The sequence below is a fragment of the Lytechinus variegatus genome, chromosome 11, assembly GCF_018143015.1.
Source record: "Lytechinus variegatus isolate NC3 chromosome 11, Lvar_3.0, whole genome shotgun sequence".
Taxonomy (NCBI): Eukaryota; Metazoa; Echinodermata; class Echinoidea; order Temnopleuroida; family Toxopneustidae; genus Lytechinus; species Lytechinus variegatus.
In genome coordinates this window covers 12,798,173-12,870,261 of record NC_054750.1, presented here as the reverse complement: position 1 = coordinate 12,870,261, position 72,089 = coordinate 12,798,173, and the positions used below count along the sequence as shown (strand labels likewise).

At 36.5% G+C, this 72,089-nt stretch overlaps 2 protein-coding genes across 2 annotated transcripts; one reads left to right on the top strand and one right to left on the bottom strand.

The window, feature by feature from the left end:
- The first annotated feature begins 12,979 nt into the window (after positions 1 to 12,979).
- LOC121424478 (carbohydrate sulfotransferase 15-like) lies at positions 12,980 to 59,058 on the top strand. Its single transcript, XM_041620176.1, has 8 exons — positions 12,980 to 13,075; positions 40,472 to 40,783; positions 41,354 to 41,594; positions 43,427 to 43,573; positions 43,976 to 44,129; positions 44,681 to 44,819; positions 56,457 to 56,619; positions 58,534 to 59,058. The coding sequence occupies exons 1-8, from the start codon at positions 13,052 to 13,054 to the stop codon at positions 58,710 to 58,712; spliced, it is 1,359 nt and encodes a 452-aa protein (XP_041476110.1). The 5' UTR covers positions 12,980 to 13,051; the 3' UTR covers positions 58,713 to 59,058.
- A 7,578-nt stretch (positions 59,059 to 66,636) lies between these two features.
- On the bottom strand, positions 66,637 to 67,723 carry LOC121424218 (G-protein coupled receptor GRL101-like). The gene has a single exon (XM_041619826.1). The coding sequence runs from the start codon at positions 67,645 to 67,647 to the stop codon at positions 66,637 to 66,639; it is 1,011 nt and encodes a 336-aa protein (XP_041475760.1). The 5' UTR covers positions 67,648 to 67,723.
- Between the last annotated feature and the right edge of the window lie 4,366 nt (positions 67,724 to 72,089).

The window sequence follows — 72,089 nt, the reverse complement described above, 5'->3', positions numbered from 1 at the left end:
CTGTATTGTGATGGGTAGAAGCTTTGAAGAACATCTCCAAAACCTCCAAGAAGTCCTCCAGCGCTTCAAAGACGCCGGATTGAAGTTGAAACCTACCAAATGCCAATTTCTACAGAAGAAAGTCACATATCTAGGCTATGTAATTGGTACACAAGGAGTGCTTCCAGATCCAAACAACACAGCCAAGGTTGCAGCATGGCCAAGACCCAAGAATCCTTCACAGATTAGATCTTTCTTAGGCCTTGCTTCATTCTATCGTCGATTTATTCCAGGCTTTGCCCAAGTTTCCACACCTCTTACCAATCTGACGCACAAAGGAATGCAATTCGTCTGGAATGCCGACTGTGAAAACGCCTTCATCAAACTGAAGATGGCACTTACCAATCCACCCATACTAGCATTTCCTAACTTCAACAAGACTTTCAACATAGCCACAGATGCTTCTTGTGATGCTGTTGGAGCTATTCTCTCCCAAGTCCAAGATGGAAGAGAACACGTCATAGCCTACTACAGCCACAAACTATCAGAAAGTCAGAAGAAATGGTCTACGTACGATCGAGAATTGTGGGCCATTGTCGCAGCTGTACGACACTTCCGCCACTATCTTAGAGGCCAGCCTTTCTCAGTATACACAGATCATCAACCACTTCTAGGATACATGAAAGTACCAATCCAAGATGATGCAACTGGTAGACGTGCACGCTGGATAGTAGAATTGGATGCCTATTCCTTCAAGATCATACATCGCAAGGGACGCTCCAATCAGAATGCTGACGCACTCTCTCGACGTCCACACAACCACTCAAGAGATAACCAAACCAATCTCCTACATCAAGACCAAACCAGTTGTAATGTAGTTCACACAAGGTCTACTACAAAGTCTCACACTACCCAGGGATCGACTGAACACAAGTCCCAAAGTACTAGCCAGACGCAACCAGAAAATTTCATTCTAGCCAATCAGCAATCTGAGTTGCAAGAACGCCAAGAACTAGATCCAAACATCAACCAGGTCAAGGAGTATGTCAAGTTGGGATATCGACCATCTGTCAGAAAAATACGTCGCTTCAATCCCCGTATGAGACGACTACTCTGGGAATACCCTCGTCTGACAATTAAGGGAAACATCCTCTATCGTATGAAATATGATAGACTTGGCACAACGATACTTCAACCAGTCATACCTCAAAAACTCATTCCTAAAGTACTCGAAGAACTACATGGACATCCTTCATCAGGCCATTTTGGAATTCAGCGCACACTTCATCGAGCAGAAGCCACTTGTTACTGGCCATTCATGAGACGAGATATTACCAACCATTGTTCTACTTGTATGGCATGCGAGTCGTTCAGGTCACCAAATCCAAAACACCAAGCCCCATTACGAAGTATAACGACTGATCACCCTTTTCAGATGATCTTCGCCGACATCGCTGAACTCCCTATTTCTCGTCGTGGATATCGCTATATACTAGTCATCATCGACCACTTCACAAAATTTGTCAACATCTACCCTATGAGGAACCAAACTGCCGAGACGGTCGCCAAGCACATCTTTGAAGACTACGTCACAGAGCACGGTGTGCCAGAAACTTTGCACACCGACCAAGGTCGACAGTTTGAGTCGAGGCTACAACAACTTTGCGAAAAACTTGGAATTCGTAAATCCAGATCTTCGCCTTACCATCCTCAAGGTGCTGGAATGGTCGAACGAGCAAATCGTGTAATCAAAGAACAATTAGCACGATATGTCGCTGACAAACGTGGAGATTGGGATTCTCACCTCCCTCAACTACAACTTGCATACAACTCAAGTGTCCACTCCACAACAGGACTTAGTCCCTACTTCCTTCTTCATGGAAGAGAAGCTCGAGTTCCAGTTAACATAACATGTCCAGTTCCAGTTCAGCAACATACTACCTCACCAGAACAGTATGTTATGGCTCTCCAACAACGTCTTAAGAAAGCATTTCATTACGCCAAGCAAAAGTCTGAACTAGCCCAAAAGCAGCAGAAAGTAGGTTACGACATGAAGACTCGTACCATCAAGTACTCTGTTGGAGACTTAGTTTGGCTTCATGACCCAGCAAATGCCAGACACAAGTTACAGCCCAACTGGACTGGACCATTTTCCATTATGTCTTCCTCAGAAGATGGTCTGAACTATCGTATTGAAGATATCCACAATCATAGAATACAGAAGGTAGTGCATCATAACAGACTGAAACTCTTCCGATCAAAGCTACCTCAACAATCCAAGTCTAGGAGAGAAGGTGGAACTCATCCAACCATCCCTCCTTCAACCTCAAAACTTCCTTCAAACTCACAACCTCCTTCAAGTTCTCAATCTGATCCTCAAACTTCCTTCATCGAATGGTCAACTACCAAACCACAACTGACGACAGATACTGACCAACCATCATGGTCAGGGCAGTCTGTCTCTACACGTGATGCCCAACGTCCTCCTTCATCTGACCAACCTTCATGGTCAGGGCAATCTCGCTCCACACCAGATGTACAACGTCCTCCTTCATCTGACCAACCTTCATGGTCAGGGCAGTCTCGTTCCACACCTGATGTCGAACATCCTCCTTCATCTGACCAACCTTCATGGTCAGAATTGTCATCACCAGATGTTCACCCCCAGTCTACATCTGACCAATCATCTAGGTCAGAGCCCATCCAGCCGAGGCGAGATGTTCGTAGAACTGACCGGAGTCAGTCAGATGACCAACTACTACCAAACCCCTCTGATGAGCGCGGACCACATCTTCCAAACCAAACCCCAGGTCCATCTGATGTCAGACACCATGATGCCCCTAAAACTCAACCCCATGGACGTCCACCAGATGAGAACGTCACAACAACGCGTTATGGACGAAGAGTCAAAATACCAACGAGATTTGGCGACTTTGAAAAATGATAATGTGAATTTATTGAATTGATTTCAGCTTTAATTCAAGAGAACTGTGACATTTACAACTTAAACCCTTCAAATAAATAGCAGCAATTAAAGTAAATTTAGCGACATCATCGAAGTTTGCATCTGTGAATTTTATCACTTTGATTTGTCAAACTGAGACATTTGAACTTTATTGAAGAAACAGCGAAATCATCCAAAATTTAATGATTCCCAGGCTTCAATCTTCGAACTTGAACATTTTAAAACTATTTTGAAGAAATATCAAGCATCAAAATATTCAAGAGACTGAACTTATTTCAAAACATAATCATCAACAGTCGACGTCGCGATGATAGAAAGAAGATGAAAAGAAGTGAAATGTTGACAAGAATCAACAAATATACTCTATTTCTAGAACATTTAAAATTGATATAATTTTAATAGAAAATAATCACTAAATGAGCAAATATCTCGACCGAACTGTAAGAACATTTGAAGAAAATGAATATTCGGAACGTTGAATATTTTTAAAACATTTTGATCAAGCAATCGTTTGAATTTTGTGCTATTTTTTTTAATGTTATATTATGTGACATTTGAATTAATTGCATGTGCATCATGTATTTTCATAAATGCATCAATATTTTTGTACTATTACAAAACTATTTTATGCTCTTTTTACACAACGGGCTAATTTTTTTTTCCTTGCACAGTGCGGAAATTAGATATTTTGCTTGTATACATTGTACCAAGTCATCTGTTACACATACAAAAAAAATTGGACGATTTTGATATACAAAGCTTTTAAAAAAAAGATTGTCTTTTTTCACTTTCATACTAGGTTATCACAGATTGTACTAGTCTACTAGATGCAGTTCTATACCTTTAGAAGTTAGTGTTTTTATGGAACCAAGTTATTCAAATTATAATTTTGCGAACAATAACAAAACAGTTCAAAAGTTTAATAAAAACTTATATTTTCTTTCATTTTGAAATTTTCCAAATAAAAGATCATGTGATGTATAGTTTATTTAACAGAAAAGAAAAGTTCATTATTATGTATGTTTTCTTTTCATATTCAAGCACATTCAAACATATTTCAGAAGTTTATTTCAAAGAAAAAAAGAGTCAATTTAGTGATCCGAGCATTTCATTTTGCATCCGCAAAAGAAAATATTGGTATAAAAGAATACTTTGATGTTATTCAGTTCTAGTTATCGTACAGATTATTGTATATTGTGCTTTATACATGTAGATAACGGGCAAGAAAAAAAAGTTATATTTCTTGCTTTGTATTGAAAAGTGACTAAACAACTTTGCCATGTATATAAATTTATGTTTAAAAAAAATGCATTTATTGAAATGAAAGAAATGAAAGAAATACACATGTTCTTGTATATCTATTGCAACTGACAGAAGAACAGCATTCATTGATCTTATATTTTGTTCAAATAAACAAGTGAAACGTTTTCATTTGTAAAAGAAGAAAAAAAATGATAAATGTTCTTTCTGGATAATTTCATTTTGGCAAATTTCAAATTATCAAAATCAGAAAACTTTTTGTTTTACTGACAGTTGCAAAAGTTGCAGATAATGCTTAAAAAAATATATATTTATGGATTTCCTTCATCAAAAAAAAGTACTCATCCTCATTTTGTGAATCAAAAAGTTTTCGGAAAACTACTTTTGACAAATTAAAAAAAAAATCAATTTGAAACTTATAAAAATGAGGACATTTTTAGCGAAGAAGGAAATTTATGTAAGAGTTTAATTTTGCCTTATTTGATATAATTATTTATTTCACACTTTGCTTTCCATACTTCTCTTCACTACCATTTCTATACCATTGTCACACACCTGTTTCTCTCATTCCTTAGTTTCTTCATCACATCATTCCATTGCCATTCAAATTCCATACAGCTTCACATGTTTCTATTGTCATTTTCTCATTTACATTCAGAACATTCTTGTTCATTCATATCATCCTATCTCATCCTCATTGGTTCACCTTTCACCCTTGGTTCTTCCACTTTTCTGGGTTCTTCCATTCTCTGTTTCTCTATTGGTTGAATTTATCATGTGACTTTATTTTTGAATATATTTGAATGTATAATTTGTGAAGGCAATGCCTAGTGAGGTCTGCATTGCAGACCAATAAATCAGAACCCTACTACACTACATTTGGTCAACATCTTTATTTTTGGTTTGGCTTGCTTATGACTGCGAGGAAGACCTGTTAGAACCCCCGGCCACACTACAAGAATAACAAAATAATTTTACATGCGAAAGTCAAACAATAAAGAGATTTTTTAATCGGAACCATCTTCAGTCAAATCTGCGTTGTTTACAATTAAGTTGGGCAGTGAATTTCTCATTTGGGTAATAATTGATTATTGAGGATATAATGATATACTGAAAAGAGGAATTGTATTGTTTATTTTACAATCGTACACAGTTTTTCTGACTATAATGAAAATACAATTATGTGCACAATTGTTTTTTCCAATAAATCCGAATATTCTATTTTCATCTGAAAAGTGTAGAGTCTCACTGGTTTTGGTCCTAATCCAGTCGTCTAACTCTTTCCAAATGTGATTAACATGCCTGCACTCCGAGTATAGCTGCAAAACCGTTTCGATTTCCTTTCGACAGAAGGTGCATTTGTTTACTGAAACTAATTTCAATTTCAAAAGCAAATCATTTGTAAATGATATACGTTGCACAACCTTATATTGAAACCAACGCAATGTTGCATCAATTGTACACTGGTATTGAAGGAAATTTGATGCAAATTCATCTTATGGGAAGCAGAACCGTCTTTGAACGTGTGTCCATTTTAAATCCTGTCCCCCATTCTCACTCCCTACACACTGGCGTAAGTCCGGTCGGACCGGGGGGGGGGGGTGAGCAATATATTGACAGGAAAATTGAGACACCCCCACACCAAAGGCTATGTATACGGAAGTATATAGACATGTACTATCTGTCAGTTAAATTCTGATTTTTTTTGTCAATAGCTATGAAGTATATATGGATCACAATTAAGCAAATTTTCAATCGTTGGGAAACAAAATGGTGTCCAAAAATCTATTTCAAGTTGTGTAAATAAAATAATCACATCATGGGCAATGTACGTAGGCATATTCTATAAATCTGTACATTATTACTATCTCCTTTCGGTTAGAGACCTATCCTTTATTGTAATTGAATTGTCGGGATGTCAAGTAATAATTTTCAGTAAATATCAAAATCTGCAGCTTCACCGTGTGGAGGGATTGTAGATCAAGCTATAATTCAAGCAGCAAGCAACGAATCTGATCGAGATTATACTTCAACCAGGGTTACACGAGAACCGAATTCACCCTCATAATGTTGGACTGATTCTTCCCGAATATGGCCTGATTCGGATGAATTCGGTGGATCCGCAACCTATTCGTCTCTGATTCGGGGTGCTCACTATATTAGAGACGATTAGGTCTGGAATACGTCCCGTATCAGAGTAGAATCCCAAAGAATTGACCCGAATCAATATTGAGTGTCCTGTATAAAGCCGTATGCCAACCCGAACAGTGGCAACAATCGAGCCAATGGTGGCCAGAATCAAGCCGAATTCAGCCCAAATCTTCAAATTATAAAATTATCGCCAAATGACGACCTGAATAACGACCCGAATCGGAACGATTATGCCCGAATTCGCCAAGTACGCCATCGAATTTCCCGAAAATATACGACAGATTATTTCGAAATGGGCTATAATTGACCTGTTCGGATGCAATTTTTCTATTTTCTTGCCAATTCGTCTCACTCGTCTATATTCTTCTCTGTATTCGAGTAATGATTCGTACGATATGGGGAGGCAAGAGTCGGACATTTACTCTTCGACTGAAATGAATAGGTCTTAATTTCTTCCCAGAATACCCCCAAATGCCTCCCAAACTCCAACCGAATTCCATCGGAATACATCTCGAATGTGACCCGAATGACATTTGTCGTAGCCACATTCGGGAATATTTTGGAGGTATTCGGCTGGTTTTGAACATTTTCATAACCAGCCAAATTCCTCCAAGGATGTTCCCTAATCCCTCCTGAATATTCCTGCATTCAGGAGGGGGGAACAGAGTGCTCCGGAATTACTCATTCGGATGGATTTGCAGCTGATTTAGTTCCGGTGTAACCTATGTTTTAAGTAGGCAATCCGTTTTGAGACGACAAACCAGAGTAGAATGCAACTGTGGTAAACACTATGCAAAATATTCAAAGGATAACCAAAGTACAGTCGCAATAATACTTCAAGTCATTCCTGGTGTCGTAGTTTGGAATAGGTCACTCCAAGGAGTACAAGGGGCACAGCGGATTCATGACACTTGTCTTTTATTCGTCCAGCACAAAGACAAAAATAAAAAAAAAACCTGCAAGATATAAAGCAAGGCCATCGTAAGTATACAATAAAATAATGGCATTAATACATAATGATTCATCTTATCCTTAATTACTAAGTATATGACGAAGACACCAGATGATGCCAATTACACTATGACAAAGTTAAGTGTCTATCTTTAGCAAATATCCTACAAAATAAGCATACTGTTGACGTGTATATTATGGATAATGCTATAAGAACAGCATTAAAAAAATAGAAATGCATTTCTGAATTCAAAATTATATCAAGTGCGTCAAATTATAATTCAAGTTATGGATGCTTAATTCCTTGCAGTTAGCCTGCCTAACCATCCTTATCCTCGAATGTTTGTAACACTAACCAAACCTGAAGAATGGCAGACAAAGAGACCATCGTCATAATCCTCTAAATCAAAAATGACATACAAATCCCCTCAAATTGTAAAGCCTCACTAACTACACTCTTATTTATCCATAATTGAAATTAATATAACAATTGTCCTAAAATTATATCAATCCTCATGTCTCAAGAGCCATAACTCATTAATCACAATATGCTCAATAGCTCTTTCATAATTTTTAACTAAATAATTCATACCACAGACCTTTCCAAATCTAACATGTCTGTGTACATGTCCCACATATACAAATCTGCACTCTAAAAAATGGAATGTTAAATCAACATTTAAAAGGTTGGAGGAGTGACAACCTTTTCCAAATGTTACATCCAACTTTGTATAAAGCTAAATCCAACATTTTAAGTGTTGGGTAGGACCATTTAAAGTGGTAAATGCAACATTTAGAAAATGTTGTCACTCCTCCAACCTTTCAAAATGTTGATTTAACATTCCATTTTTTAGAGTGTGTGTTAATTAATAATACTTGTTTGGAAATCAGTGAGTCTTGTCACAAAATAATTCCATCCTAATACTCTAATATGACTAACATTCACTACTAGTACAAATAACATTTCAAATTAAATGTACGTACCACACTTCGGAAGATGTAAAGTGTTGGGAATCACCGGCAACGAACTTTCACCCACAAAATGTGATGCTACGCTGATGCAAGCTCAAGAAGGAATGAATCCCGATACCCTGCCCGATGCTACAGGTGTTCTGCTCACACCACCAACCTAACCGTATCACTAAGAATTAATAGGCCTTGCATCATTAGGACCTTCAATCTTTCACCTTCAACAATCTTTCTAGATACCTATTTACAATGTACCTTTTAGCTAATTTACATATCTTCCGACCATTAATCGGTTAACAAAATAAAAGTGCCTACGCTGTTGCTAAGTGGAACTAATTTATCTTTTACGGGAGTATCGCTCACTGATTAGTCTTCATTCATGAACACGAGACAGAAGCCCAGCTGTGATTAATTAATAAAAAGAGGAATCCAAAGAACCCTACACCGATCCGATTTGTTTTCATTCATAAAAACTAGATGGATGCGATTCTTAGTCATGTTTGACAAAACAAGAAATCCAACAACCTCGCAACCCAGATGACACGTCCTATTGAAAACAAACTTTGCATAGCCAATCCCTAAAATTTCTTTAACTAAGAGCACGCCAAATCGAGCTTCAAATATCTTTATCTATAGAAGAAAATACTTTGGCTAAAACTCAACTTTCCACACTGGCTTAAGCTAGGTTTACACCAAAACCAAATTCTCCCGAATACGGACTGATTCTGCCCGATTATGACCTGATTCAGATGGATTATATTAGGGGAGTTCCCCCAAATAGAGAAGAATGGGTCCGGAATATGTCCCGATTCAGCGCAGAATCGCCAAGAATTGAACAAATCAATTTTGACCACCCCCTAGCAGAATGCCAACACAAATAGTATTTTATAAGGGGGGGGGGGCAAATTCGTCCGCCAAAAAAAGAGTATTCAACCACAAATAAAGGATTTCGTACCAGAACAAAATTTGACAAGCAAATATCAATTTTTTATTTTTTATTCCTTTCCTCATTCCTTCTCCCTTTTGACCCCTTACCCCTTTTCGTACTCCCTCCTCTTTGTATTTTTTCTTTCTTCTTCTGCTTCTCTTCATATTCACCATGTTTTTCTTCTTCATTTTCTTCCTTTTTATTTCCTTCCTCTTATTCCTCATTACTTTTCCCCCCAATTCTTTCTCCTTCCCATCCGAATTATCTATTAACTATCCTAATTTATTCTGAATGATCTGGTTTGACCATTATTAGGAATTGCGGTTCAGGTTGTTTACCCCCATACCCTCTTTCATGTGAGTATTTTGTCAGCTTTGAATTGATATTCTTGTTTTCATTCCCTGCTTATTCTTCATATTCCGTTTTCCTTCTTATACTGATTATTTCCTGTTTGTTTTTGGTATTAATGTACAGTGTATATTGTTACAAATTTCTTACTGGTTTTTAAATATTTATTTGATATGTAATTGTGAATTTAATTGTACTTCTTTGAATTATCAATAATCCAACTGTCATGGTTGCAATGAATGAATAAATAAATAAATAAATAAAAAAAGATAAAAAGGGTCTTCAAGTTCAAAGGAGCGCTGGCCACTTGTGGTTCGTCTGAGATCAGTAGTGACTCGTCGGGGGGGGGGGAGGATACGTCCCTTGCATGGGTTATGACTCGTCAGGGAGGGGGGGGGGCAGTATACCCCCTCTGCCCCCTCCCCCTCCCCGTAGGTACGCTAATGTCCAAGCATGTCCATAATCTAGCCGAATGTGACCCGATATCTCTGATTACAGCCGAACGTTGGCCTAAATGTGGACCCGAATCAGAACGAATGCGCCGAACACGGACGAGTCGGGACAGTTGTCCAGAATGATACAAATAGGTCCGAATCTGTCCAGAAAATTCGGGGAGCTCCCGGAATCACTTCGGAAGGATCCGGGACTATTCTGGACTCCTTCCCCATATACGAGAACATTCGTTGAGGGGTTCTGCTTGTTTTGAAATGTTTAAAACCAGCCGAATATCCTCCGAAATACTCCCGAATGTAGCCACGACAAAGTTTATTCGAGCCACATTCGGGATGTATTCGGATAGAATTCGGTTGAGTTTGGGGAAGCATTTGGACAAGTATTTAGGGAAGTCAATAATGCTATGATTCGGGACGTATTCCAGACCGATTCGACTTTGATTTGGTCTGAAATTGATTGGGAGAATTTGGTTTTGATGTTACCCTAGTTTTAGTGATAGAGATCAATTCATAAGCCAATAAAGAACAATCACTGAAATTATTTAGGTCACCGTCAACCAAGGGACGACAGAATAAGAAAAAGGATCAGGTCTCTTTGCTCAAATCTGATGTGTCCCTGTTCTAAAAAAAATGTACCTAGTTGTCAGGGGGGCAGACATGGACAGTTTTTTCTGACATGAGAACCATCCATATACCCTCCTCTTTCTGACAGGAAAAAAACTCTACTTGGGAATAAAATTTTAACTTTTTAATTATTTTGAAAAAAAGATAAACCCTGGTTTATCTTTTTCATATAATTTATTTTAATTGTGGAAGGGGTATGCACAGGATTTATAATTTGCATAAATTTTCATTTAAAAAATGGTCATATGGAAAGTCACCATAATGAATATTGTGTAACAATGTCTCATATGCATAGTGTGTGCTCGTCCCTCGGTTTAAAACCTCGAAATATGATAGATGATGTGTTTTACACATATTTGCAGAATTGTTTCATAAATTTGCTTTGATTAATATTGAAAATTGATTCTTATTCGGGAACTGTGCAGAAATCAATCTAGATATAATGTCCCATCAAAATAAATCCCAAATACCCCCCCCCCCCCCAAAAAAAAGAAATAGGCTTCTAGAAATGTAGGTCTGTACTATACATATACAGTAATTTGCGGTGAATAGTGATTTTGCATAATTTTGCATAAATTACCACTATGAAATAGGATTCCAGTCATTGATATCGAGGCATCCTATCAAGAATTAATGCTTTTGGTACCATTGACACATGTGGAAAAATAATTGTAATTTTGACAACTCTATATGTTGAGATATGATAAAATATGTGTTTTTACATATAATTTGCATAAAATTTGCGTATTTTAACCTTAAGAATTGATTCATACTCACCAATTTTATAAGAATCTACCTGCAGTTGAATATTTAGCAAAAGGAGACCCAAATACACAAAAAATGGGCATTTGAAAATTATTTTTAATGAGATATTAAAGGTGAATTATGGGGTTTTGGAAAAAAATTTGCATAAATTAGCATTTCAAAATAGGGTGACCTTCACCGATTTCGGGGCACCGTATCTAGAATAAATGCTTTTGATACCAGGGACCCACATGCAAAAAATGGTGCTTTGGTAAATTTTGTCCCAAAATTTTTTCTAGGGCCCCTGACTATAATAATGCGAGCGCGAAAGTGTAATCTTGAACAGAATGGTTATGTTATCAAACAATTTATGCGAGCACAGAATTTGAAAGTGGACATTTCTTTTTGTAATCATAAACATGGTGTGTATATAACTAATCAATTAATGCGAGCGCGAAGCGCGATTTGAAAAAAAATGCGATTCCTCCCTGAATACAGTTTAAACATATGTTTAAGAAAGAAAACAGTTTTAGAGCGAGGAGCTGATTTGTTTTGGGGGTATAGATTTTGAAAAAAAAACTGACATTCGATGCAATGTAACCATGAACAGGATTGGCATATTAGTAAATAATGTAATGCATGCGCGGAGAACTAGCAGTTTTCTTTTTTAATTTTTCGACATAAAAACTGGATGACCCTCCCCCGTCGAACATCAAATCTTCGCTCCTAGATCGAATAGATTCGGCGCCCCCCCCCCCCCCTGGTCGAACATCACTTCGTCGCTCTGCTTTCCTCTCCTTTTTTCCCTTATCTCTTCCCACCTTTTTTGAAATAAATTTTTCTTCTTCCTTCCCTCCTCTTTTCTCCCACTTTCCCCTTTCCCCCTTCCTTCCTCTTTTTGAAGCACCCCCTCCCCCTTTTGCCTACTCGGAGCCCCGCCCCTCCAGAATGCGCACAGGTTGATCGATGCGGTCTATTCACTGTTAAATAGAAAGATGATGATATTGATAATATAATAATAAATATTAATAAACACAGTAATGATAAGAGTAATATCCGATATTTGCAAATAAATACTGCGCATTTTCTGTATAGATATAGTCAAATGCGTATTATGATAAATGACAGAAAGCAACAATAACAATAAACGTCAATCGACGGACAAATAAAGAAGAGCAGTGCACTACTCTCTTCGAGTCGGTACTCCCTTTTGTGTATGAAAAGCCTCATTAGTGTGTACCACCAGGAAGTCCCTTTTATACACGAAAAGTTTATTTCGAAAGGAGCTAAGTCCATTTATGGTGTTTTCTGCAAAACCAAGGTCTTTAAATTCACCACTTGCCCTTATCCACAGCTGTTTCATTTTGAAATACAGTATATGATAGAACCATCATCTCAGATTAATTAAATCATGTTTGTAAAAATGTAGCATTGAATACCATTGGTCTAAACTGGATAGGTCATAGCCCCTTTTGGAATCTAGCTCTTTACATGTAGGAGGTGACGCGTTTCAGCGTTCACTCAGTATTAGGCATTTACTATTTGCACCAGCCACAACCAAGAAAAGAAGTCCTTCAAGAAACTTTCGTTTCGCTTTGTACACTTTACACACTTGGACAGGAAGGAATGACTTAGCTTTCATAACTGTATGGCAATCGTCGTGTAATTAAGACACATAAGATGAAGAATAACTGCAAGTTTAGTGTAAGTTAATTGAATTTGTATTGTGTTTATATCGTGATATGCATGATTGCACTAGGAGAAAACATATTCCAAATCAAAACAGTGGATATACATTTTTTCGTATTTGACAACCGTTGTGAAGTTTGCTTTGTAAGAAAATTTTCACAAAATAATAAGGAAATTATGATTATGTGAAAGGGAATTGAAACTCATTATGTTCTTGGTTACAAAACTTGTACTGTGCAGTGGCGTACCTAGGATTTTCCACAGGGGGGCAAAACCGTCCGTCAATAATTTTGACAAGCCAAAAAAAGTCTTCAATCACAAATAAAGGATATTGTACCAGAAAAAAAGTGACAAGCAAAAAAAAAGAAAAAAAAGGTCTTCAAGCTTGTCGGGGGGGGGGGGGGGGCAATAAAGCTATTCAAGCTCGTCAGGTACCATAGGTACGCTAGTGGTACTGTGATTATGATGTAACTTAGGTGAAAAAAAATTTGGTGAAAAAAAAGTGATTATGATGAACCTGTCTTTACGTCTTGAAATAATTTCTCTTTATATTGCAAGGAATGGCTGGTAAACGGCACTGAATACCAAAAAAGACCACTACTACTTCTTTTCCTTCTGATCTTCTTCTTTTTCTTCTTCTTCTTCTTTTTCTTCTTCTTTTAATGAGTTATTCGTATACATTATAGTATCACGCATTTTTGCGTTCCAAACATGTCATAATGTGTTGTGTCTACGATGCTTTGTATTCTATCTTGAACGCAAGGGCTGGGGGCACTCCCCCCCAAAAAAAAACAGTAGGAAAAAATGTCCTTTTTCAAAATGATATGTGCCTTTTTTCAAAATATAATACCTTTTTTGAAGAAAAACAATACATTTTTGGTTAGACAATCGCGAATTTTTCGGCTCGTGCTTCGCGCTCGCATCAGTTATTGTTTAGTAAGGTACTCATTATGTTCTTGGTTACAAAAAATACTTAGAAAGTCAAGTTTTTATTTGGAATATCACAAACTTTCAGCTCGCGCTTCGTGCTTGCATCATTCGATTGGTGAGATATGTATATTATTCATCAGTCACTAAATGCAGGCCTTACCAGCTTCCTTTTCCTATTAAAAAAATCAGCTCACGCTCCGCGGTGGCGTCAATTCTTTAGTTTTGTTTTGTAATGATCTTTATTATTCATTCAAAATTTATTTCGTACATACATAATCAAGAAAATATAGAACAAGATAATAATTGCAGCAGTGCAATACACAAATTAAATAACAGTGTAATAAACATAACAGGCACAGAGACATAATCCGAACTCATATAAAATATAACATTTCAACAACTTATGTATGCAGTTAAAGCAAGTAATAAAACAAAGACGGAACTACGCGAATTAAAAGAATGAACATATATGTATATATATATATATATATATATGAGGTTCTCCCATCCCATGAGCCCCCCCCCCCCCTCAGACCCCAAGCTGAACAAACTAACACAACAACAACAAACAGGAGAAATAGTAGACAGAAAAAAAACATACACATAAAGGAGAGAGAAAAGTAAAAAAGACAAGAACCATTAACAAAAGGAAAAAAACAAACAAACAAAGCATAAGACAGGAAAATTTGGAAGGAACCCCCCCCCCAAAAAAAAAAAACGAACCAATAGCAGACAGGACAGAGGTCAGTTTACAGTGACAGTGATCGATCGATTCCATGCATGGGAAGACGAGGGGCACCCCTCCCTTCCCCATCCTTTTTATTTTGGTTAATGTTTAAAACCTTTAATTATTCCCATTTTTCATAGTGTCGCGTTAACGTATTACGCTCTAGTGCAATCTTCTTATCCTCTTTGCTAATAAGTAACTTTTCCTTTATCTCTTCAGGAGTTGGTGGTTTACCCTTCCCTCTCCCTTGATATATTAAATATTTGATTAGCAAAATGATATGATTAAGTAATTATATTTTTCCGGTTGTTTCCTCGAGACCAATATGGATTTCCATCCAGCTTAGTTTTTTTGAGAATTGGAGGGCTAAACAACTTACTACTCCTTTCCCACCAATCCCCTACTTTTTCACATTAAAAAATAAATGCTTATATGTTTCTTCGTGTTTGCTACAGAAAGAACATTTGTCACTTGCTATAAAATGAAACCAGTGTAAGTGATGATTCAGAAAGATGATATTGTATAACATTTTAAATAGAAATTCTCTCAATTTGTTATCCGACGTAATAAGTCTAGTAGGACGGTAAAATGTTTTCTCAATTTCTTTATTTGACAGATTATATAATAATGCTAAGTTATGAAAAATAACTGGTTGTTCAGCAATTTGTTTTATACACTCTCTATATAGATTTTTGGAAGTAACCGAGTCGAATTGAATTTTTTTTCTCATGAAAGACAAATTCAATATTTAAGCCGTCCACTGAAGTATTCCTACCTAATCTGTCTTTCCATTCTCTGGGGGTATGTGCAAATATTTCTTGAATAACTGATACTTCCTCCTCTTCCAATCCCATACATCTGAAATAATTATCCGGCTTAAGTGCCCCCTTAACATCTGTAATGTGATGAAATTTAAAAATATTTTTAAGAAATAGATTTTCATGAAAAAACGTTTTTCCTTTATTCAGAATACACTTATTATTAAAGAAAATGTCATTTCTTTTACTATTTGTATCTTTTTTAATAAAAATATTCATATCAGACCAAATACATAACATTTCTCGGTAATATTTTGGTAATTTAACATCGACCATATCAGGGGAAAAATTGCAGTAAAATATTAAAATACCACAAAATGTTCTCAGGAGAAATTTAAAATCTTTTCCATTTCGCTCTCTGGTCACCAGTAACTAACCTTTTAATCGACATCACTCTTTGTACCATTATAAATAGTTTGAAATTGAGCATGTTTAGCCCACCTTGCCTGTAATCCAGATATAAAGTGTTTCTTTTTATTTTGTCTTTCCCCCGCCATACAAAGTCAAAACATGTATCATCAATTTCTTTGAAAACCTAGTCTGGAACTGGAGATAGGGAGCTCACATAAGTCAATTTGGAAAACGCATACGTTTTAAGCAAATGAATTTTTCCTATCAAAGTGAGATCTCGTTGTTTCTACCAAATTAATAACTTTTTAATTTTGCTCAAAATTTCTTTGAAATTCATTTCTTCAGCCACATCAGGATTGAGTGAAAAGTAAATACCCAGTATTTTCACAATATCAACTCTTTTACCGAATGGAAAGCTGTTCCCTGATGGAACAGGAGGCCCTAGAGGCAAAATGAAAGTTTTATTTTTATTAATTTTCAGTCCGGATATTTTCTTGAACTTCTCAAGTATTATGTCTAATCTATCTATAGAGTCTAAATCTTGCACGAATAATGTCATGTCATCAGCATAAAGAACCTGCTTAATTTCTGTATCGCCAAAGCAAATACCCCTTACTGAATTATCATTTCGAATAGAGTGAGTTAATCATTCTATACACAATATAAAAAGATAAAAAAGATTAGTTAGATACGATTAGTTAGATACACATCTTTATAACGATAACCAAAACTACTCGGAAAGTTCAATTTTCAAGGGCATGATTTAGTTAATTAAAGCATTTTTTTATTTTATGCATAAATTAGCCTAATTATTTTTTTAGCATCGATATTTTTCGCAAAATTTGTTTTTATGGTTTTGTATATTTTCATCGCGATCGTGCGTTCGACGGCCGAGATCAAATGGTGGGGGGTGGGGCTGTTTGAGCTCCCTTTGATCTTTCGAACTCGTCTTCTTATATAGGCGTCGAAATGGTCCTGTCTACTTAAGGTATAGGTCGCATGCATAAACGGTCAAGGTTATTACTCATTATGTAGTGTCCAACATGTGTTAAAGGCCTGGTCACACCACCCGAGCGTTGTTGGAGCGGTAGGGAGAGAGGGTCGAATTTCGATCACAAAGTTGGGGAATAGTGATGATTTTTTTTTCTCTCCGCTCCATGGCACGACCGCTCCAACAACGCTCGGGCGGTGTGACCAGGGTCGCATGCAATAGATCAATTTGTTAAGGTCGCATGCAATAGATCACTTTGTTAAGCTTATTACTCATACTGGTTGGATTTTATTTTAGGCATCAGTTGTTTACTCCCTCTTGGGTTACATGTCACATGTCATAGGTGTTTTGTGTCTATACTTGGATTGTCTGACGTTCCACCTCTAATATTCATGATATTAGTCTAGGTGATTAGTGAAAAAAATGTTCAAAAAATGGTACAAGCATGAAAATTGGCACAAAGGTAGAGTAGTTACATACATTTAAGCAGGGGGTGCCAACGTGAGTTTCCCAAATATAGCAACGGTTATTAGGTAAAATATTTACCTTAGTAACCGAGCTTTATTGTGCTTGAGGAACAGTTTTACAAGCAATATGTCACATATTTTTTTTATCTAAAGCATATTTCTTTGTATCACAACAGTTTTGATCCATTTATTCATAGCAACGGTTTCTAAGGGATCATTTTCGAGAGCAACAATAGTTTATCATAGTTCAGATCATTATAATTTACTCAGAAGAGCTCAGAAATTAATTTTGGCCCATAGATTCCTTATGTGATGATTGTTTTCATAGGTAGACCCAATGAGTACCAAAGCAACGGTTGCTAGGTAACAGATTTCCTCAATAATCAATACTTATAATGTGTTTTTATGATTATAATTTTGTGAGCCATGTGCACCACATCTTTTCTATTTAAGCATTAATATCTTAATCACAACAACCCAGGAACATGTATACCATGTTTAATGATAAATACCAGTTGCTAAGTAGCATGTTTTCTGCAACCGATTGTTAAAGGCCGTATAAGATTATTAATGCGTTTAAAGGTCAAGTCCACCCCAGAAAAATGTTAATTTGAATCAATAGAGAAAAATCAGACAAGCACAATGCTGAAAATGTCATCAAAATCGGATGTAAAATAAGAAAGTTATGACATTTCAAAGTTTCGCTTATTTTCAACAAAATAGTTATATGAACGAGCCAGTTGCATCCAAATGAGAGAGTCGATGATGTCACTCACTCACTATTTCTTTTTTTTGTTCGAATTATACAATATTTCAATTTTTACGAATTTGACGATTAGGACCTCCTTGCCTGAAGTACAAAATGTTACAATATTGTAATTCCATGTGTTCAGGGAGGAATGAAACTTCATTTCACATGACAATGACAAGAAAATAAAAATATTTCATATTTCATATAATAAATTACAAAAGAAATAGTGAGTGAGTGATGTCATCAACTCTCTAATTTGGATGTAACTGGCTCGTTCATATAAATATTTTGTTGAAAATAAGCGAAACTTTAAAATGCCATAACTTTCTTATTTTACATCCGATTTGGATGAAATTTTCAGTGTTATGCTTGTTGATTTTTTCTCTTTTTATTCAAATTAAGTTTTTGTTGGGGTGGACTTGTCCTTAAAACGTAAAAGCTTGCACAAATCAAACTACCTCATGATATGGTTTATATTTCCAAAAACGATGTCTACGGGGTTCATATCATTTGCATAATGATACTTGGTGCTTGTTAGAAAACTCACCTTAAAATCAATCTTTCTTCATTTGGAAACCACAATCATTAGGAATCAACCTAAACATAATTATGTAAAAGATCAATCATTGTTTAATTTTTTGGTGTCTTTCATCCCAAAGGGTTATTTGTTAATGTTTGTTATTACTATATAGTTACATACCTACCAATGAATGATAATAGACCACATGATTATTTATCTGAGCGATTGACAATAAAGGTAGGATTGATCGACACTTGTATCATCAAGAATTATAAGTCTAGAAACCGTTGACATTCATGTACAAATTTCATGTACTTTCAACACATCAATTCTAAGCCTATATTTCGTGGCTCCATTAACATTGATAACATTCATCTTGCTGAAAAACGAGAAACAAAATTCTTAGGTGTATTAATTGACTCTAATTTAACTTGGAATAGCCGCATTCGTTATATTAGCACACTTGTTGCCAGAGGTATTGGCATACTATTCAAACTGAAATATTGTCTTTCCCAAAGATCACTATTCATGCTTTACAATTCTTTTATTTTGTCACATATATCATATTGAAACATATTGTGGGGTAATTGCAACAAAACGAAAATAGACTCAATTCTACGCCTCCAAAAGAGAGTACTCCGCATTTGCTCCCACTCGCAATTTTTAGCACATGCTGATCCTATTTTTCAGAACCTGAAAACATTAAAAATTCATGACATTCATACTTTCCAAACTGCCATTTTTATGTACAAGTTCTCAACTAAATCTATACCTACACCCTTTAAAGATATTTTTGTTTACAACAGCAACATTCATCCATCATGTTCATATCCTACACGCCACTCATCCAGCATCCACCTCACAAACCCGATAACAATATTAGCACATTAAACGATCAGACATCACGGCCCAGACGTCTGGAATGATTTGCCCAATGATATTAAACTCACTGCATCTATATTTTCTTTTAAAGCTTCATTGAAAAAAATATCTTTTATCGAAGTATTCTTAATATCACACCTGCACGTTCACTCACATGCACACACACACACACGCACACTTTATTTCTTAATTTTTCTTCTTTCTCTTTTTTTCTGATGATTTGTGACGTAAGATTGTCTTCCAGACCTAGACCTATAAAATGATAAATAATTGGTTTCTATGTAGCCCCTTCCCCCCTTTTGCTGCTATTACTCAAGCATTTATTTTGCTTATATAGTTTGCCACTGCATTTTTTTTCATTCTGTAATTTTTGTGGCTATTTATTTCCAAGGAGGCCAAGTGATAGGCCTATCACTTTAAGACCCTATACCTACAAATGCCCTTGGAAAGATTCCACAAAATAAACATTTAGCGAGAGGTCACTCTTGTAGAAGAACGGTAACATGAGCTGACCATGAGGTCATGGGTTACAACCTAAACATCTCTGATCTTGGAGAGGTGAAAGAATGACCGCCAAGATTACAGGGTGACCAGACGTCCCGTATTTCCCGGGATTGTCCCGTATTTTGCTTCTTTGTCCCGGCGTCCCGACAAACCCTCCCTGGGACGCCTAATTGTCCCGTATTTCAGAATATTGAACAAAATGTATTTAAAAGTGACGAATTTTCAAAATAACCAACAGATGACGAAGCAGAGACAACAATAAAATCGAAATAAACTTTTGCAAGTTCTGCGGTGATTTTCTTGCTAACCCAATACATCGCAAACAAACTGGCTTCCTGCCAATGTGTGGCAAGCTAGTACTAGCTAGGCATGTAGGATCGGAGCAGATTCTCTCCACCAAACATGCCAAAATAATCACAAAATCGGCGGGAAATTTGTATAATTATATTATGGGTTCTAAGATTCCTCTTTCTTTATTTTCTATCATTCTTCATCCTTCTATCCTTCCTGCTTGCCTGTTTTTGTTCCATCTGTAATTCCTATCTGACCCTTTCTCTCTCTCTGTTCATTTTTCTTTCTTTCCTCCTTTTATTACCCGTCTTCTTTATCAAATTTCCCTTTTTATTTCCTTCATTCTTTCTTTAAACTTTTTTCTTCTCCCCCTCCCTTCCTCTCCTTTTTCTTTTATATAATACAACATGATATATTATTCATAAATGTAACATTTCTTTTCTCATTTCAACAATATGGAAACCACAACGTATTATAACTAGGCAAATCTAATTACCGATACGGAACCTGCATGAGGATATTGACGACAATTCAGTGAATGGAATCAAAACAGAATATATACTTATATATTCATAACAAAATCGAAAGAAAATAATCATAAAGGGATCATGTGAAGATACGGTATCGGGTGTAGGATTTTAATAATATAGTGTTATAAATATTATGTCAGTCAAATTGATTTTAAAAAAGTCAATCTATTGGTCATCTAACAGTACCGGCATGTATATTGCAATGCAGATTTGATCTCTGCAGCTTTGATTGTAGGCTATATACACTGTTAAAAAAAAACCTGATTTTACAGAAAAAAGAAAGAAGATTTTGCAAAAAGCGATATCAGTATCTTTCTGTAAATTCATATAATAGGAATTTTTTTGCAATTTTACAGTTACTGTTTAAAAAGGGGAAATGGTGTTTTATTGAAGGAAATTTGTAAGTGAGGTTCCATATACACCAAATACCAATTTGCTATAAGATTACGCTATCTGGTAAGATTACAGGTGTTCTCGAGACTCTGCTGCAGGAACTTCATTTATTTGAGTGTAGGTCATATTTGCTTAGAATAACATTTCATTTGATTAGTCAATTTTTTTTCTCTGTGATTCATGCCAAAAAAATTGTTTATCAAAATGCTATTTGTTGTGTAATGAAAAAAATATATTATGGTAATGCTATGAATGCAGAAGAAAAGAATATATTAAATCAAATATATTGATTATTCTGACCTGATGTTGCCATTAGTCTGCCTCTACACTGCCAAAACTCTGGTGTTGATTTAACACCAGCCGGGAATCTATATATGTCCATACCAGGGAAGTGTTAAACAACACCAGTTTCGTTTTGGTCTAACACCAGATATGTGTTTATAATTACAGTCAACACCAATTAGCATTAAAACAGCATCGCTTTGATTCCAAACTGGTGATGTTTCAATACTTCTCTGGTGTGATTCCGGGCTGGTGTTAAATCAGCACCGGAGTTTTTGCAGTGTAACTCCACGATTGGTCTATTTCATTCTTAGGATGGATTGATATGGTTCGGATCATTAGTGAAGAACAAATGTGTTCTTCATATTCACGTGTAAACATATTATGGTTAGGAGGCGCGATTGCGATATCTCAGTCGGTATATAGAGCGGGGGTTCGGATTCCAGATCATATAGAAATGATTCTGCTGGTGGCATTATCACTTTGTCTCGCAATATAATGTCCTTATGGGGAGAAATGTTTCTTACACTTCGATTGATGAAAAATTCATCTTCCTATCGAATAGGATGATTACTGTAACTTTCTTGATGTATTCCTCCGTTGCCTCTATTATACTTTTTCGAGCACAATGCATGATTCACAGTGGCTTTGCTTTCCCTTACTTATGATTAACCAAAATAGTCTTTTTGACAAAATATATGCCCAAATCTTAGAAGGCATGTGCGACACGGTTACACTTTGTAATTCCGAAGGTTCGTAATCCCGAAACACGTAAATTGCCTATAACTCGAGGTTCGTTAACCCGAAAACGTAAAAGGGTTCGTTTATCCGAACATTTGTGGCGTTATTCCGAAGGTTTGATGTCCTGAAGGTTCGTTAGTCCGAAAACGAAATAAGGTTCGTTGTCCCGAAGGTTCGTTAATTCGAGAACGAAATAAGGTTCGTTAGTCCGAAAACAAAATAAGATTCGTTAATTATTACGTTTTCGGATTAACAAACGTCGGAATTACAATTCTCACTTTGTTTTCGGACTAACGAACCATCGGAATTACGGACCTCATTTCGTTTTCGGAAATACGAACCTTCGGAATAACAAAACTTCGGAATATCCGAACCTTCGGATTAACGAAGCTTCGGAATTACGAATGTATGCGGTGCGACACAACTAATGTACGTTCGATTCATTCGCTATAATCGTACTCGAAGTCCCAAGCTATTGAAAAATGTGCAGTTGTACATTATTTATCTTCATCATCTAGAAAATATTGTAAAATATCTGTAAATTATGCATATGACTCTACTGCCCAGCATTATAATCAAATAAAACAATACGTACAGTGGCAATAATTGCTTCTAAATCTGAAGTATACTAGATGCTAGAATATAATGGGCAATGTAAGAAGTCATCTCAAATAGGTTTGAAGCTAAACCAACACCTTAACACTGAGCTTTCCAATCATACGTTTTGATTACCTGGTAAGTAACACAATATATTGCAGTATACTACTTCATCTACATGATTTGTAGGATGCGGCGTTAGTAATTAGTGTCAATAAGGCCTACAGAGATCTTCATTTCTCTCAAAAGATTTTGTTGTATACTCACCAAATGTACTCCTTCGTTACATATTTACAAGTCAACGATACCTGGGCTGTTTCAGGTCTGCTGACAATGCTTCAATGCTATACAGGGAACATACATTCAATGATGCTTGAGTCTGTTTCAGGTCTACTGTACATGATATTTAAGTCATTCATTTATGCCACATCCACTACAATACCCTTTGTCATTATCATAACAGGAGAGATCTTATATAATTTTTTAATAGTAAGCACATTTAATGAACCAGTAATCATTTTTTCTGTGTGTTAGCTGTGTCAGGTATAAGTAAAAAAAAAGTATGAAAAAAATAATGAAATTATGTACACCGAAAGTAGGTTTGTTACCTATTTATGTACGAGTATTATGCAAATAATTTTTTGGACTGCATCTGAACTCTTTTGTATATATGAGATATCTATTTTAATTTATTAAGTTTTATACTTTGACCAATGTTCTAACCATATTCTCATTAAAACATTATGTCCAATTTTTTTATTCAGGAATATTATATATAGCTTCTATGGAAGATATGTTGCTTAGCAACTGTTGCTGTACATGGTTGGAATGTTGCTTGATATGTGATTGTGACATTGGCGCTTAGGAGTCAAAATATAGTTTTTGAATTAAGATAACACCCCCAAATTGGTGGTTGCTAAGGTAAATAAGTTACCTAGCAACTGTTGCTATACAGAGAGAGATCAGGTTGGCACCCTCTGCTAAAAATGTTCAGCACTGTTAACTCTTCCTGTCAGCCAATTTCATGCTTGTACCACAATCTGAACAATTCTTGCTATTTTTTGCACCAATCATCTAGACTATATTGTTCTTGCGCTGTGTTGTAGGGCATTGTCTACTAATTGGTTCAGACGAAGCGTAGAGGGATACTGTTATAACCATCGATGGCCGTATTTAAAGAAGTTAACTGTGAACATGGGCGGAAATCTGTCCCCAAAGGTAGGGGGCGGGGGTACCAGGGCCTGGAAAATTTGAAAAGCAAAAAAAAAAACCCTAGATGGCCGCCGAAATTGCCAATTTGGATCCCATGGGACACGATTTGGAAAAGGGAAAATCAAAATTCATTAACTAGACACTTTAGGCAATACACAAAAGTTGGTTAGAAATATATATCATGGGGGTGCGTAGAAACCTATCTCTTTCCCCTCCTAAATTATGTAAATAGGCAGGGTTTTGTCAACGCTTTCTCTCTTGCAGTTATCAGACTATTTTATCCGATTTTGAAGAAATTTTCAGCATTGTGCTAGTTTGATTTTTCTCTAATTATTCAAATAAAAAATTTCCTCGGGTGGACTTGATCTAAAAAAAAAACCTGATGCAATTAAATGGACAACGAAAGAAAGTCCAGGGGTCCATAAGTGTTCCACTTCATCTTGAAAGGGAAATAGACCGTACAATAAAGAAGACGAAATCAGAACAAGAAACATCAGTAGTCGGTACACTAAATTTGCATACTAATTTACAAGAAATCAATTTGTAATAGTCGTTTTTCTCGATTACACAGGGTGTTTGTTAGTCTAGGTTTATGTGGAAGAGAGGATTGCTTGTTATTTTTTCTTGCTCATCACGAGAGTCTTGAAAACTATGCCGAGTATATTGGAAAAAGTTGTTATTCATTGGTGTATATTATTTTTGCGTAAGAAAAAAACTTGAAATTTGCACCGTTAATGAAATTGCAGGCGCGTAGCCAGGGGGCGGTCATTCCCCTCCTTCCCAAACTTGAGAAAGAAAAAAAAAGAAGGGGAGGAGAGAAGGAGAAAGTGAAGGGATAAAAGGAAATGTTATTGTTTTTCCTTCTTATTTTTTTATCAAACTAAAAAGAACCTAAACGAGACCCTCTCTCTCTTCATACACTGGTAGAAAGTTTATCCCTAAAATAAAAGAATTTCTTGCAGCAAGAGTCTCGAGAACACTTGTGATCTTACCACATTGCGCAATCTTACATTTATGTCATGTAAAATTACGGGAAATATGTATTTGGTGTATGGAACCTTACAAATTTCCTTAAATAAAACACCCTTTTCCCATTTTAATACAGACCTGTCCTGTTAAATTGCAGAAAAATTCCTGTTTTATGAATTTACAGAATGATTCTGTTATTGCTTTCTGCAAAATCTTTTTCTTTTAAATCAGGGCTTTTTTAACAGTGTACAAAATCTTGCTTACGCGCTTCGCGCGGGTTTAGTTTCAAAATACCACTTTATCTTTGTTTCCCATCTTTTTTTCTACGCCGTTTCTCCCCTCCCCGGCTATGGAACTCGTGTATTTCTCGCCAGAAATGTCAAAGTATACGTCGGTGTAAAGTACGACATGTATGAAATGTATTCTTAAAAAGCCATTGACACAAAATTTCCGCTCTTCTGGTTGGAGTGGGTAAAAGTCACCATATCATTTAGGCAAGTATCTGCTCAAAGGGGTAGGCGTTAAATTTGTGCCGTGCTATATGCAAAGGTATACACATAAAACTTTATTCTATATCGCTGCACATCCATCTCATGTCTTGTTTTGCGCCACTAATTTGAAATTTCAAATATCACTGAAGTGAAAAATAATATATTATGATTGCCAGGTGGGAAGTGACTTTTTATTACATTATTTACCTACTGCTGCTTGGCACCAAATAAGGAATGCGTAAAACTGAGGATTACAGTTATTAAAAGATTTAATCAAATCGTTTTAATCATTCTGTGGCCTCTTTTGATTTCTTTTACAATGATTGTACATTAAAATATACACGGATATGGATAACAAAACATAACTTAACTTAACGATAATCGTTGACTCTAGCCCCCATTATCTCATCTGGTCTAACATGTAGTCCGGGGGCTGGGAGAGTTTATTCAGCTGATCGGGTACAAAAGGTTTGATGGTCCCATCATGTTGGCATGAAGGCAGTGATTAAGGAAAAGTGTTGCTGCCGGGCCATTTCCTGTACGGAAGTCCCTGAAGGCCCCAAATAGGGGCCCAACAATTGGCTTATTCAGCTGAAAAGGTACATGGTTAATTCTTTAAATTTTAAGAAATACCAATGCCAGCAACTTTATCCAGTACGGGGGCCCAGACAGTAGGCGCAAAGGGCCCCCCGAAAATGGGTTTATTCAGCTGAAAAGTACATTGCTAATTATTTTTGCAATGGGCCGAGTATACATCGGGATTTCCCAAAATACCCATGCCAGCAACTATATCCCGTACGGGGGCCCAGACAGTAGCCCCAAAGTGCCCATATATCCTGTATATGTCCCACAACTAATTTTTATTAAGCTAAAAATGTATATGGATAATTCTTTTTGCAATGGACCGAGTATACATTGAGATTTTAAAAAATACCAATGCCTGCAACTTTATGCAGTACAGGGGCCCAGACAGTTGGCCCAAAGGGCCCCCCGAAAATGGGTTTATTCAGCTGAAAAGTACATGGTTAATTATTTTTGCAATGGGCCGAGTATACATCGGGATTTCCCAAAATACCTATGCCAGCAACTATATCCTGTACGGGGGCCCAGACAGTAGCCCCAAAGTGCCCATATATCCTGTATATGTCCCACAACTAATTTGTATTAAGCTAAAAATGTATATGGATAATTCCTTTTGAAATGGAGGCAGTATACATTGGGATTTTCAAAAAATACCCATGCCAGCAATTTTATCCTGTACGGGGGCCCAGACAGTAGGCCCAAAGGGCCCCCGAAAATGGGTTTATTCAGCTGAAAAGGTACATGGCTAATTCTTTTTGCAATGGACCGAGTATGTATTGGGATTTCCCAAAATACCCATGCCAGCAACTTTATCCTGTACGGGGGCCCAGACAGTAGCCCCAAAGTGCACATATATCCATTATATGTCCCACAACTAATTCATTCAGCTGAAAATCAACACGGATAATTCCTTTTGAAATGGAAGCAATATACAATGCGATTTGAAAAGAAAAACTCATGCCAGCAACTTCATCCTTTACAGGGCCCCCGAAAATAGGGTTGTTCAGCTGAAAAGGTACATGGCTAATTCTTTTTTAAAATGGAATCTGCATACTCTGAGGCTCAGAAAACTACCCATGCCAGCAACTTTACCCTGTACGGGGTCCAGACAGTAGCCCCAAAGTGCACATATATCCATTATATGTCCCACAACTAATTTATTCAGCTGAAAATGTACATGGATAATTCCTTTTGAAATGGAAGCAGTATACATTGGGATTTTCAAAAATACCCATGCCAGCAACTTCATCCTGTATAGGGGCCCAGACGGTAGGTCCAAAGGGCCTCCGAAAATAGGGTTCAGCTGAAAAGGTACATGGCTAATTCTTTTTAAAATGGAATCTGCATACTTTAAGGCTCACAAAAATACACATACCAGCAACTTTACCCTGCCATGGGCAGCATTCTACCTGTGTGGGGTCCAAAACAGAATTCATGCAGGGCCCATTAGAATGGTGCCTTATCAATGTATATATATATATATATATATTAATACATATATATATATTTTTTTTTTTGGGGGGGGGGTACAAAAACATGAAGGCCTCCATTGATAACAATGTAAGGGATGGGAGTGTTCAGGAATTTCCATCCGAATTAGACAAATTAGTTTGAGAGGCCGATTACTGTACAAAAACAATATGGCCCCTGAAATTGTGGCTAATCTAGCTCCACGCCCTGAACCTCTTTTTATGGGATTGCCTGACATTGTATAATGGCAACAGCCGCCTATTCTGATTTGTCTTCAACCATTTGTCAGTGCTTCCAGACTACTCTACATCATGGCTTCCACAACTCAGGTGAGAAATGTTAATTGTACTCATAATTTTATTCAAACCGAGTTGACTAATTAAACTATCTGTTGAACATAATAATGATCAAGCATCATACATTAGTTATCAACAATAAAAGTTTTATTATAAAAAAATATTTCATGATCACAACTGCCCTCACTTGCCAGATACAATGTCCCGCCATGCGTAGATCAAGTGGGCCTGAAATACCCCCCTCCTCCCCTCAAAAGAGGGGGGATAGAAAAGAGAAAAGGGAATGGGAAGGGGACTGAGGGAGAAGTGAAAAGCAGATCGGAAAGAATGAGAGGTGGAAAAGACAGAAAATGGTGAAGGGTTGAGAATGAAAAGGAGGAAATAGAAAATGAGAAGGGAACGGGGGAGGGGAGAGAAAAGAAAGGGGAGGAAGAGAGAAAATGAGAAGGGGCATATAGATGGGAGAGAGTGTGAAGGGGGCAAAGAGAAAGAATGAGAAGGGAAGAGGGGAGAGAAAAGGAATGGGGAAGAGACAAAAAAAAGAGACAGAAGGAAACTGGGAGAGACTAAAGAAAAGGGACAGTGAACAAAATAGAGGAGAGAGGGAAGGGGAAGGGAAGAGAAAGAGGAAATATAAAAACTAAGAGATACAGGAAGAACAGAATAAAAGATAGAGAAAATGAGAAAAAGGATAATTGGATTAAGGAAATTGATTGAAGAAACATGCAGGATATAGAGACGATCATAATGATATGGAAAAGAGAAATGAATAACAGCAAATGGAAGAAATGATTTTTTTACAAAAGCCCTTGCCGTCTCGTAAAAAATAAAAAAAAAATGAAAAGGGAAATATATGGGAAGATGTAGTTGGGTCTTGGAAGCTAAAGCAGCCTCGTACCTTTGATGGCGACACAAAGGGTTATGAGGGACAAAAGAGGAAAATAACATGAAAGGAGGAAGAAGTTTTAAAAATACATAGAAGTGGAAATGGAAAGAAAAGTAACCAAACAAATATCACACCTTTCAGGTTAATAAATCAAAATACTATTCTACTATATTCGGGCCTTGAACTGTAATCAACAAAAGTGATGGTAGTATTGGGCACACGGCAAACTACTCCCATATCCATAGCCCTTGTTGTGATATTACAAACCACTTGAAAGTGGTATTTGGGGATACGCCATTCTGCGCGCTCGCTATACTGCTACTGTCATTATTTCAGTTCAAGAAAGACTCTGCATGTTTCAATCTATTTTGTAAACCCTCACTTATAGTGTAGTTATGTAAATAATTATCCCTCCATGTATTTAGCCCAGTAAATCAAATGTGGGATTTCCGCCCGTTCCAAGCATATATATTCGATATCCCCAAATGAAACTACATGCATAAGCCTATTTATTGCACACTGGGCCCCTTTCAGGCATATATTACTGGAAATAAGAACCAAGGTATACTGATTACACTTCAAAATTAAATACCATGTACTAGTATATCCTGTTATCCTAGGGGCTTTTGGGGTTGACTGCATGTCTGGGCTTTATACAGAATAAACATGATGGCATTGGCATGATTGGTATCTTTTAAAAACCTTAGCTGAGTGCATACAAATTCCATCCAAAAAGGTTATACCCCTGTATCACTTCTGCCGAAAAAAAATGGTTGTTAGACATCCGTTTCCTTTTTGGCTGCTATCTTGGCCCCCATAAAGGGTAAATTTGCTGGAATTGACAATTATCCATGTATGTCTTCAGCCTAAAATACACTTTTTGGGGAGGGGCACTATGGGGCTACTGTCTGGGCCCCGTACAGGATAAAGTTGCTGGCATGTGTATTTTTGTGAGCCTTAAAGTATGCAGATTCCATTTTAAGAAGAATTAGCCATGTACCTTTTCAGCTGAACAACCCTATTTTCGGGGGCCCTTCGGGCCTATTCTCTGGGCCCTGTGAAGGATGAAGTTGCTGGCATGAGTTTTTCTTTTCAAATCGCATTGTATACTGCTCCATTTCAAAAGGAATTATCCGTGTTGATTTTCAGCGGAATAAATTAGTTGCTGGAGATATATGGGCACTTTGGGGCTACTGTCTGGCCCCCCGTACAGGATAAAGTTGCTGCATGGGTATTTTGGGAAATCCCAATACATACTCGGTTCATTGCAAAAAGAATTAGCCATGTACTTTTTCAGCTGAATAAACCCATTTTCGGGGGCCCTTTGGGCCTACTGTCTGGGCACCCGTACAGGATAAAATTGCTGGCATGGGCATTTTTGAAAATCCCAATGTATACTGCCTCCATTTCAAAAGGAATTATCCATAATCATTTTTAGCTTTATAGATTAGTTGTGGGACATATACAGGATATATGTGCACTTTGGGGCTACTGTCTGGGCCCCCGTACAGGATATAGTTGCTGGCATGGGTATTTTAAGAAATCCCGATCTATACTCGGTTCATTGCAAAAATAATTAGCCATGTACCTTTTCAGCTGAATAAACCCATTTTCGGGGGGGGGGGGGGCTTTGGGCCTACTGTCTGGGCCCCCGTACAGGATAAAGTTGCTGGCATTGGTATTTTTTAAAATCTCAATGTATACTCGGTCCATTGCAAAAAGAATTAACCATGTACCTTTTCAGCTGAATAAGCCAATTTTTGGGGCCCCTATTTGGGGCCTTCAGAGACTTCCGTACAGGATATGGCCCGGCAGCAACACTTTTCCTTAATCACTGCCTTCATGCCAACATGATGGGACCATCAAACCTTTTGTACCCGATCAGGTGAATAAACTCTCCCAGCCCCCGGACTAATGCCCCACTTGGCCCTGGTGATCGGTCCAGTTCCTGGCCTCCGCAACTTGCGATGTCTCTTCCACTCGGCCTCCGCAGCTTGCGATGTCTCTTCCACTCGGCCTCCGCAGACTGTGTTGCCCCCTTGATGAGTAGCCCTTAGATCAGAGATGTGGCTTCAAACGAATTGGTGGACGAGATCGAGCCCCCAATGATGACATGACATGAGCGGCAGCTGGGGTCGTTATCTCATCATCAACGTGTCCCTCAGTTCTAACTTCGACTGCCTATTCTAACGTCTGTGGTCTATTCTAGCTTAGGTGGTTCTCCTGAATTACCGAAATTAACCTCCTAATATACCCTCCCGTTCCTAGGACTAACTGTAATATTTCTATAAAGTAATTCAAAGAATTTCAATAACAGATGAGTGCATAAATTAATTAACACATTCTATAAATAAAAGACACTTCCTGTGCATCTGTCATGTCTGTATGCCTACATTCATCAATGCTAGATCAATTTCGGTTTCTTACGACACCTGTATGAAAATGCTTCGCCTAATAAGAAATATTTTCTAACACCTGTACAAAATATGACATAAACCTGGTACGCTTGTACTCTAAGGAGGAGAGGGGGGGGGGGGGGTATCAAACGTTTCTAACGCTTGCTTTTAAAATAGCCAAATTATTTGTACAAGCTTGTCTACAGGCCTACCCTAACCTGGACCAAGTAAATATTCTAAACACATGTTTGAACTCTAAATGAAACAGATCTATAATTAAATTTCTTTCCTGACAATGTTGCAATATATCATGATAAATCGGGACACTACTTTTTGCTTTTCTCTCATAAAAACAGTCAGATGGAAAATATCCCGATAATATTTCTCCCTTTCATAATGAGGGACGATAAAATAGTTATTCATATTGTGTATGACTTTTTTGTTAAGTAAGAAAAAAACACAATATAATAAAGTTTTGAAGTCATCGTTGTCAGATTTTTTTCTACCTTTGTCTATCAATTTAATTATTTCATTGCATTCCTTCTTCCTTTCTATCTCAATTACCCCTCGATCGTGTATGTTGACTTGAAATAGTATCAAAGAAGCAGTCTTCCCGGCTTTTTCACAGCGCCCATAGTACAGACGTAAATTTTCAATTTAATCGCTCCATCTCTGCTGGTTTATTTTCAAATGGTCTAATGCAATTTCGTCTGATTTAACTATTGCATTATTGACTTTGAAATGGTTATCGAGGGTGGATAGTGAGTGTAGTCTGAATAAACGCGAGCATTACAGAAAGTCGACGGAGCGTCACTCCAAAATGGATATTTCATAGCCCAATTTGCATGAATAATTAACCGGGAGTACGTGTTTATCGTTGGCTTTTCTTGCTCGATCCTAATCTTCGCCAGAATTAAAGCATACACCATTTGTTTTAAGATATCCTGGACCTGTTGAATTCTATCACAAAATTCACATTTAAGACAAATACGGTGCTTGCTGAGGCAGCAGCCTTCATACAATATTTTTTTAGGGAAAGCAAAAATATTTTATTCTTTCTTCGAAATATGCTTAATGCACATGCAAGTGGAATGACTCTGGTGGTCTCACCTGCATCACACGATTCAATATAGCAGCACTGCTGACTTTGAAAACTACTATAAAATAATTATTCACAAAAGATACCATTCATACATGTATAATGATACAATACTACGTTCATTGACATTCAACCTTGATCATGTGACCTAAAGCTTGTCAGTGAAACTTGATTACCCCTATATTCACATTTTATACACTATGTCTATAAACTTTGAAAGTTATGACAGCAATCTAATAATTACCTCTAAAATGGCTAAAGTTCAATGGCCTTATAGTATGACATTTGACTTTGGTCATGTGACCTGAAACTCGGACGAAATATTCAAAGATACTTGATTACTCTTATGTCCAGGTTTCATGAATAAAGATCCATAAACTTTCAAAGTTATTATGGTAATTCAACAGATACCCCCATTATGGCCAAAGTTCATTGACCTTTGACCTTAGCCATGTGACCTGAAATTCGCACAGGATGTTCAGTGATACTTGATTACTTTTTTGTCCATGTTTTATGAACTAGACTCTGGTGTGGACATCTTTTTTTATAATTCAATCATACCATTCAGAATGTTCCTGAAGTTAGGCATATCTTTTCGGTGAATAATAAAAATAAAACATAAAGCAATTGTGATAATTGAAATCAATGAGACCAGACATATATAGAGTACAAGCACAGTACCCTGTAAACAAAAAGAGATATTCTGTATCTGCAAGATCTGACTTTCTTGACAAGTTCCAGGGATAAACCTTCCTTAAATCTTTGATTCCTCAAAGAAGCAACCTTTGGCTTTTATGATGGCATGGCAAAGACGTGACATTCTGTTGAGAAGTTTCTTGAGGAAGTCTGGAAATCACCCGATCTGAATCCTATCGAGATGGTTTGGAATGAACTTGACAGAATCGTAAAGGCAAAGCAGCCAACTTCAGCTGAGCATATATTCCAACTTCAGCTGAGCATCTTCCAACTTCAGCCGAGCATCTTCGGGAAATCGCCCAAGAGGACTGGAAGAACGTCTCGCCATTTCCTCAAGATATTACTAAAGCGAATGCCACATGTTTGCCATGCCATCATAAAAGCCAGAGGTGGCTTCAATAGAGGAATCAAATATTCCAGGAAGGTGTATACTTGGAACTTTTCAAGAAAGTCAGATGTTGCAGATACACAAATAGCATTTCTGTCTACAAGGTACTGTGCCTGTGCTCTATGTCCGGTCTCATCTAGGTTTCAATTATCACAATTGTTTTCTCGTTTATTATTTTGTATTCACCGAAAAGATATGCTTAACTTCTCTTTACTTATACGTTTTGCTCTTTTCTAAGCGCTATAAGCATTTAATCAAATTGAAAAGATACTATATGAATCTTTTGTATTATTGTTATTTTTAACTTCAAAAACATTTTGAATGTATGATTGAATTATTAAAGATTATAGAAAACGAAACAAACGAGATATTAATCCTTGAGCGGTAGGTTTTGAAAATATGATAATGCTCAATTATTTCACCACTAAAGACCACAGCACACCTTACGACCCGACTGGTCGGCGACTGACTTGCGACTGAGTTAGGGGAGATGTGACGTCACAGCGCTTGTCAGCTTCAGAGTCGCAGACCAGTCAGAGACAAGTCGCAAGGAAAATCGGAAGGATTTGACATGTCGAATCCTTATGACTGGATCGCAAACTCAATCCAACTTCCAGCCAATCAGACAGCAAGTTGTACGACGCGTATATAATAAACAACGAGCATACGCAGTAGTAAGCGCATTTTCTCAGTTGTTTGTATGGCAAAAAGCGCATGCGTGAGTCGCAGACAGTGTGGTAGTCGGATCGCAAGGTATGCGGTGTCGAGGCTTATAGTTTTGGTGATTGGTGAAAAAATGTTCAGAAAATGGTAAATTTTTCTTTCATATTCTTTTTTACCGCTTATCACTAAACCGACAAGAGTGACAGATAACTCGGCCACTTTAATTGATAATATTTTTAGTAATATAACTCAACAAATTCCCAAAGCCGGTATTATCCTTAGTGACATTACTGATCACTTTCCAGTTTTTGCTAAATTATCTACAAATAAAATTATCATGAAAGAAACATTCAATACTCCATTTCGTAAGATAACTGATGACAACATTAACAATCTAATTAATACTTTAAATACAACAGACTGGTCAACTGTTTTTTAATCCACAGACGTTGATGACGCATATAACTTTTTTATTTCCAAATTAACCTCTTCTCTAGATACTCACGTTCCTTTTACCACTAACAGAAAATCGAATTATAAAAAGGTTCCACTCCACCCTTGGATTACTAAATCACTTTTGAGATCAATCAACCGAAAGAACAACCTTTACTATAAATACATAACTAAACAAAGTAACGAATCTCGCTTTAAATATACTTCATACAAAAACACACTTCTCAATAGCACAAGAATTTAATTCATATTTTTCAAATATTGGTAACAATCTGGCAAGCAAAGTCCCTCAAACTCATAAATCTTTCAACAGTTTTCTTGACAACCCAAATCCAAACTCTATATTTTTTAATCCTACTAACACAAAAGAAATTATTAATATTGTTAATAATCTACAGACCAAGAAAAGCCCAGGTTTCGATGGTATTCCTAATTTCCTACTTAAAAAAATTATTTTAACTATCGTCGATCCTCTGGTCCACCTATTTAGTGTTTCTATGAACACAGGGAAGGTACCTAACCTAATGAAAATAGCCAAAGTCATCCCCCTTTACAAAAAAGGTGATAATCAGCTTGTTTCTAATTACCGTCCTATTTCATTGCTCACTTCGTTATCTAAAATTCTCGAAAAACTTATACATACTCGTACAACTACGTTCTTTAATAAATACAATACTTTTTCGAACTCGCAATTTGGTTTCCGCGAAAATCATAGCACCTCGCATGCAATTTTGACTTTTATTAATAAAATTACTTCTTCCATAGATAAAGGTTGTCATACTGTTGGTATTTTCCTGGACTTCTCCAAGGCCTTCGATACCATTAACCACGAAATACTTCTTCATAAACTTTCTTTTTATGGTATCAGGGGGAAGGCCTTGGAGTGGTTCAAGAGCTACCTAACAGACAGGTCTCAATTTGTGTCAGTCAACAACGTTGTTTCTTCTACTCTTCCCATTACATGTGGAGTAGCACAGGGTAGTTTATTAGGTCCTCTTCTTTTTATTACATATATTAATGACATTAAAAAAAGTTCTAATTTACTAACATTTGTATTGTTTGCTGACGATTCGAACATTTTCTTTTCTCATGATAACCTAAACCAACTTGTAAGAATTGTAAACTCAGAACTTATACATGTCACTGACTGGACTAAAGCGAATAAACTATCACTTAACTTACAAAAGACGAATTTTATGCTTTTTAGTAACAGAATAAATACAATACCTGATAACATAATTTTTGATAACACTGTTCTTGAAAATGTTTCAGAGACCAGATTTTTGGGGGTTACTATTGATAATAAGCTATCATGGAAACCACACATCAATAATATTTGCAAAACAATTTCAAGAAACATCAGAATTATCAACAAACTCAAATATTTTCTCCCATCTCACACTTTACTTACACTGTATCATACATTAATATTACCATACATTAATTATGGCATTTTGGCATGGGGTTGTGCGACCCAAACACAATTACAAAGAATACTGTTGCTGCAGAAGAAGGCTCTTAGAATAATTTTTCAAACCCAATTCAGATCACACACAGATATACTATTCTTCCAAAATAATATTCTTAAAGTGAGCGATTTATATCTTTTTCAACTCGCCCAATTTATGTATAAACTAAACAAAGATGATCTCAAAACAATTTTTTCAAATATGTTCTGTAAAAACTCCTCTACACGATTACCCAACCAGACAACGTAGCTGTTATCACCTTCCCCCTATCCGTACTATATTAGCGAAAAACTCTTTTATCTTTTTTGGACCTGTGTCCTGGAATTCACTGCCCAACGACTTTAAAGAATCTACAAAACTTAATATTTTCAAACGCAAACTTAAAAAAATGCTCATTTGTCAATACTCCACACCAACAAGTCAAGCTAACACATAACCTAAAACTACATAATAACTTAACCTTTAAAATTTGTCAAACATTACTTATAAAAACAACACTACAACATGATACAATACATTACGACCTGTGCACCTGCCATGTTTCCTCTTTTCATTTGCACTTTTTATTTGCACCTCCCTTATCTCCCTCTTTCTTTCCTTTGCCACTTTACCCTCCCTATTATAATTTTGTAAGTCCTTTTTTGTGTGTTACCACTGTAATTATTATTATTTGAACTACTTTCTCTTATTTTTTGTCGCTTATTCGTTTTATTTTGACATTTTGTGGATAACTTGTTTTAAGTTTGTCTTCTGCGTCCGTCTCGATTTTTGTATATAGTTGTATATATAGTTTGTTTATAATTAGCATTGAAACTAAGTTTAGGGGCTTGCCTTCTTTACAAGCTTTTGCTTTTCTTGGCAAGTCCCTCCGTTCATTTCTTGTTTCTTTTCATTGATAAAATTACTGCAACTAATTGTAGTTTTGTTTAATTTATATTCAACATTTGTTACGAAATGTCATTGATTTGTCTGTAATATCTATTATATTGAATATGTATTGCTACTTTGATTGTATTTTGAAAAAAAAAATTGTTGAACGGAAATAAATCTAAATCTAAATCTATAGCAACGGTTGCTAGGTAACACATTTACCTTAGTAACAGCTTTATTGGGAATAAGTAACATTTTCATGAACGATATGTCGCATGAATATTAATCTAAAGCATGATCCTTTGTATCAAAACAGTTTTAATCCATTTATTCATAGCAACGGCTGCCAAGGGACCATTTTCCATAGCAATAATTTTTTTATCATTGTTCAGATGAGTATGACCAATATGATTTACTCAGAATAGCTCAGAAATTAAATTTGGCCCATAGGTTCCTCATTATGATGAATTTATTTCCTTAGGTAGACCTAATAAGCACCACAGCAACGGTTGCTAGGTAACATTTTCCACTGTAACCCATTCTTATAGGGTTTTTTTTTCTTCATGATCATAATTTATATGAACCATATCTTTTCTATTAAAGCATTATACATTAATCACAACGACCCAAGAACAATTATACCATGTACACACGCCCATGCGAATTACTAGATGATATAAGTAGCATGCTTTCTGTAGCAACCAATGGTTAAAGGTTAGATTCTAATAGATGCTTACAAAACGTAAAATCTTGCACAAATTAAACTACCTCATGATATGGCTCATATTTCCAAAGACGATGTCTATGGGTTTCATACTAAAAAAAAACATATTTTTTTCCATTTGGAAACCATAATTATTATGGATTAACATAAACACATGTAAGAGATCGACCATCGATTTAAATTATTTGGTGTCTTTCATAGCAAAGGGTACTTTGTTAATGTCTGTTATTACTATTCAATTTCGTTACACATTTATCATTGAATGATAATAGACCTCATGTTTACTTATCTGAGTGATTTACAAAGGAGGTAGAATTGATTGAATTTGTATCATCGAGAATTCAAAGTCTAGAAACCGTGGACATTTTTTAAATTTGTGGCTATGTATTTGCCCTATGAATCTCCTTTAAGACCCAGTATAACACCTGAAAATGCACTTGGAAAGAATTCCACAAAACCGACATTTAACAAGAGAAGAACAGTTGGAAGAACAGCCAAAAGAGCTCACCAGGAGGTCATGGGTGCTTACAAGTTGAATATCTCTAATCTTGGAGCGATGAAAAAGTGACCACCAAGAATTGATTGAGTCAACGAAGTTAGAAATTATTTCAAACACCAAACTCCCGCCAGAGAGTAATTTTCAAATGAGTGCTTGGATACCACTATGGTGTTTGAAATAATCTCTAGCTAACAGTAGTCGTTCTCTTGAAAGCCAACACACTCTGCCTTGGTTTATCCCCTCCCTTTCGAAGCCTGCAATGAAGCTTTCCATACCGTTTCCGGACCTAATGCAATGTGCAGGAGTTGATTTTATTTGTCCGTTTTGTTTCTAGGTGTTTTGACCCGGATCATTCCGTCAGCTCTAGGATTTATCATCACGTGAAAGATCTCCTGTAAGAGTTGATTTGGACCGACCATCTGTTTCCAGGCTTGTTGGCCTGGATCCTGCTGCTCCGGGATATATCATGACTTGAAAGCTCTCGCAGATGTTGATTTTGACCAGTCAGTTCCGATTGCAGGTGTTTGGCTGGGATCCTGCAGCTTCATTTATCATTACTTGAAAGATCTTGCAGGATGTAGTATATGCGCAGCTGACTTTTTCACCTACGTATGTGACGCACTTGTGATATTTGGGGCCCATTGCAGAAAGAGTTGCGATCAAACGCAACTCAAAAAATCTTGCGCAACTTGATTTTCAGCCAATAAAGCACCCATGATCGGGACTGGCGTTTAAATATTTCTGCAACAAGCCCAAGGTTGGCTGGACGTGATCCATACTTGGCCACAAAACCCTGACACAGAACAGTAGCATTAAGTTCTGATATGCTTCTTTTTCAAATTTTCAAATTTCATGCTTTTACCAGAATCTGAACAATTCTTGCTATTTTTTGCACCGATCATTTAGACTATTATTATTTCAGGAGTTTAGTGTATATGTGTATATATATAGCGGAAGAAATTTTCCAAAAGCCTCGTAACACTGGCGGTCATTCATATCTAAGTCCGATACCTGTGGTGAGGGTCAATATAGAGGAAAAAATGACTACGAAGTGGTCGTTGCTCCTTGCTTCTCCATTTAATCAAGCTATCGATCAATGCATGATCTTCCTTAGGACTATAAATATATAAACAAAGTACAAATACAATACAATAATATAATAATACAATATGATGGCCTCTAAAATAATCTAAACATGCTTCACGGTTACTTATAATTATTAATTATTTTACACTATATAAACAAGAGAACATAATATATGATATAAAAAGACTTATTTTGACAATTGCCAGATAAAGATATATATTTATAGAAAGAGATATTAATTTTATGTAATTATGTTACTACAATTGTCATATATATATATATATATATATATATATATATATATATATATATATATATATATATATATATATATACAGAGATTTATTATAAATGTATACACGTGTGGGAGTCAACATATCTGAGGAATTATAAACAAGAGAACATAAAAAGGACTTATTTTGACAAATGCCAGATAAAGATATATATTTATAGAAAGAGATATTTATGTAATCATATATAGATTTGTTATAAATGTATACATGTATAGGTGCCAACATATCTAAGGAAATGCAGACAGAAAACATGTTATATGATAAGAGACTTATTTTAACAATTGCCGTATCATTGTTTATATACAGAGAGAAATATTTATAGAGATTTATAATAAAAGATTGTATGTGTATAGGAGTCAACATATCTAACAATAGAACATATTATAACAGAGCAAGTGATAGTCCTGAGGAAGATCATGCATTGATCGAAAGCTTGATTAAATGGAGAAGCAAGGAGCAACGACCACTTCGTAGTCATTTTTTCCTCTGTCTCTCTCTCTTTTTCTCTCTCTCTCTCTCTCTATATATATAATATATATACATATGTGTAAAGTTATACATGTACAACAGCTTTTGGCAACTCTTTTTTATTTAAATATTGTAAGAAATGGATGAAGAGAACAATGGTAGGGATATAATTGGTATAGTGTCGAAAATCTGTCTATCTGACGGTCAATCGGATCGGGCTCGCCCTAGCTACTAACCGTCTCTGTGGTCTAGTGGTTAAGGCACCGGCGTTCAAAGCTGGGGGCCCGGGTTCGATTCCCGGCAGAGACATTTTTTCGGCATCACCAATTTTTCCAAAGGGTAGATAGCTCTGGGGAACCTTGATTTAAGCTACGCCTACCATTGTTCTCTTCATCCATTTCTTATAATATATATACATATATATATATATATATATATATTATATATTATATACAAATGTCAGAAATATGAAATCGCATTTATTATTGATGTCATGTTCTCTTTTTTGCGGGTTATGATACTGAGCCTTATATCTGTACAGTGATCACATTTATACGTGCGTTCTCTATCATTAAGATCATTTAATACTATTATCATTATCACCATCACGTGCTTTTAATTTCCAGATACTGAAATGGGCAATAGTTGCAATCATAATATGCGAATTGATTGTACTAGATAATCGGGAATATCTGGCGGCTACATTCTTTAACACGATTTCTAGGATAACAATCACACCGCTTCCTAAATCAAGTTACATCAATACAACTACCCGAAGAATACTGGAGGTGAATTACACTATTCGATATGGAAAAGCTGAACATTCAAACCATTCATCCCTTTATTTCTTCTCGGATGAGGGAAAGTGTCAAGGACTTTCCTGTAAATGGTCTACAATGCCTGGTGCCACTAGAGAACTTGTCAAGTGGGCTCCTGAGGTAAGCTGATCCTCATAGCCCCTTCAACGTCTCATAGAAATTAAAACTTTATGCATGCCAAATCTATTAACTGAACAATCCACTTTTTCTTTCATTTGTGAAGAAAATTGACAATTTATTGAATTTCTGACAAGGACTATTATTAAATTGAATAATTCTGACATGTCTGATGTTTAACCCTTTTACAATAATTTAGCATAAAGTATGATAAAATTACATTAAGGAGGCGTATGTACGTGGTGAATACTAAAGGTCCGCTAAACAGACCATTGGGGCACACTATTTCCGGCTTGTGTGGCTTGCCTTTGGCCCGTTGCAGAAAGTTTCTCAATCAAATGCAATAAAAAAAAAATAACTCGATCTTACACTAGCTGTATAGACCATCGATCTGAAAGAATGGTTACTTTGTTTTTTTACGGGCAGCGGGTGGATGACACTCCTTTTTTATTAATCTTACCCTCTCCTTCGTCCAAAATACTGTTTATGCTATATTTTACATATGCTATTTTTTGGTTGAAAATATGAAATAGTTCTAATTCTAATGCACTTATCATTGTGATATCAAAACAGATATTTGAGAAAGTACCCCTGGACTTCCTTGGAAACTTCAAAAATCCATGTTGGCTACGGAACAAGACGGAACTCAACTGTCTTCCCTACTTCTACGTGATAGGGACAAGTAAGTGCGGTACGACAGATATATGGGAGAAGATCTTGTCTCATCCTGATGTCATTAATGTCCCAAAAGAACCACATTGGTGGGGACCCCGTCGCCTTGGATTTACTGGAACACCATGTCATGGAAAAGAGGGTGGGTAGAATGTTCCTTTTGAATTCAAGTAGCACGATCAAATCGTAATAATCATACTCCAATTTGTATTAATATAACGTTTGCTAATGTACAGTGAACTGAACATGCACTTTCTTATCGCTCGTTTAATTTCTTCATTGAATTTCAAATCCGCGTTTAAATAAAATGAGTGATCTTGTGCCAATGTATTTCAGTGCAAGCAAGTCAGTAATTCCTAGTGCCTTTGCTTTCTACCCATACGCATTTAAAGCCATTAGCATTACGAATTAAAACATTATTTGTTTTATAAAACTAATTGGCAGTATGAATTTGTTGTGGGTGTTTGTTAGGGCCCCTCCAAGACTCCTTGGATCACAAAGATACTCATTGTAAAAACAAAATGGCTGCGAGATTTCTCTTTGATCGAAAGCGTATTCATAATTCTCCCGCCTAAAATACTTTCTTTCCATTTATAATACCTTGTTTCTCCCACATATTTCATATTGTACCATTATCTGGGCTTGTTGTCCATAATATCTATCTGATAGAGTATTCAAATTGCAGAAAAGAGCGGTTCGCCTTATTTCCGATTCTTCATATCATTCCAACCATTATTTCAGAAACTACTATTAACTGTGTATGATATCATGAATCTAAAAATCGAAATTTTCAAGTATAAATGCAAACATCGTCTACACCCTCCTCATTTTTCTGATTTATTTCCCCTTAATCTAGATTTCCATTCTTATGAAACCCGTTCTGCCAATGACTTTCATTTTCCAAAGGTTCGAACATCATATGCTAAATCTACTCTTTTTTTCACTGGCCCTAAACTGTGGAGTTCCTTACCAAAAGAAATTAAAAACTCAGTATCACTCCATTCCTTTAAAAGTAATTTCAAAAAGTACCTGATTCATACAATTTTAACAAAAAAACAGTAGAGCTTAAAAACCAAACCTATCTTTTCCTTTTTTGTATTGTTTATGTCATTACTTAAGTTATCATTCTAAATTCTATTTCCCATTCGTAACGCTATTTAATTTTTTTATGTATGTGTTGATTTTTCTTAACTATTTTTTTGAAAGTTATAAATGAGAGCCATATTCACATGTTATATATTGTTAAGAAATGTCTATTTTGATAGCACTTATCTGTTTATTTTATGTTGGGTGCCTGATTTTAAGACTTATTTTGTCTTCTTTGGCTCCCCCACAGTAAAATGTACATTTCTTTGTGTTATACTTTTGATCAACTCGGTTAATTTTCCTTTTTAAATTATGTTTGTTTCCTATTCTGTACATATTTGTAATGTTTTTTTTATATTATTGTGGAAATAAATGATTTGATTTGATTCGCGTTCAGTTTCAAAAATGCATGGTCGGAACTTAAAGTTGCGTAGAATTAAAACATTAGCACGTGACGTCCATACACACACGTCATTGGTCACCCCTTGTGCCCGTTTATTGATGTGAATCATGATATTTGCAAAACACAACTTATGTTTACATTATTGTCTTTTTTTTATTCGTTCGGCTCCACATTCTAGAGCAGATTCCACAAGTTTGGTATTATATTAACCTATTCTTTTTCTATCTTTCACATCTTAATTCATGCAAAGGAAATTGAAAAACAGATTTGTTTTGAAATTTCATTTTTAGTTAGATATGAAAAAAATGATCATACTACTTGAAAATTGGGCCCCCTATTTATGGACATAATAGCCTGCATACCTTTAAATTCGATGGTATGCAGCAAAATGGTTTCACCATCATACCCAATCATGAACGCTATTCTAGCTAGTATTATATTTATCACAGTTATCATATTGATCAGTTATTTCGTTTCTATTGCAGTATTGGCCATACGAAAGCTCACAGGAGGAGAGGATGACAGCTCTTTTGAATGGTATCTTAATCTATACAAATCTTTAGGAGTTCCGAAAATAATAAGCAATAATGTCACAGCGGCAACGGGGATTCCTTACTATCCTAAAGTTTTTGGTAAGTGGCTAGTAATGTCCGTGTTAAATCAGTATATTTGCTTACGGTTGGGGGACGGTGTATATAAAGGCCCAATCATAAGTAGGAAACCTGAGGCCTCACCTTTGGTCAGAATTTAGAAGTGTTGCCGATGAGTGTTAAAAAAAACATGGCAGTGCACTTCCTCCTCAGAGAGAGAAAGAAATATGAACCTCACATTTTTTTTTCTCGCATTCTAAATTGCATAGATTTCAATCATCCGAGCTTTATTAATAAAACGTTAGAATTAGGATTCAAGGACAATTCAGTATTCAATAGCGTCCTAACCGCAATCGATCAGGATCTTTTTGAAATCTATATATGCAAAAATGTCTTTGTTATTTTTTTCGTTTTTCGTTTTCTGTCTTTCCTATATAAATTTAGGCGATGCCTCGATATCTACTAGCTACACCATTGGGTTGGATTGGACTAAGACTTTCCCAAACGCTTCGGAGCCCGTGTATACCAATGCACAACTTCTCCGAGCAGTACAGCCTAATGCAAAAATCATCCTTATGGTTAGAGATCCAACAGTAAGGTAATTTTTTAGTGGCCCATATTGTGATCTTCGCTTTAATTTGGGTTTTACTCAAAATAAAAAAGGATTTTAGTCCATAATTTTATGGAATACTTGGTCTCATCTTCCGAATTCTTTATATTAATGAAAATGATAACATACCAAAGAATCAGGAAAATCAGGAAAAAGGTTTTTGTTTTCTTTCCGAAAGCGTAGCAATATTATTCTCATTGATCAATCACAAGTTTCACTGTAAAAAATTACATTTGTGGGAAAACTTTTAATGCAAGAAAGTGATCTGAAATGTTATCAAGGGGCATGCAGAACAGATGAAATAAATCCTGAATCTGAAAGCATTTGAAACAAAAATTAAAAGAAACATAATATTCGCTAAGTGTGCATGTGCTTTAAAAATATTGTTATATAATTCAACAGGCGATCATTTCCCATTCTTTCTTTAAACATACATTATATGTTAACACGTGTTTAAATAGTTAATTTGAATAGAATGAGTCACATGTATGACGCGAAATGTCTAGTTCTCATTATTTTTTTCTGCCATTAAATTTCAGGGCAATCTCATATTATTGGTATAGCTTCGGAAATGGAAATCCGAAAAGTTTCCACGACATCACGGTCAAACAAATTGGATGTTTAAGAGACTGTCTTCAGAAACATAATATTCGCTACTGTGCATATGCGGCAGGTTGTGTAAGTGTGTAATTTTTTTTTATTTGATGGTTAGAGATGTTTTGTGTTTACCGTCGATAATTTAATGAATAATTTACTGAATAGAAATTTACTATATTTCGCAAACTTTACTTATGTTGTCCTTTCCCCGATCTTTGACCGTATAGGCCTTTGACAACATTATATTCTGTCCGGACTGCATTCACGAATAATTGGTGCGCTGTCCCTTCTACTCTACCTCCGGGGGAGGGCACTCATTATGTATATAATGTATATGTGCCGCCGAAGGGACCCCCCATTTTACACTCAAATTTCCGTTACAATGCATAGCCATTTTTGTTTTATTTAGGAAGAAGAACAAAGAAAGCCGCTTCAAAGCATAGTATTTTCTTCTTATCGAGAAAAAAAGAAGAAGAAATCCGCTCCAAAGCTTCGCATATTTTCCGTTACGCCGTTCTGACAACGCTCGGGCGGTGTGAACCCCTGCTATAGATCATGCTTCAGAGATTTGTTAACTCCATATGCACCCTTTGCTAATGCTTGAACCCTTTTCTTGCCTTCAAAAATATAGCGGTTTAACAATAGCGATAACAATAGGCCTTAAAGGCCTGGTCACACCGCCCGAGCGTTGTTGAAGCGGTCGTGGAGCGGAGAGAAAAAAATCATCACCGCTCGCTCCAGTTCACCATTTTCTATTTCGATTGTTTTTATTTTGTTTTCGATTTTCCCCCAATTTTGAGAGCAAAATTCGACCCTCTTTCCCTATCGCTCCACGACCGCTCCAACAACGCTCGGGCGGTGTGACCAGCCTTTAAGGCCTATTGTTATCGCTATTGTTATACCGCTATATTTGGTAAGCGATGAATTCCAATTACCGGAGTTAGAAATAATATTCATTATGAATGACGTATTCTGTTGAATCCCGGGGTGTTGAATTTCGGGAATTGAAGAGTCATAGCAGTGTCATAGCGCGCGTAATTTGATAGCGTTGTAGAGACGTACAAACTATTATGTGGTGCCAAAGAGAACTCGTTTGGAGAACGGTGTAGAGAACTTATAGAATATAGTGGGGTATGGTGTGTCATCCCGTAGGACTAGCGTGCCAAAATTGATTTTTTTTGTTGTTTTGGCTTCAATAGGGTCCCCTTAGACCAAAAACGATGGGGTTCAAATTTTCAGACCCCCTCCTTCCCTTTGTGGGGGGTCCTTTTTGGCGCCATATTGGCCTGTACAAAGCCCAATAGGATAATCCATTGTTTTCAACCTTATTTCTCACTTTTCCTCGCCAATTTTATATTTAAATTGTCTGAGGTGTACAAGAATTAATATTTGATGATGTTATGATGTCAATATATTTTCACTTTTACCATACGGGGGGGTGGATTTTGCGAAAAATGTCCCAAAATTGTAAAATATTACCCCAAAAATATAATTTTCCCCCTTTTTGGCACTAGAATTAGGACAAAAAGATTACAAAATAAAGTTTATATGTCTTGTTGTACAGTCCAATAACAGAGGAATACATCACATGTAATTTCTATGATTATTCTTGGTAAATTAATGTAAAAGTCACCCCCATTTCAGGATTCTATGCAGTGAAAACCTAACTACAACACTAGAGGGTGCCATAACTTATCATGATGATATTAGTGTGGTACGGTATATCATGACACAGCTCCTGCAGGATTTTTGTGCCAAAATTGTTTTTTTTTTATTATTCACTTGGGTCCAATCTATCAGGAAATGATAGGGTTCTAATTTTCCATACCCTCACCCACTGCCTGAGGGGGTCACCTATATCAAGACCCACTAAAATCAGGAGTATTAGTAATTTTGCGCCCGGTTAAAAAATGAATTGTGTTATGGTATTTTATCATCCCTAGACAGTTAGAATGCCTATCTGAAGGTTTCAAGTTAGACGAACATCCTACCAACCATATCCCCTACTCCCCCCCCCCCCACTGACTGGCATACAACTTTCACCATTCGGCCACTCGTTCTAGAGTACAATTTACGATTAAAGGACTTCAATTCGAATTGTCAATAATACTTCTCGGCTAATTACCAATTACTGACAGACAGAAAGAAACACATAAAATATATTTTTAGCCCCCGACACACACGCACACATGCAAATAATCATTATTGAAATAACATGTGGTGTTTAGAGAACTTCCGAACTTACATTGTTTTTCAACAGTTTTTAGTACTAATTGATCTCAGGAATAATGTACTAAAAATCTACCAAAATCTGCATCAGGGAAAGTGGTTATTTTCAAGATAGTATCCAAGATGGCCACCATTCATTTAAAATTAATGAATACGACTCACTCATTATCCACCCTAGAATCCTAATGAGTTTCATACTCCATGGTCTAGGAGTTAAAATAATTTGTTGACACAGGATAGAGTGTATTATGACCCCAGGATACCTAGCTGGAAAATATAAGATGGCATCAAAAAAGGCTACCGTGTGCTAAAAATCCGCAATTTGGTTTTGATTCAATGGTTTTTAGGGTGAAGTAGTAAATTGGAAAAAGTTACAAGGACAGTGAGTGGTCTGGTGGGTCCAAAAATCCATGATGGCTTCAAAAAAATTATTCTGAAATAGCTGCTAAACTTAAAGCAGACATTTCTGATTTCATATCGTCCATGGAAATGTGATTTCGATGTTTAATTTTAAACCACTGGTTTGGGTCAAGTAATATATAAAGATAAGTTACAAGGACAGTCAGTGGTCTGGTATGTCCAAAAATCAAAGATGAATTCATTAAAATGGCTGCTGATACTTAAAGCGGACATAGTTCATCTCATATCGGCCTGGGAGATATCAGGTGGGTGCATGTTTCATAAAGCTGTTCGTAAGATTAGAACGACTTTAAGAACGACTGGTGATCCTTTCTTTTGGTAAATGGTATGAACCAGAGGCGATGGTTTACCGCGTAAGAAAGGATAACCAGTCGTTCTTAAAGTCACTCTTAACTTACGAACAGCTTCATGAAACGGCCCCCAGTTTGGTGTCTAATCCAATGGTTTCAAGGGTCAAATCAGACATTTGGATAAGTAAATAAGGGCTGTCAGTGGTCTGGTATGTCAAGAAATGCGATATGGCCTCCAAAATGCAGGGTCTAAATTGACTGTGGTTCTTAAAAGTAGACATAGTTCATTAGAAATGCACATTTTGGATTTGATTTTGGTGTCTACACTAGAGTTTAAGGGATCAAGTATTGTTTCAAGTTGAAAGAACAGTCAGATGTCAAGTTTATCAAAAATCCAAGATTGCTTAAATGACTGCTATTACATGTATTTAAAAGTGGATATAGAACATTAAACATACACCTGGTGTTTATTATTATTTTGGTGTCTACACTAGTATTTCAAGAGTTGAAATTAAAAATATTTATTAAGGACTGGCTACAATGACTATGCAGTTATCCATTTTGCCTTAAATCCAAGTTGGCTTTAAAAAATGGGTTCCAAAATGACTATTGTTACTTAAAAGTGGAGAAATTATTCAAACAATACAAACCTGTGAAAAATATGAAATGTGTACACTTAAATGTATGGGATGAGTATTCATATTGATTCATGAGTTTGTAATAGCACCCATTTGATGATTTTTAAATTTACCATGGATTTTAGACAAAATGGAAAACTAAATATCCTTGTTATTTGTTAAATGTATTATCTGACCCTTTATACCACCATGTAGACATCCAAATTATTCCTCACATATTAATATTGTATGAACTCTGACCATTATTAATGAGTTATAGGAATCATTTTAGATGCCATTTTGAAAACTTTCTTGGATTTTTAGGCAAAATGGACAAGTGCATATCTTTGTAACTAGTCGAAAGTATCACTATAATCATGAAACTATTGAGTGGACACCAAAATCATATGTCCTTGGTGAATTTTAAATGAACTATGTCCATTTTTAAGTAACGTCATTCACTTTAGACTCAGATTTCTTCACGCCATCTTGGATTTAACGACATATACCAATGACTGTCCTTGTTATGATAATATTACTAATATAGGTATATTTACCTAGGGAAGCCACTTCAGTACTAAAAACTGTTCTCCCAGCGGGCCTTGCCATTATTATTACCCCTGCCTTAGATGGGCTGCCTAAGCGCTCTAGCATTCAAGGAATTTCTTCGCGCATTCAGGGAATTTCTTCCTACCGGGTACCCATTTACCTCACCTGGGTTGAGTGCAGCACAATGTTGATGAATTTCTTGCAGAATGAAACTATGCCATGGCTGGGATTCGAACCCACGACCCTTTCAAAGTCAAAAGACCAATCCACTAGGCCATAACACTCGAACGGTTGTAACTAATTTTCAGACATTAAAAATCATGGTTTTAGACATCAAACTATATTCTTGATGGATATTACATGTCCACTTGTAAATAACAGTGGCTATTTTATATTCTATTGTTCAACATACTCGACCAACGACTCTGCTTGTAACTTATTCTAACATGTCTAATGTATTATTAGGCTCACTTTTCCATGGTAGTCACACACATTCATATTCCCGGATATTGAACAAACTGTATTGGTTTAAACCCCATTTTTGGAAGCCATCTTGGATTTTTTAACATACCGGACCACCGACTGTCCCGGTATGTTGAGTCCAAGATGGCCTCCAAAGGTTAAATAAATAAAAAAAGGAAACGGTATTCTTGTCCCAATTTTGATCGTTGAAACCATGGTCTAGACACCAATTCCATCTATCTCAGGTATATAAAATGTGCTATGTCCATTTAAAGTATCAACAGCCATTTTAAACTCCATTTTTGGAAGTCATCTTGGATTTCTGGGTCCTTGCAACTTTTCCCGATATACTTCTTGAGCCTTAAAAATCTTTGAATAGAAACCAAATAAAGGTCATTTAACAAAAAAAAAGAATCCAGGATTTTTTTATTTTAGCCTAAGGCAGCTATCCCCCCGGGGGGTAGAATCAAACAAATTAGGTGCCCATACTATGAATCGGCATTGGAAATAATTGCTCTTGAAATGTGTCAGCTTTCAAATTTATTGATAAAATTACAGTGCCTAGAATTTGATTTTTTTAGGGAAGTGCTTATCATAAGTTATGGCGCCCTCTAGTGTTGTAGTAAGGTTTTCACTGCATAAAATCCTGAAATGGGGATGATTTTTACATCAATTGACCAAAAATAATGATATATATTACAGGTGATATATTCCTCTGTTGTTGGATTGTATAAAAAGACATATTCATTTCATTTTGCAATCCTTTTGTCCTAATTTTAGTGCCAAAAAAGGGAAAAATAATATTTTGGGGGCAATATTTTACAATTTTGGGGCCTTTTTCGTAAAGTCCGCCCCCATATGGTAAAATTTAAAAAACATTGACATCACAACATCATCAAATATTCATTCTCATACACCTCAGACAACTTAAAAATATAATTGGTGAAGAAAAGTGAGAAATAAGGTTGAAAACAATGGATTATCCTATTGGGCTTTGTACAGGCCAATATGGCGCCAAAAATGACCCCCCACAAAGGGAAGGAGGGGTCTGAAAATTTGAACCCCATCGTTTTTGGCCTAAGGGGACCCTATTGAAGCCAAAACAACCAAAAATCCATTTTGGCACGCTAGTCCTACGGGAGCTGTATCAGTGACATACCGTACCACACTATTATGTTGGTTACCAGACTTATTTTAATTTGTCTTCTCGATCTCGGTAGGTAGGTAAAATATTTTAATCTCGGTATACCCTTGAGCTGAGGGTCAAGTTTGAGAGATAGGCCTAAATAGCAGCTAGACCTACTTAGTAGGCTACTGAGCCAGAACTAGTCTTAGCCTTAGCAGAGTCTGAGCTGAGGTCAGGCGCGGATCCAGGAGGGGGCCGAGCCGGCCCCGGCCCCCCCCCCCCATTTTTTGACAACCTGCAGAAAAAAGTTTACTCTTTACCTTGATAGAAACTACGAAAAACAGAAAGAAAAGTAAGAAAGAGGTATTTTACCCATGATGTGTAATTTACAGCCTCGTAACGACCGGCCCGACCCCCCGGGGGGGGGGGGGCACTCAGTATATAATGCATAGTGGGTATGTGCCGCGGAGGGGACCCCCATTTTTACACTCAAATTTCCGTTCCGAGGCATAGCATTTTTGTTTTGTTGAGAAAAAGAACAAAGAAAGCCGCTCCAAGGCATACCATTTTCTTCTTATCGAGAAAAAGAAGAGAGAAATCCGCTCCAAAGCTTCGCATATTTTTCGTTACGCCGCTCCGATCGCATCGATCTGCTACAATGAGCTGCGATTTTGGTGAAAAGCGGCCGCAGAGCTCAGCCGGCGGAGGCCGCGCTAGCTGTATCATGCATGCATGACCGTTCCATAGGGATGCATACGCACTCACACGCTGGCGATCCGTTCCAAGGACCCCCGTTTTCACAAACATTTGTCGTTCCGAAGCCCGTTCCGAGGACCCTCCTTTTTACAATAAGCTCGCTCCAAGGCCCCCGTTTTTTGTCTCGCCCGCGGCACACCCCCACCACTTTTTTGGTCGAGTGCCCCCCCCCCCGGGGGCCCGACCCCGAAAGGAAACCAAAAAAAGGTGAGGGGAAGAATTGGAAAATAGACTTTATATAAAAAATTTCGCTCGCGCTTCGCGCTCGCATTGCCTGTATAATGAATCCCATTCAAGAGGGTTAAATGACACTAATATATAACCAGTATATATACAATATATCCAGTTCTGATATCAATTTGCATACAATTCTCTAGCACATCAAGCATTTATTATTTTGTTTGATTTACACAAATTGTTTAATGTGTATCAAAATGTTCGGCTCGCGCTGCGCGCTCGCATGCGCTCGCATTGTTTAATTTGTGAGATACCTATGCTCTTTGGAAATTCTTACCAAAATTTGTCAAAATGCTCCTTTATAATGTCAGTATATCAAAAAATTAAGCTCATGCTTCGCGCTCGCATTTAATTGTTTGAGACGCACAGCTTGTTTATTTAAATAAAAACGCGCTTAGACTGTTCATTTTTTTCAGGTCGGAATATCAGAAATTTTGAGCTCGCGCTTCGCACTCTCATTATTTATTTGGTGATACTTGTATCCTCTTCAATAATCACTAAAAACAGTCCTAATTGAGTCACTTTTCACGTTACTATATGATAAAATTTCGGCTCGCGCTTCGCGCTCGCATTGTTTAGTTGGATACTTATCTTTGTTCATGATTATAAAGAATGCTCCGAATCTTTAGTTCTAAGGACATAAAATATCAAAGATTTTTAGCTCGCGCTTCGCGCTCGCATTATATATTAAGACCACATGAGATACCTAATATTGTTTATAGCAATAAAAACTAACATATACTTAAAACTTCAGTCTTTAGTTAGGATTACCCCGTGAAAAACTAACAAAAAAGCCAGATTGTAGCGGCCAATCGAGAAATATGTTGGTCAAAATATTTTTCGGCCCCCCTATTGGCGAAAGCTGGATCCGCCCCTGGAGGTAGCTCACTAGAATACCGTCTAGGTAGCTACCTCAGCTCAGGCACTGATACCTAAGGCTAAGACTAGTTCTGGCTCAGTAGCCTACTAAGTAGGTCTAGCTAGCCAGCTAAGTCTAGCTGCTATTTAGGCTTATCTCTCAAACTTGACCCTCAGCTCAAGGGTATACCCAGATAAAAATATTTTACCTACCTACCGAGATCGAGAAGACAAATTAAAATAAGTCTGGTAACCAACATAAGTTCTCTACACCGTTCTCCAAACCATAGGCGGCGGAAGCGGGGGGACGTGTCCCCCCTAAATTTGAGGACGGGGGGGGGGACGGTCCCCCCTAAATTTGTTGTTGACTTTTTTTTTTTTGCTTGTCAATTTATTTTCCTACGCCCCCCTAAAATTTTTTTGGGTTGAGAACCTTTTTTTTTTTTTGCTTGTCAAAATTTTTTTGGTTGTCCCCTCCTAAAATATTTGGCTTCCGCCGCCAATGGTCCAAACGAGTTCTCTTTGGCACCACATAATAGTTTGTACGTCTCTACAACGCTATCAAATTACGCGCGCTATGACACTGCTATGACTCTTCGATTCCCGAAATTCAACACCCCCGGGATTCAACAGAATACGTCATTCATAATGAATATTCATTTCTAACTCCGGTAATTGGAATTCATCGCTTACCGCTATATTTCTGAAGGCAAGAAAAGGGTTCAAGCACTAGCAAAGGGTGCATATGGAGTACGTAAACCAATCGCTGAAGCATGATCTGCAGCAGGGGTTCTCAAACTGACCCAATGACGAAATAAATTTATTTTTTTGGTAGGCCTACCGAAAAAAGGCGTAAAAGAGCCTTAAAGGCGAGTTCACGCTGAGAAAAAGTTTATAGTAAAAGTGGGAGAAAATAATAAAAAAATATTATTTGATCCATGAGGTCTTATGCATTCCTACATAGTGATTGGTTAAATATCAATGAATTTTCATTTCCTGGGATAAGAAATGTTTTTTACTGTACCTTTAGAATATCAAAAGACAAATCTTTTCACATCCGATCATGAAAAGACAACAATAGTAAGTCGTGGGTAACCATTAAAAAATGAAATTCATGCATTTTATATTGCATAACATAAAGAGGCAGCTACTAAATAATGACGTCAAAAATCCCAAGATTTAATAATAATAATAATAAACGCAAAATTGCCTCTAAGCGGTTAAGAGAGAGGAAAATGAAGTATAGAGGAAATAGAAATACTTTGCACAACAAAATGTATCAAAACTAATATTACAATTTACAACTTTCTCACCAGATCATGAATAAAGAAATACCATCAAATGGGCCAATAAACATATGATATCAAGATTTAAAAAGAAGACTTTTAAGCATAACTTTAAATGTATTAACACTATTAGCATTGAGAATTTGTAGGGGGAGATTGTTCCAAAGAAATGAAGCTGCATAAGAGAAAGAACGCTGACCGTATTGTTTGTAAGAAGTATGAGATCGAGAAAGAAGAGCAGAACGTAGAACTCGAACTGGCTGATATCGAGGAAGGAGATCATAAAGGTATGAAGGAGCTAGACCATGATATGACTTGAAAGCAAGAAGAATAATTTTGTAGGTGATACGAGAAGTAATAGGAAGCCAGTGGAGTTCGTTGCGAAGCACAGGAGTAATGTGGGAAGAACTAGGGACACAAGAAACAAGACGAGTCGCAGGCCAAAGAGAAGGGAATTACAATTATCTAACCGAGATGTGACAAAAGCATGAATAAGACGATGGGATGTATTCTGATCAAGAAACCTATACGAATTTTACTTATTTTTCTTTTAGCTACAAAGGCAGACTTACATATAACATCAACATTTTGAGACATGGAAAGGGATGAATCCATGACAGCACCAAGATCATTCCGCACTATATTTGAGGGCTTAATTACAGACTGCCCGATCCTTACAATAATTTGAGGAACATCAGATCAATACTTAGAATGAAAGTGAACAAGTTCAGTCTTAGAATCATTTAAAGAAAGCTTATTCTGAAATGACCAAGTTCTAACATCCTTCAAACAATCTTCCATTCTTTGGATAGCACAAGATCGATCCCTAGCACTAAAAGTGGTGTATAATTGAACATCGTCAGCGTACATCATACATGAAATACCATGTGCCCTCATAATATCCTGAAGGGGGATATAAACATTGTAAAAAATCAACGGACCAGCCACAGAGTCCTGTGGAACTCCAGACCAAAGGTTATTTTAAATTCTAGTAACTTTCTCAATCGTTAACGGATTTCCCTGAAACCTTCCCCAATATTTTTATAATTTTCTGCTATTTCTACAACAAAAATTTCTTCAGGGTGAACTTAAAATCGAACATACATGTACTGAGGCTTTTCGACATGTACTACTTGGATGATAATCAGAACAGACGGACATGGAAAAACTGACTAATAAATGAAGTTCAAAAGACTGATCACGACCATCCCATTTATACGATGTGGAAAAATGCTAGCATTATGTTAATGTTGAAAACAAGAGTCAACGCTCTCCTAATGTAGGAGTGATCTAACGAGGAGTTGGTTCACGATTTCATACTGCTATCTTGTTTTTAATATGAAAACTAGTTACTTAATTTACATAACATATTTGATCTCATCCTCGGATGCCTTTAGTATCAATTAAATGAATAAAAAGAGAACTTCCACTTGCCCTTGGTTCGTTATGCAGTTATGTGTTAAAATAACCAAATCCATTCTGACTATATAGGACACGTTTCTTTTCTCCACCAGCCATTGGTTAAAACTAGTTTTCGGCTAATATCAATTTGTTTATACTGGGCCAAAATTATGGAACTCCCTTCCTACTTCGTCAAAGCAATCAGTTAGCCTTAGTGTTTTTAGAAACAAGTCTAAGACAGTTATACCGAAGAAACACTTAGAGCGATAAACGAATGCCTGCTTGTATATCTTGTCTAACTTTTTAACTTGTTATTATTATTTGTTTGGCGTCACCTGTGCCTGGGAGGCGAAAAGCGAACTGAATCACTATGACCCGCAAGTCTTTCCTCCCGATATAACTGATTGGGGGAATGCAGGTGGACCACTACATGGGGTTTCCCCCTAAATTATAAACTCTTATACGAATAGTGCAGTGGGTTCTTAACGTGCAAAGGTGGTGACTCTCCTCTACACGGGGCCTCCATTTAACGTCCTATCCGAGGGACGGAGTGTTTTCCATTGTAACATAGCATGCATCTATGAAACATGGGAGAGACGTTGACACACAACGCACTGGCTTCAGTCATCCGCCCGGGGTGGACTCGAAACCACGATCTTTGGTTCGACGGGCAGACGCGTTACCGACTGAGCCAACACCGCTCTCTACATATTTTTTTTATATTTTCCCCATAATTATCTATGCGATATAAGAGCTCTACTACTTTTCATATTTTTCTCTTTTACCTCTTTTGTTTCTTCTATTTGAATTTCAGATTCTTATACTTTAGGTCTGATAGAATTTCTTGGCATTTTTTGTGTATCTTTTGCAAACATGATTATTGATACTTTGTTATTTACTCAAATTTGTTTAATACTTTTGTTTGCTTGTTCTCAAATGTTTTAAATGCTTGATTGTGTACATGTAAGTTTGTAACAATCTGGTGGCCAATGACCTAGAAGCTAAGCTCCTTAGAAGGTCATAACGTTTCTTTTCCATCTTGTCTCATGGATCTTGCTATATATGTTCCATAATAATGTAGTGCATTTACATTTGTTCTTTGCTATTTACTTGTATTGTCATGATTTACTGTTGATGTTGTTATTGGAATTGAAGCCAAATAAAGACTTATTCATTTATTTATCTACAAAATTCCAACCATGCAAAACGCTTCAAAATCATAATTATAATAAAAACCGTCGGTGTAATTTAATGATAGCCATCATTGTTTTCATCGATCACAATTTAGATAATTGTTTTAATTTGTGGTTTTTACATGTTCAATTGTGTATTGGCCTGAACTAATGTTGAGTTGAAATGAAGCTATGAAATCTTTAATCTGCAGGGGTTAATGTTGACATGAGGAAAAAAAAAATGACCATGATTATTATTCAATATTATTTAATATGATTATTATTTGATATACATATTTCCCGTCCTCCTTTCAGCCCTATACCGTATTTCCTGCACTAAAGGGTGGACTCTACTCGGTATTCGCTCGTGATTGGATGGAAGCTTTTTCACCTGACGGAGTACTCGTCATTCGATTAGAGGATTTGGAGACACAACCTCTTTCTACGTACAGAAAAATCATTAAATTTCTCGACTTAGGTAAGTCTAGACCATTAGAAATTTTTTTGGGGGAATTTGAATTATTTAGGCCTACAGGAAGGATACATTGAAAATGTGTTTTTTGTACCCTGTAGAATCGGAAATCAACACAATCAACAATAAAGCACGTGCGTTTTTCAATATAACCTACTTTGCCAATTTTAGTAACACTTTAATTATTCTGCACAAGTGATTGAAATGACAAAATAACTCCAAATGAAATTATCCTAGTAATTATCGTGCAGAAACATTTGTTTTTCAGGAATTTCGTTGGTATGCAGTTTTGTCTATTTTGTTATGGTCAGGGTGACCAGACGTCCCGTATTTCCCGGGATCGTCCCGTATTTTGCCCCTTTGTCCCGGCGTCCCGACAAACCCTTCCCGGGACGCCTATTTGTCCCGTATTTCAGAATATTAAACAAATTATAATTAATGTATAGAAAGTGAAGAATTTTCATCAAATAACCAACAGATGACGAAACAGAGATAACAATAAAATCGATAACTGTTGCAACTTCTGTGTGTGGCAGGCGGCTAGACGGACATGTAGCTCGGAGCTGATTCTCAGTGGTGCAAACAATCTCACATAATAAACTTTTCTTCACCAAAATAATCCCCAATTCGGCAGAAATTTTTTTGTGATTATATTATGGATTCTCATAGTAGTGATTTGGTGATGCAATCGGAGGAGAAAGTTATTGAGTTTTCATAACTAGATCTAGTTGTTTCAGCTTTCGTTTTGAGTCTTATTCTGATCGGTGCGAACTTGTAATGGGATGGGAGATGCCTGTGTATGATGCTGTGAAATTTGACAATGTTTCATTTTGAATTTTATTCATTTCTAAAACATTTCTTTCTTTTTTTCAATTTTTGAAACATATAAAAAAAAACAAATATCATTATAATTTTTTGTTAAAATGATTGGATTTTTTTGTTTCCTTGAAGTTTGAACTTTTCCTCTTTCTTTCTTTTCTGTCTTTTATCTTCATCCTTCTATCCTTCGAATCCTGCTTGCCTTTTTCTTTGTTCCATCTTTTTCCTATCTTTCTTTTTTCTGATCCCTTCATTCTCACTGTTCATTTCTCTTTCTTTCCTTCTTTCTGCTACTTACCTTTTTTTATTTCCTTTTTTATTTCCTTCATTCTTTCCGTCCTTACACTTTCTTTGCTTCTTCTTCGCCTTCCTCTCCTTTTTCTTTTCGTTCTTTCTTTCATTCCATTATTTTCTTTCTTTTTTTTCATTCACTCACCCCTTCATTCTTTCCTCCCTCTATTTAATTCATTTCTACTTTCTTTCATTCTTTATTTTACTTTTTTTGCTTCCAATTCTTTTCCCATATTCTTTCTTTCCCTTAATCTTTCCTTCCTCCAATATCCTGTTTTCTTCTTTCTTTTTTTTGGCTTTCTTTCAAAGAATGAAGGAAAATTTTTCTTTCCTTCACTCTTTAATTCTTTCTTCCTCATTTTTACTTACTTTCTTTTTCCTTTCTCTCCTTTATTTTTTATTTGACACATTAATTCCCTTCCTTTCTTTATTCATTTCAAAGAATGACGGACACCTTTTTTTCTTTCTTTTATTCCTTCTTTCATGCTTCTCTTATTCTAACTTTCTTTCTTTTAAATTTTTCTTTTGTTTCCTTTATTTTCTTTATTTCATTTCCCCTTCATTCTTCTTTCTCTCCTCTCAATTAATATCTTTTCTTTCTCTCCTTCATTCTTTCATTTACCCTCCGTTCCTTTTTCGTTGTAGTTTTTTGGCAGGTCTAACACTGTGTAGCCTTATTTGTTGATTTTTTAAAGACCTGGCTCTGTTGATCCGCTCGTGCAGCGTGCTTTGTATGTTAATTGTCCCGTATTTAATTTTGTGAAATCTGGTCACCCTGGTTATGGTTCATGGAATTGTTATTTTTCGCAGGACAACTGAGCGAAGAGAGAGAGAATGAAATCATCTACGCTCCTAAGAAGAACGTGAACAGAAGGAGGAAACAGATTCTTCCAGAAACTAAACAGATTTTGGACGATTTTTACGCACCTTACAACAAGGATATGGCGCTTTTAATGAAAGATGACAAATTCTTATATCCTGTAACATAACCATGTTAACCACGTCCATTTCTCTACTTATTATTTAAGGTGTAAGCTTGAATAATTATTTATTTTCAACTATACTCATTAACATTATTATTTTCTATAATATAATTCATTAATTCTATCATCGACATGCATCTATACATGTGAGTGTATGTGAGGCTGAGTTTGTGTTCGAATGCATTCATGACATGTACAGAAGTGAGCTTTTATTTACTATATGTTACATGTTTTGAGAAAATGGGTAATATAATCCTTCCCTAATCCCGAAATTACACTGCAAACAATACCAATGTTAATTTAAAGGACAAGTCCACCCCAACAAAATTTGAATAAAAGGAGAAAAATCCAACAAACATAACAAAAATCAAAATCTGATTTTTCTCTTTTGATTACAATCAACAATCTTCTGAGGTGAACTTGACCTTTAAGGTCAAGTTTACCCCAGAAAATGTGATTTTAATAAATAGAGAAAAATCCAACAAGCATAATGCTGAAAATATCAAAATCGGATGTAAAATAAGAAAGTTATCTCAAATTAAAGTTTCGCTTATTTTTCACAAAACAGTGATATACACAACTCAGTGACATGTAAATGAGACAGTCGATGATGTCACTCACTCACTAATTCATTGTTTTATTGTTTGAATTATACAATATTCAATTTTTTACAGATTCGACAATAATGACCACCTTGACTTAACCATATACATGTAGTATTAAACAATGCCAATTCCTCATGTTCATGATGAATTAGTTGTTGTCTCACTTGACACCGAGGAGAAAGTTCTAATGTTTTACATTTCAAATAATAAAATACAAAAGAAATAGCGAGTGGATGACATCATCAGTCTCCTCATTTGCATACCGATCAGGATGTGCATATAACTGTTTTTTGAAATAAAGCAAAACTTTAAAATGTCACAACTTTCTTGTTTTACATCCGATTTTGATGAAATTTTCAGCGTTATACTTGTTGGATTTATCTCTTTTTATTCAATTCAACTTTTTGTTGGAGTAAACTTGTCCTTAAACACCAGCTCTGTGTATTTTTCCCGACAAACCTAAAAAGCTAAGGCAATTCCAATTAACAAAAAGGGCGACAAACATGACATTACTAACGACAGAACAATTGCATTATTGCCCTTCTCCAAATTGTTAGAAAAAAATAGTTCACAGTAGACTTTACAAATTTATTCCCATCAATAACATTTTAATAGCCCTGCAGTCTAGATTCCGTAAGAATTTCTCTCTCGGTGTACTGAATTTATTTAGTGTGATATCTGATAAAATAGACATGAGAAATTACTGCGTAAGTGTATTTATTGCCCTATCTAAGACCTTTGACACCATTATTCAACACATTTTGGTAGAAAAACTAGAATTTTATGGACTCAGAGGGGTCCCACCCCATTGTTTTTTTTTATAGTTACTCATCACACAGAAATCAATATTGTGGTGATCGATGGTGTCAGATTCCATTTTAGTCATTTTTCATGTGGAGTTCCACAATGATCTGTATTAGGCCCACTTCTTTTTCCTGTTTACATAAATAACATTACAAATTGTTCTTCAAGTTTTAAATTTTCTCTGTTTGCTGATGATACCACTGTTTCAATTTCATGTAAAAACATACTTTATCTTGTTAGCAAACATTGAATTGGATAAATTTAACGGGGTCCGAACATTTGACCGAAGGCCCTTGAGACCAACTTTTGTGTTTTTGTATTATTTTCCTTCATCTGCCGAGTGGTTTAAGGCGCCTCGTTGCAGCGGCGTATGCCTGTTATCAGAGGAAGAAGGGGGCACAGCCAAATGTTTCCCGTTAACTCCGTCTAGAATTAGTGACATAGCTAAGATTTCAGTTTAGGGGCGGTAGTGAGCACGGAAAGCGCGCTCCCTTGGGGGTGCAAAGCTCCGACGTTTCTGTGAATCGTTCCTTGTCTGCTCCCGCTCATCATCTTAATAAATACTCTGTCTGTTTTCGGGGAGGGGGGGGGGTAGAGCCAAAATATTCCGGTAGCTAAGTCCAGAAGGATATAATTTTACGGGGAGGTAGAGAGCACCCGAAGTGGCGAAACGCTTAATACTGAGCGCGCGAAAGGCACTTCCTACAAGGAAGAATTTTCTCCTTCCCGCGCAAAGCACGGAACCTCTGACGTTTTTTTTCGAATTATTCCTTACGTGCTCCCGCTCCTCTTCCCGTGCTGACTGTCGCCCCCTTGAATTAAATCCTAGCTTCGCCACAATAGACTTAGTTAGCGAGATATATTTGGGCTGTGCCCCTTTCCATTTCAGGCACAAAATGTAAGAAGAGCGGGTGCAGACAATAAACGATTTAAATAAACGTCGGAGCTTCCGCAAATGTCCACCCCCCCTTCCGATAACAGGCAGAGGACGCATAGAGATGAGCGAGAGCAGATAAGGAACAATTCAAAGGAACGTCTGACCTTCCACGCTTCTCGAGGGGAGGGGGTACACTCCCCTCCCTGCACCCCCCCCCCCCCTTCCCTGGACGCGCTTCCCGTGCTCACTGCTGTCCCCTTAACTGAAATCCTAGTTATGCCACTAATTCTAGACGGAATTACTGGGAAATATTTAACTCTGTCCCCTCCCCTCTGATAACAGGCACCTGTTACGCCGCTGCAACGAGGCGCCTTAAACCACTCGACCGCGACACCTCATGAATGGGGAAAAAGTCGTTCCCGCGGGCCTTTGATCCCTAGGACCCTCGGTCTCGCAGGCATTTGGTCTTGAGGCTATCACCAATTAAACAAATGGTTTTGCTTTCAACAAATTATTCCTTAATCTTGAGAAAACCAAGTATATGATTTTTTCGAACAAAAGGAATGTCCCATCTCATCCCCCGATGTTTACATTTATTACATGGGTTGACAATAAACAAACATCTCTCTTGCAAATCTCGTATTATTTGTATTCAGAGGCGTCGATCCTGGGGGGGGCAGGGGGGCGATCGCCCCACCAATGAAAATATGGGGGGCAAACATATCATTTTGCCCCCCAATAATTCCGGATATGCATTAAAAAAAATTGTAATGTCAGCAAGCGAGATGGAGATACCAAGCTCGTTCTTTGTTTAAAATCGTGCTCAAAATCATGATGTCCGCTTTTCGGATTGGAATATTAAAATTTTCAGCTCGCGCTTCGCGCTCGCATCATTTCTGTAGCAAAAACCCATACTTTTCATGATTAAATAGCTGAATGTAAATGTCCCGTTTTCATTTCTAGGCCTCAAAAGAACTCCTGCTCCGATTTGCAATCATCTTTGCTTGGATATAATTATATCTTGTTCTTTATCAAAAACGGCCATTAATCTGTCATTTTTCAGATCAAAATATCAAAATTTTCAGCTCGCGCTTCGCGCTCGGATCTATTCTTCTTTTAGATACAAATCTTAATCATTGGTACCAGAAATTCTTAGAATATCAAATTTTCAGGTCAGAATATAAAGAATTTACAGCTCACTCTCGGCACTCGTACATATGTATCCTCCTCATGAGTTACTACAAACGGTCCTAAACAGGCACGCTTTTCCTGTCAGTATACTAAAAAATTAGCTCGCGCTCGCATTAATTTGTGTGTGTGGGTGGATGTTTTTACGATCGAGCGCCTTTGGAACGTTAATGATTTTGCCCCCCCCCCCAATCTGAAAAATGGATCGACGCCCCTGATCAAGATCCATTTATGTTCTAAGTTACGACATTATGTTTCTACATCAATTTTGATTACTTTATATAATAGCATCATACTACCCCATTTGAATTATTGCAATGTTGTCGGTGTTACACTTTCAAATCACACTCATATGAACTACCGTGACGTATTTTTACTCCCCCCCCCCAGTAATTTGCATTATATCAAATGTTCCCTACTGCACTAACACAAAGCCTCTTTTTTTCTAAACTAAACATAATGCCATTACAAGAATTGGTATCAGTTATTTTTTTTTGGGGGGGTAGGCTTAATTGTGACAGAACTTCGGTACTGTTACCGATAGAGGAAAGGCTACTCTTTCGTCTCCGTGTGGTTTTAAGACAATGGAAGTGGATTGATATTTAGCAGAAACACCTATTTGTCTCAGTGGGGGCTTTAAATTTGCATACTTTCTTCCACAAATTTGCAAATACGGAAAGGGGGGGGGGTGACTTTAAAATCTAGCCAAACATTAAGGGTTCCACAAGCAAGGTATTTTAATAGTCAAGCTAAGGATAAGGGTGGGGTACATTCGTCAGGCTCTTGCTGGACTATGTTGCCCGAATGTAATTGCTTGCGATATGCAGAGTAATAATGCCTCTAACTTTTCCAACTTATTTCATTAACATAAAAAGTTGCTTTAACTAGGTAGAAAACCCCTTTTGCCCTCATACCCGTATTTGCAATATACAACTTTTTTTATCGCTACGCTCATTACATGTATTTATGCGTGTTAGTCACACCAAACCAGTTGAGGCAAGGACCGATTGAGTCTAGGACCGATTGAGTCTATTGTACTCTTTTGAAAGGCATGACAGCGAGCGCATTGAAGTCGGTATCACCAGTGTGACTAGTGACAGAGGTTGCTTTTTGGTGTCATTTTATCGCAATATCGGGGAATACATTGGAGGTATATTCTCTTTATCTAAGCAAGTTAAGACATTAATACTGTAATGAAGCAAATCAATGTTCCCGTTAATATTTCCTCTTTCGTGCTGAATTTTTACATTTTGCATTAGTTGTTGATATTAATGATAAGAAAAAAATATAATTGCACATGCAAATTTTTGACCAAAAACATGGAAATTTGAGCATTTATTCTCATATTTTTCCAAAAATATTAACCGGACCGTCCAGAAACGATTGCAATCGTTTCTGCTATCTAAATCATTATACAATGCGTATTTGTTTAATATTTTCCCATTGTCTGTGCAAAAATATGAAAATAATTGATTTTCATGAAAAATCAAAGATGGCCGACAAAAATGGGTTCCTTTGGGCCTTCCGTGCAGGAAATGACCCGGCAGCAACACATTTTCTTCACTAATATCATGCCAACATGATGGGACCATCACACCTTACGTACCCGATCAGCTGAATAAACTCTCCCAGCCCCCGGTCTATGTGTTTGAAAAAAACATTCAGTCATTTATTTGTTTTATTTCATTGAAAGACCCCTCCATTAAATAACCTCCCTTTTTGCGCTGTTGCATTGGTGTACTTAGTGTAATTATTACTTATTGTTTATCTTTACTGTGAATTTTAACTCGGTGGTCCTTGTTCTTAGCTCTGCTTTCTTAGGGGTCACAAACCATCATTCTATTTGTTGTTTTTGCCGTATATTCTGTTTGCACTTGTATATGATAATCTATTTTGGTATGTATTTGTGCATTTGTATTGTACCTGATGAAAAAAAATAGATTGAATTGGATTGAATAAATTGTATGACCATGATGACGATGATAATGGAGTACTGATTAATGATTACGGTACCATAGGTACTGTATTAGGTTAGAGACAAGGTCAAGTATTTTAATTGTTTGTTTGAGAGTGTGTGTGTGGGGTGAGTTGCTTCTACGTCCAATGCCATTCTGTCCATTGACAACGTCGTATTATTCCTTTTGGTCCAATATCATTTCGTTCAGTAGTCATTTCGCCAGATAGCCAGTCAGTCTAAGAGCAACACCGGCGAAAGCCACTACTTAGTCTAAGAGCAATTTCGTCCAATAGCCACTTTATCTTAGATCCATTTCGTCTAAATGCCACTTCGTTTAACATACACTTCTTTCAATTGCCATTTAAGTGTAATACCCACTTGGTCCAATCCCCATTTGGTCCAATTTCGTCTTGGTCTAATAACTGGGTCAGGAGCGGATTCAGGGAATATGAACCCCGGTGAAAAAAATTAGAAGAAAAAGAAACACACAACAATATAGGATGAACGATAATTATTAAGACGCGAATAGCGATTTTTTAGCCTGATTTTGATAACCGTCTCTGCGTCGCATTCAGCCTATGCTCAGTTTTCTCAAATTTAATAATTTTGGGCCATGCGGAATTCGTCCATCAAGTAAAAAATGTGATATCAAGCATCATGATTTTATGAAAACAATTTTCAATTTGATATCTGAAAATAAAATTAATGTACATTGTCTGACCATGGATCTAACTAGTTCTATTAGGGTCCATGATCTGACATTGGGAAATTGGGAAAAAGGGATGAACGTCTACATGAGTGTGTGTAGGGGCGTGAAAGGAAAGAGCCGTGTCGTTGACATCAGTTATTCCCGACCTTTCGTTTGAGGACGCACACGCTTATTTACAACGGTAGTTGATTTTGGAAGAGACTTTTTGGGCCTGTCATCATGGTCTTAAAACTCTGTCCTGCAATGCAAATTGTGTGACATGAGATTTTTCTTCGTTTCGCTTCTGCGACGGAAACATTCAATATGCGTTTCGTGTGCAAAATTCTGGTTGCTACTATGGTAACAGCGATATATCCGATTGAGGACTACTTTCCAAAGCCACATTTGACTCCTAGAGCTCGAGAGGACGCCCGGTGGGCCACTTCCACCGATTAGTTGATACCAGGAGCGACCACGCGTAAAAGGGGACAGAGTGGGCAGGTATGTTACGTATAGGCCTTCGTAACGTTATAAGGGTGTAAAAACGATGTTTAAAATGCTGAAGAAAAGGGATATATATCAAATACTTGTAGGGTTTCACAAGCCAAATACTTGTTAAGAGATGCATTTTCATAATCTGGAAAAGAATTGCTTCCCTTGTTTAGGGTACTTTTCGGAACCCCATGGTCGTGCTTGGTATCCACTCATCAATGGAAGTGGTCCCCCGGAATTTAAATGTAATCCCCCATTTCTGGGGAAAGTAAAACATGATGCCCCTTACATCGTGTGCGAGAGGCATATCGTTTGTGTAGAAGAAGTAAACAAACGGAACAAAAGAAACAAAAAAGAAACGAGTTCAAATTTATTGCATATTATGATGTGTACATATTAACGCATGCGAAATGTTCGGCTGGAGAGGTTGATCTGACCCATGAAATCAATTGCCAGTGATCCACCAATAATCCATATTAAATGCAATATCGATTCGATGGACTGTAATGATCTATATCTAAGCCTTAATTCAGTAAGTTTTTCCTCTCTCAATATGTTCTGGATTTGTTTAAAAAACCACTTTCTTATCCATGTCATTATTTCAGTTCATTGTCAGTTCATTGATGGCGTGCAAATAATTCCACAGAAGATTATTATTCCAGGTGGAAATAAAATCTGCTCTGACATAAAGTCTGGCGTGAAACTCTTAGCACTGATCTGATGAAGTGATCTGGTATGATATGATGATTCTTGAAGAAACTGTCATCTTATATATACACATTTCAACTATTCTAGATACATGTACTTCTAGTATTGTCTTAAAAAAAACCTTCTCCTTCTTTCTGGAACAATCAAAATTCAAAAACATTCTTGAATGACCTTCAGTGAAATTAACATGTCAACAAACTAGCTAAGCCTATTGTTTATTTACACTAACTATACAAGTCTATTGTAAAGCAATCCCTATTGTTTAGCAGTCTGTATTGTCTCTCGTGGGACATACCAGAGATAACAAAGATTATTCAAAGATTACTCATGTGTAACACAGCTGTACTATAGAGCCTTCTGGAACATTCTTAATCATTCCAAAATATCCTTAAAGGGGAAATATCTAAATAAATGAATGTAATTGCTCTTGCAATTCTTCTTCTATATAACACCCCCCCCCCCTGGGGAAAAGAAAGCTTTACCGTAGTAAAGATTGAATGGAAACCTTGAATTTACAATCTCCTCAGATTGAAAATCGCACAATATCGTGTATGATATCAGTTGTCATGGTTATTGACAATCATGAGCAACATCAAAGTCTGCATGTTCCACTATGACATCCGTTTAGCAACTGTGTTACCCATCGCTACAATGGATCGAGAAAGTGGTGATTTAGTTTGATTCTTGCAAGTACAGAGAGCAGCAAATGTGTACAAATATGGGTTCAAGGTAGAATTAATTGGTAAGATAAAAACCACCGCCCATGCATACAGAGATACCGGTAAGTCGATCAATCCTATCTGTGACAAGATCCCCATGATGATGACTGGCATCCAACAACAAAAATCGGTCCCGACGATCAGCGCCATTTTAATAGTCATCTTTCGTTCGCGCTGCTGACGTTCCGACTTTACAATTTGAGCCGACTTTCTGACCTGGAGGAATATGATGACGTAACAAAGAAAGATGAGGACGAACACCGCCAAGTTGACACCTAGGTATAATGCAATGGAATATGTCCAATATGGTCGATGCTCCGTCTCTGTGCTTTCGATGAAAATGTAAAGAGATTCGGTTGCATCGTACTGGATGTAGCCACTCTTTGTCGAATATCGGTTGAAAGGCAGGCCCACACAGACATCGGAAAAACCGTAGAAATCCTTGACACTGTTGCCGAGGAGAATAGGTGAAAAACTAAGAACCAATGCCAATAGCCAAGTCAGGACCAAACTGACCCGTCCGGATGTATTGCGAAACTTGATGGTGCCAAAGGGAAAAGTGATGCAAAGAAACCGATCAAGGGTGATGAGTGCGAGAAGAAAAACAGTAGCCTCGCTTGATAAGAGGGCCACAAAACCAATAAGTTTGCAGAGGTTAGACTCTCGCCAGGTCAATGCTGTTAGATAGTAGAGTTCACCGTAATACAGATCCATGGATGCAATAACTAGCATATAAATACCCATCAGATAATCCGCTATCGCTAAGTTTGAAATAAAGAGTCTCTGAACGTTGTTATTCCATAATTTCCCGTTTCGAAGTCGGAAGAAAATCACCATGCTGTTCCCAAATAATGATCCGAATCCAATGACCCACATGGCGTACCTGAGGGCGTCGTGCGGCATGAGACGGGAACAGGAGTCAAACGGAGTTGGGTTGATGATGGAACACGACGTTATGTTTTTGAACAGGCAGCAAAGTCTGTAATCGTCAGTAGACCTGGGAGAGAGAGACCAATAATTATTCATGAAGCCGATTATTAAGAAGCGTCTAAGATAATTAATTTCACGTCATTGTATCCAACTTTCTGTTCAATCAGGCTTACCCGCAAAGAAATTAGGTTCGATGACAATTGCTTTGCTGTGAATTCCATACACTAATAGAATTACCAACGTCAACCCTGGATTTAACATTATACCCTATCCTAAACCTGAAATGAAACCCTAGTGCAACCCTAACCCTTTTATCTTAGACAAAATGAAGCCCGGAACAATTGTCGCAGGAGAAAATGCCGTGTCACCAGAAAGTTTGTCATTCGCAATCTGTCTTGATTATAGTACATTTCATACTAGGGATGAATTCTTGAAAATCAATCCTGATAATATAATCTATAGAGCAAGTAAAGTAAGGTTTAAGTACGTGATGGTCATAATTATCTATGAACTTACATGTCAAAGACAAACATATCTTGGTAAGGGAATAATGCACAGGATCTAATCGTAATACATATATATATGATAAAATGTTGATGTTGCTTTTCTGACATGAGGCAGGACAGTAGCATAAACTAAACTTGCTATACTCACAGTTTTTCCAATGTCTTAATGTTGTTGAATGTTCCATACTGCAAATTTACTAGCTTTAAATCAACCAGATGTCTGAAATTGTAAAAATATCAATTTCAGTATATGAATTTATGATATAACATAACTATTTTACCGATACATTTATATTGCACATATTACCGGAGGTATTTACTTACAAATGCTTTAGGTTTTTAAGGTTATCAAATGCTCCAAGTTCAATGGCCTCGATGGGGTTGAAGCTTAGGTTTCTGGAAAGAAAGAATACTTATATCAGTCATTCTCTGATCAGAATAGGTGTGAGCATTTCAAATAAATTTTTGAATGGAAATCTTGTTATCTGTCGGCTATATAAACTGCTGTCCTTGAGGGTTCTGATTTTATAACAGAATGAATATGATGGAAGACAGGTTAATATATGGTTTATATGATCACAGGAACACTAATATGCGACACTCTAAAAAACAAATCGATCAAATTACTAGTTAATCGGGTCAGCTGGGTGCAACTTTTATTCTATTCATTTTTTAATATTTTGCAGATTGATTTCTGACTAGAATATATGTCAGAAAGGTGACTTGACATATCAGTTGACTACCGATCTAGTCAATTTGACTGCTTTGTTTTAGGAGTAAACGTAACCCAATGGAAGATTTTCTTATGCCAATCGGACCTTCCTTATTTAAAACCATTGCATATGTTGGATCGCCAGGTCTTTTATTCATGAGATATTTATGTTTCATAGATAACTCCTGGGCCCTGTTGTACAAAGAGTTACGATTAATCCGATCAATCGTAACTCTACGGAAATCCATTAGTGTCATAATTTTTTCTACGAAAAAATTGCACAATGTCCTTTTTATGCAAAGAGAAGCGCAGTGAATTTTCAAGAAAACAATGAATACATGAACATACATCACGGCTAGAAAATATTTTGAACAAACATGCATAATAGATGTTGACGTTGCTGGCCGTCCATAGTTGCGATTGATCGGATCAATCGTACCTCTTTGTACAAAAGGGCCCTGATATACTTTGCATCATTCGTTCTTAATAAAGTATATTCCAACCCCTTTATGCTCTCTCTCTCTCTCATCAAGTGCATTTGAAACCCAACAAATCTTGTGAATACTTACAAATCTTCCAATCTAGTCAAGCCAACAAATGTTCCTGTTTCGAGATGTGTTATATAATTGGCGTATATGAATCTGCAGGTTTTTTTTTAAAAGGGTAATGGTACAAAATTATTACACACCTTAAAGCATTTAGGGCATTAGTAAGAATTACATACAGGAGCATGACGTCACATAGCGGAGGGCTTTTGTACTATTTCAAATGTAAATTTTGTAGGTAATTACTGTAATGTCCGTATAACTGTTTTTATGGGGTTTTCTTTTATAAATTAAGTGGCGACATTGGATCCCTCTTAATTGATAAACCGTCCCTCTCTTAAAGCCATGATCAGTCATTATACTATACTCATGACAGTTCATCACCGGTCATTGCGTTTAAAAAAATATATATACATATATTTCTCCGAGGCTCATTTCAAACACAGCTCGTTTACTGTCAATAGATCCTGAGATGCAGGGGCATGAGAGGGGAATCATTGACATACTTTACTCATACTTTGATAGATATTTGATGTATTCTCACTCTAAGATTGTTATATGACGGAGTTTGAAGCGCCGTACCAAGAGGAAAATCGAATTTAATCACCAAAAGTTAATTCTCACTTAGGAAACGTCCTCGAGCTCATCAATTCATAATACAAGAATATACATAATATGTATATATTATATTTATATATTATATAAATATATACATTTTGGAATTCCCGTTCACTGTACCAGACGAACATGACAATATAAATAAGTATAATAGATGTAAAACGTTTTATGTTTCAGGAGCTAGCATTTGAGTCAGATTAAATAAAGTTACAATAGGCTCATCAAGATTCATAATACCCTTTTTTAACATGAATCATGTAATGATGCATTTGATAGGCTATGTCACTTACAGCCATGAAAGCGATTTTAATTCCGAGAAACATCCTGGCTCCAAGTTAGAGACGCTGTTGTTACTCATATTCCTAGGACAAAAAAACGAATATTATATATTATGTATTTGACATTTGGACCAGTTTCACAAAGACCTGCTAGGGTGATACCTTTGTAAGTATGGTAAATACCATAACAGTCCACAGCAGCCTTAACAGCAAAAACTGTGGTGTTAACCGGTGTACATTGAGGACCACACGAGTTATTTTACACCGGTGTTAAATTGGTGGTGTTAGTTTTACACCTATAGGTATTATTACAACACCTATGGTTCTTACATTTACACTCTTTGGTGTTATGTTCAATCTCCAGGGCGTTAATTTAAAACCTATAGGGTGTGGTCCTCTATTAACACCAATTGGTGTCAGTTTTAACACCACAGTTTTTACAGTGTAGTAAAATGAAGGACAAAGGGATAGATATACAATAATTGCAAAGCAACCAAAGTTCTAACTCTTTATGAAGCGGATCCCAGTATTCTCATATAGCTGTAAGCATTAATGTACGTAATTTCGATTTGAATAACTTTGTTATTTTATCTAAATTTCGTTGTCTTTAATGATTAAGTATTATCCTGCACCTCTCCTTATAGTTTTCATTGACCTATCTAATATAGTGGAGAATTATACGAAAACATAACACACTTATCATTTCTGATAATGGAAAACCTATCAATTAAATTGCCACCGACTTTAAACATGTTAAAGTAGAATATGATACTTTTCGAATGATGAAATGAAAACGTATGACAGTGTATCGGGGAATATATTCGATGTGGAATTAGTTGTGATTCTTACTAGATTTGTCAGTCCTTATTACAACCGCTCATGTTCTCATGATAAAACTTTTTGACGGAATATGCTATTTCTGTATTTCAAAGATTTTTGTCAGTTTAAATTCTTTATTCCATTTCCATTCAAAACATAATACAAAGTAATATGAAGTAATACAAAACAAAAACAATTGTACTGACGAGCATTCTTACTTCGTAAAACAAAAGACAGTATAATATTGAGCATAAATGGAAATGAGGGGGGTCCACTAAGAAGCAACGCTGTAAAGTGTGGACCCCCCTTGGAAATGAAAAAAAATATAATCGACTTATTCATATGCGTTTACATACAGGAAACAAAAAGAGAAGGAACAAAATATTCATTATACACATTCAAAGAACAGTTACTGGATTGGACTAAAGACGTATGAGTTGCACCGTTTCTAAATCTCTGGTTCACGGCACTTGTAAACATCAAGTTGTAGTAATTTAATAATAAGTATATATACAATTTCCCAAATCCAGTAAAATACTTACAAACCGTAGAGAGCTGGAAGGCCAGAAAATGTATTCGATGATATATTCATTATGCCGTTATGAGAAAGCAACCTGTAAAATTAGATCATTTAAACATTTCGTAAGTATCGTTTTTCTACACTAGATATCTCTTTGTCATGGAGCTGCACTTGCTCTGTAGCATAAATACATACTTTTTTTAAATTTATTAACAGATTTGTGGCTACAATAGAATGGTAGAAATGTCATATAAACAATTAAATTTCTTGAATATCAATGATCTATGTGAAGATACTAGTAATTGAGTGATTGCTTCAAAAAAAATAAGGTGACATGGAAGTGAAATTTTCAATACAATTTTCTCTAAGAATTATACATGTATGTTGTAATAAATGAAATATGTCATCAAATCATTT

Excerpts from the sequence above, each read along its gene's own strand:
- LOC121424478 (XM_041620176.1), top strand. The coding sequence starts at position 13,052 with ATGAAGAATAACTGCAAGTTTAGT. Across the intron at positions 41,595-43,426 it reads ACCATGTCATGGAAAAGAGG|TATTGGCCATACGAAAGCTC; the intron begins GTGGGTAGAATG and ends TTTCTATTGCAG. Across the intron at positions 44,820-56,456 it reads GTGCATATGCGGCAGGTTGT|CCCTATACCGTATTTCCTGC; the intron begins GTAAGTGTGTAA and ends TCCTCCTTTCAG.
- LOC121424218 (XM_041619826.1), bottom strand. The coding sequence starts at position 67,647 with ATGCCGCACGACGCCCTCAGGTACGCCATGTGGGTCATTGGATTCGGA.